This window comes from Oryctolagus cuniculus, chromosome 3 (genome assembly GCF_051225735.1).
Source record: "Oryctolagus cuniculus isolate XC-2025 breed Fujian yellow rabbit chromosome 3, ASM5122573v1, whole genome shotgun sequence".
Classification (NCBI taxonomy): Eukaryota; Metazoa; Chordata; class Mammalia; order Lagomorpha; family Leporidae; genus Oryctolagus; species Oryctolagus cuniculus.
The window spans coordinates 180779280-180849677 of record NC_142869.1 but is presented as its reverse complement, the minus strand read 5'-3'; the positions used below and the strand labels follow the sequence as shown (position 1 = coordinate 180849677).

General features: G+C 49.8%; 2 protein-coding genes across 9 annotated transcripts; one reads left to right on the top strand and one right to left on the bottom strand.

Moving 5' to 3' along the window:
* The first annotated feature begins 37539 nt into the window (after nt 1-37539).
* EPHB6 (EPH receptor B6) lies at nt 37540-52425 on the top strand. 6 transcript variants are annotated; one of them, XM_070071583.2, is made up of 19 exons: nt 37540-37796; nt 42811-42916; nt 45174-45237; nt 45466-45650; nt 45941-46005; nt 46225-46990; nt 47571-47726; nt 48053-48403; nt 48539-48663; nt 48815-48977; nt 49323-49437; nt 49609-49661; nt 49812-49934; nt 50052-50299; nt 50514-50687; nt 51123-51272; nt 51518-51711; nt 51834-51989; nt 52107-52425. In XM_070071583.2, the coding sequence occupies exons 4-19, from the start codon at nt 45551-45553 to the stop codon at nt 52213-52215; spliced, it is 3048 nt and encodes a 1015-aa protein (XP_069927684.1). In that variant the 5' UTR covers nt 37540-37796; nt 42811-42916; nt 45174-45237; nt 45466-45550; the 3' UTR covers nt 52216-52425. The 6 variants fall into 6 exon arrangements, with proteins under 6 accessions (XP_069927684.1, XP_069927688.1, XP_069927687.1 ...); XM_070071587.2 differs by having other exon boundaries at nt 37554-37796; nt 49815-49934; XM_070071586.2 differs by having other exon boundaries at nt 37574-37796; nt 45145-45237.
* Nucleotides 52426-52740: 315 nt separating this feature from the next.
* On the bottom strand, nt 52741-70013 carry TRPV6 (transient receptor potential cation channel subfamily V member 6). Of its 3 annotated transcripts, NM_001082776.1 has the most exon segments (15): nt 52741-53232; nt 53538-53644; nt 54679-54947; nt 55291-55357; nt 56111-56276; nt 56500-56576; nt 56674-56760; nt 57032-57244; nt 57325-57471; nt 57911-58086; nt 58222-58320; nt 58598-58735; nt 59093-59215; nt 59310-59407; nt 69747-69876. In NM_001082776.1, coding segments are annotated over 15 exon segments (2178 nt in total). In that variant the 5' UTR covers nt 69875-69876; the 3' UTR covers nt 52741-52949.
* Nucleotides 70014-70398: the final 385 nt, after the last annotated feature.

Genomic DNA, 70398 nt, shown 5'->3' with positions numbered 1-70398 from the left:
GAGAGAGAGAGAGAGAGAGAGAGAGAGAGAGAAAGATGCCTGCATTGGTTAACAAGGATGAAGACCAAAATCTAACAAGCTAAGGGCCAGCATATTGCACAGTGGTTAAGACAGCTCTTGAAATGCCTGCATCCTACGTTGGATTGCCCGAATTCCTAGTTCCAGCTCCAGTTCCAATTCCAGATTTCTGATAATTCACACTCTATGAGGCAATAGGTGATGGCCCAAATACTTGGATTTCTGCCATTTACCTAGGTAAAGTTCTTGCCTCCTGAGTTTGGCCAATCTACTCCCAGCTGTTGCAGGTATCTGGGGAGTAAACCAGTGAATGGAAGATCTCTTTCAAATATATAAATAAATGAATAGATAAGTAAATAAAAATTTTAAAGAAATCTATCAAGGTACTCTACAGAACACTAATCATCCTGTTTTCTTTTCTAATATTTTGTGAGGATGTACAGGAACTGAACCATTTACACATTATTGATAGAAGTTTATGTGATGCTACCCATTTACAAAACAGCTTCACAATTAAAAAAAAAAATCCAATGTATACCCATATACGACCCCACCATTCCACTCCTAGGCCCAAAGAACAAAAGAAATGAAGGCAGCCGGCGCCGCGGCTCACTAGGCTAATCCTCCGCCTTGCAGCTCCGGCACACCGGGTTCTAGTCCCGGTTGGGGCGCCGGAGTCTGTCCTCGTTGCCCCTCTTCCAGGCCAGCTCTCTGCTGTGGCCCGGGAGTGCAGTGGAGGATGGCCCAGGTGCTTGGGCCCTGCACCCCATGGGAGACCAGGATAAGTACCTGGCTCCTGCCATCGGATCAGCGCGGCGCACTGGCCACAGCGGCCATTGGAGGGTGAACCAACAGCAAAGGAAGACCTTTCTCTCTGTCTCTCTCTCTCTCTCCACTCTGCCTGTCAAAAAAAAAAAAAAAGAAAGAAAGAAAAGAAAAGAAAGAAAAAAATGAAGGCACCAGTACAAAGACACATTCATAACAACTTTGTATATGAATATATTTATTTATATATTTATACAACTTTACTTTTGCTATGTTAGCCCTGAAACAACCCACTTGTCTATCAATGGATGAGTACATAGGAAAGTATAGTGTATCCATACAATGGAATAAGATTCAATAGTAGGGCTGGCGCCACAGCTCAATAGGCTAATCCTCTGCCTGTGGCACCGGCACACTGGGTTCTAGTCCCGGTTGGGGTGCTGGATTCTGTCCCAGTTGTTCCTCTTCCAGTCCAGCTCTCTGCTGTGGCCCAGGAGTGCAGTGGAGGATGGCCCAAGTGCTTGGGCCCTGCACCCGCATGGGAGACCAGGAGAAGCACCTAGCTCCTGGCTTCAGATGGGCGCAGTGAGCCGGCCACAGCGGCCATTGCAGGGTGAAGCAACTGTCTCTCTCTCCGTCTCTCTCTCACTGTCCACTCTGCCTCTCAAAAATAAATAAATAAATAAATAAAAAAGATTCAATAGTAAAAAAGAATGAACTTTTATATTTGTCATAACTTGATGGATGAGAGAGGCCAAATGAAGCACATATCTATGATTACATGACATAAAATTATAGCAAATGCAAGGAAATCTACTACGTAACAGAAAGACCTATCAGTGTTTGCCAGGAGTCGGTGTGGAGGGAGAGCTGGGCTTACAAAGGAAAACAAGAAACTTTTGGAAGTGACATGACACTATTTTAACTTTGGTGATGGTTTCCCAGGGCTTTACGTATGTCAAAACTCATCACACTGTGCATTTTAAGTACATGTACTGTTTGTCAAGCACACCATAATACAGCTGTAAGAGAGTAATATTTAATTCAATGTCTGAACAGAAGACCTGGGAGTGCTTCAGCAGGACAGTACCATAACTAATATAACACTTTAATCAATTAATCACACTAATCACAATCAATCTGTGACAGATGGGGTTTTTGCTGAAGATTTCCCAGAGAGATAAGTGGTTTTTTTTTTTTTTACCTTTAAGAAGTTTATTCTTTAATTTTTCACTGTTTAACTTTTTTTTAACTTTTATTTAATGAATAGAAATTTCCAAAGTACAGCTTATGGATTACAATGGCTTCCCCCCCCCCATAACTTCCCTCCCACCCGCAACCCTCCCCTTTCCCTCTCCCTCTCCTCTTCCATTCACATCAAGATTCATTTTCAATTCTCTTTATATACAGAAGATCAGTTTAGTATATATTAAGAAAAGGTTTCAACAGTTTGCACCCACATAGAAACACAGGGTGAAAAATACTGTTTGAGTACTAGTTGTAGCATTAAATCACAATGTACAGCACATTAAGGACAGAGATTAAGTAAAAGTGTTTTTAATGTACATGTCAAGACAAAACTTCATAAAATTCCTCTTTAACATTCCTGTTCTTTTGCCAAATTTCCATTCTATGCCCAGCTACCTTTTTCCTCTTCTTTCTTTCCAGAACCACTCCAATCCTCAGTATAGTCCCAGAGAGTTCAGCTCGTGGAAAGTATATGCATCAAAACAAAGCAAACTAGCAGATCAGCCCAGGTTAAAAACAGCTACATAACCACCACTTATTGTATAAATTCAGTCCTTACTATTGTCTGCTATCTATTATCCTTATCTATTCCACTCTGTCAAAAGTAACTCACCAAATCATACACAGGCAAAATAAGTCTCTGTAACTGGAAGAATGCCATTAAGCATACACACACACACACACACACACACAACAGTGAAATCACAGGAATTGGTTTGGGACAGAGACATATTAAGTGTCATTTAATGTTTTATTTTTGAAACTACAATGGTACAGTTCAATGGGAAATAGTACTAGTAAAAAATTATCTTTTCAAAAAAGTTAGAGCTCTTTGCTGCCATGGGAAACATTACATCTGTGTGTATTTACCGCTTACCTATTTATTTGAAAGACACAGAGACAAAGAGAGATCTCCTATTTGCTGGTTCATTCCCCCAAAGCCCACAGCAGCCAAGGCTAAGCCAGACGGGAGCCAGGAATAAGAAATACAATCTGGGTGCCGGATGTGGCTGGCAGGAACCCGAGGTGGAGCTGGGAGCAAAGCTGGAACTTGACCCAGGCACTTGGATACGGATGTGGGCATCCCAATTTGTGTCTTCACCACTGCCAACGAACGCCTGCCCCAATAGACTAGGTTTATGAAGAGACATAACAATCTGGAAGTCATTTATGTAGAGGTAATATCTGAAATGTTTGCATGGGTGAGCTCTCCAAAGAAACAAGTGAAGGAAAAAAAATGAAATTACTGAACTTCCAGACCATAAGGCAAAAGAAAAAAAACTCTTGAGATATTAGGAAGGTAGTTCAGAGGCAAGAAGAGAATAGCATGGTAGCTTGGAGGTGAAGAGAGGACTGATTTTTGGCTGACACCGCCGGCGCTGCGGCTCACTAGGCTAATCCTCCACCTTGCGGCGCTGGCACCCCGGGTTCTAGTCCCGGTCGGGGCGCCGGATTCTGTCCCGGTTGCCCCTCTTCCAGGCCAGCTCTCTGCTGTGGCCAGGGAGTGCAGTGGAGGATGGCCCAAGTGCTTGGGCCCTGCACCCCATGGGAGACCAGGAGAAGCATCTGACTCCTGCCATCAGATCACTGTGGTGCGCTGGCCGCAGCACGCCGGCCACGGCGGCCATTGGAGGGTGAACCAACGGCAAAGGAAGACCTTTCTCTCTGTCTCTCTCTCTCTTACTGTCCACTCTGCCTGTCAAAAAATAAAATAAAAAAAAAGAGAGGACTGATTTTTAAAAAGTGGCAATGGAATTTAAAAGGATATAAAAAATTCAATAAAAAACCTGGGAAAATCAATGGTACCCAGGGCTAGAGGAGGTGAGAGCAGCAGATAACTGACAAGCTTGGGGATTATGAGAACGTAGGTGGTTAAAGGGAATATAGCGTTGAATAAGATCTTTTTTCCAAGATCACTAAAATGCAACTGTCTTGAAAAACCAAGCAGATGAAATTGGTGAAGATGGGATAACTGAAGACGCTAAAGAGAGATGCTAACTGGCTGGCACCATGGCTCACTTGGCTAATCCTCCGCTTGTGGCTCCGGGACCCCGGGTTCTAGTCTCGGTTGGGGCACCAGATTTTGTCCCGGTTGCTTCTCTTCCAGTCCTGCTCTCTGCTGTGGCCCAGGAGGGCAGCGGAGGATGGTCCAAGTGTTTGGGCCCCTGTACCTGCATGGGAGACTGGGAGGAAGTTGTCGCTCCCCCTCTTCATGGAGGAACGACACAGGACCCTGCGCTGTTCTTTCGTCTGCTCGGCCCTCCCCGGGTTTGCTGCTGGTTCTTCCCGGGTTGGCTACTGTCCCTTCCACCTCCGTGGAAGGGCGGTTCCCCCTGGCCACTTTCCCCACTTCCGCAGGGGAGCGGCACACCGCCGGCCGGCTCTCTCGGGGGCTGCACAGGTGTTCCCCTTAGATGTTCCTGGTGCATGTTGTCTCTCTCCTCCTTTATAGTCCTCCTCTGCCAATCCCAACTCGGCTGCCCACACGCCGAGTACGCTGCTCTCCTCCAATCAGGAGCAGGTCCTACAGTTTATTGGTTGAACTGGAGGCAGCTGTGTAGAAGCTGTTTTCTTCTCTCCCAGCGCCATATTGTGGGAGAGCAGGTGCATAGAATAAGTCTTAATTCCAGTAACAGTCTAGTCCGAGCTGCTCCCCACAGGAAGTACCCGGCTCCTGGCTTCAGATCGGCGCAGCGTCAACTGTGGTGGCCATTAGGGTAGTGAACCAACGGAGGAAAGACCTTTCTGTCTCTCTGTCGCTGTCTATAACTCTCTGTCTCTCTCTCTCTCTCACTCACTGTCTAACTCTGCCTGGCAAAAAGAAAAAAAAAAGAGATGCCAACTGAGAAAAAAAGAAGCATGCAGAAATTAATTATTGGGCCCCAGAAGAGAGAATCCTTTCCTCCGAAATAGGACAAAATGGGGGGGGGGGTTAGAAACTTTAGGAAGGACAGACTCCTGATGAGAAAGCCTAATAAGCACATGGAAAGATGCTTTATTTAACCAGTGGTCAGTGAAATGTAAATTCTTTAAAAAGGCACCATTTTACCCAATAGATTGGCAACACTGCCAATCCTTGGTAACGTGAGTAACCATGTCGAGAAAAGCCCACCCTCCAATGCAGCAGAAAGGTGAACAGCAGCAGCCTCTGTGGAGGGCAGCCTGACAGTGTTTTCGTAAAAGGCACAGAGCATTTTATTCCACAGAGGCAGTTCCTTAGAAACACATGTACATGTGCGCAGCGAGTGTTGCCAGTCGTTGAGTTATAGCACTGTTTACAAATGGCAAGATCTGTGGGCACTTCAAAGACATCATGGAAAAACGAAATCGAAAGATGTTTATTGTGGTGCTACACAATTTTGGAAACCATGTGTAGTTTTTTTTTTTTTTTCATAATACACATTTTCTGTGAAGTTTTTTTCAATACCTCCTTGTAGAAGACATGTATATATATTCATCAGCAAAAAAGGGGGGACAAATAAATATCTATAATATACTGTTATGCAGCAATAAAAACGAATATAGTAGAGTAATCTGTGGCAATATGGAAAAATTCCCGATAGGTCATTCACTTGAAAAAGCTAATTACTGAATAATAGATATAAAGCACTATGATTTCTATCCAAACATCCAAAAAACACATACACAAAACAGTTTACCTACATTTCCATGTAGGTAATTTTTAGTAGGGAATGCAAATGTACATAGAAATAAGAGGCTGGAAAAATGCACACCAGAGAGATAACAGTGGTTATTTCTGGGACGTGAGTAAGACAGCAAGTGTCGAGAGCCTTTGTTTGATTTGCAGTGTTTATATTTTTGAATGGTATAAGATCTAAGACCTTGAGGAGCCACTAAATAGCTAGACTGTCCTCATAAATGAAGTCCAGAGGGGGAAAACAGAGGAAAGAACATGAATCAGTTACCGAATCATCTTTGGATGTGAAAATGGGTCAGCAGATGATGTGAATCCATAGATTTCAAGAGGGCTGAAGCCATGGATTTCAAAAGGCAAAGACTTCAAAGAATGACAAGCAGAACAAGGGAAGTACAGATCGCCGAAAGTGTGGCCAGTCCCAGCGCCGCCCTCCACAGTCTCTCCTGCGGTGTTGGCTTTGGAGACCTGTCAGTGGAAAGGAAAAGTAGGAGGTACACAGTACCCAAAAGGAGAGCAGCATTTCAGGTAGGGTGAGGAGGTGAACTTAGAAGAAATTGAGGGGCAAAGAGAACTGTCCAAACAGCAGAGCAGAAAACAACAGCAAAATGTGAAAGACAGCAGGGGTGAGACCAGGTGCTACTACCAGGGCTGCTAACCGCAAACAGCCAAGTCAAAACAGCCATGGGGAAGGGCCAGTATATGGATTCCAGGTGTGGTTAATGGGGATAATGGAAGCATTTGGGCAGGCAGCAAAAAGGGGAGCCATTTCGAGGAAAGTCAGTATGAGAACCAGGGTGTCTGGTGGCTGTCGCTCCCAGACCAAGGGAGTCAAAGCAGGAAAATCAAGTTCAAGACAGACACACATACATACACACTTTCTCTCATACACACACCCTAAGATTCCAAATGTAAGGCTGGCAATGAGTCATACCAATAGCAACAATTACTTGACCTGTCGGGTGTGTTTATTCTCTATTACTAAGAGGATTGAGGATGTGGGAAACTTTCATTGTATATCTCCATTTAGTATCCTGCTGTGCCCTGCTAAGTTATGTGCTAGATCCTAATTGGATTGTCGCTTACTAAAGTTAAGACAGAAGCAAATTGGAAAAATTTCAGGCAAGTGAATAGCTCTCCATGGAAATGTCTTATGGAAAAGCAATAAACTTCATATGCACATTGAAAACAGTGACAGAGATATCTCAAAATAAATTCTAAATTTTAATGTACAGAAAAGATAGAAGGAATAGATGATTTCTTTTTCTAACAGACAGCACTTGCCGTGTTGGCTTCCATCTACTGCCACCCTAAAGCAAAGCTCCACGATCCTGAGTGTTGACTGGGGTTGGTCCATTAACAAATGAGGGCACGGAGGCTTGGAGAGACTGAATCGCTTGCCACAGGCAGCATCTGGTGCAGCGTAAAGCCCATTGACTACAGAGTCCATTTGTTTAATCCGCACACTGGGGAAGAACAGCAGGGTTTCCCATCGCTGGGCGCAGAAGCAAGGCAACGGCTTCCTCATCGCCATTTGTGCTTCTCCTTGCTCGCACACGGTCTCCACGTTCACAGCGTTCTCCCCACCGCGCTCCTGTGCCGCAGGTGCTTTGTCTCACCTCACTCCACAGAGCAGAAAGCCGAGGCGCAGATGGGGTAGATAATCCCATCCCATGTCACAAGACTAGTAGTAGCTGAGCAAGAGGCCAACCCGGGGAACCGACAACCTGATTCCGAAGCACTCGGCGATGGGGCCGAGCCACTTCCAGGTACATGTTTGGTTTTGCTTCCCTCTTGGTTGAAGAAACAAGAAAAACCTTGGATCACAGACAAGAGATGAAATGTATTTTTTTAATTTTCCTCATCACAAGAGTGTTGAGCAGAAAACATAACAACATAATTGGATTTTCTTTTAGCATATATATTTGCAGTCATAAGAATTTCAACTATTTGAAAGGCAATGAGAAGTTCATAGAATTTAAAAATTTCAGGTTTCTCCAATGAGTCTATGAGCTTAAGGCCCCTGTGCTAAGACCCACAATATTCAAAGGAACATTTGTGAAGAAATCAGAGAATGAGAGGAGAGAAAAACCATGCAAAGTCTGCTGAATCGAAGTGCAAGTAACCAATAATAAACAATTACTGAGTTTTTGCCACATGCCAGAACCTTTTACAGAGAGGATCCTCCTCCACGCAGGACAACCAGAACCTGCTCCAGAATATGGAGTCAGTAGCTGGTGGGCGAAGATCGAACTCTACGTCCACTAAGGCCTCGGTAGATGCAATTCACTCTAAATGGCTATTAAGTAAGCAAGATTCGGGGCCCACGCTGTGGGTAAGGCTGCCACCTGCAGTGCCGGCATCCCATATGGGTGCTGGTTCAGGTCCTGGCTGCTCCACTTCCCATCCAGCTCTCTGCTGTGGCCTGGGAAAGCAGTGGAAGATGGTCCAAGTCCTTGGGCCCCTGCACCCACGTGGGAGACCCGGAAGGAGCTCCTGGCTTTGGATCGGCACACCTCCGGCCATTGTGGCCATCTAGGGAGTGAACCAGCAGGTGGAAGACCTCTCTCTTTCTCTCTCTCTCTCTGCCCCTCCTTCTCTCTGTGTAACTCTGACTTTCAAATAAATAAATAAATCTTTACAAAAAAAAAGTAAGCAAGATTCTACTCTTTGAACTCTGTAATTCTAAAATTTTAGGAATAAAACAAGATTCCTAAGAGCATAGTAAGAGAAACAAATTACTTGATTATAATGAGCAAACACCACACACACACACACACATACACACACAGGTAGATAGAGGAAATCTATGATGTGCTTGTGTGGAATTTAGCAACTGGGAAAAAGCAAGGAGATTAAACAAAAGTGTTAGTAACACTGTTTAAAGAATGCCAGCTGAATTAATGAAATATAAGATGCAACGGGAGTGGGGGGGGCATTTAGCCTAGAGGTTAAGCTGCTGCTTGGGATACTCACATCCTACATAAGAGTTGCCCATTTGAATCCTGGCTGTACTCCCAATTCTAGCTTCTTGCTGATGCCCCACTGGGAGGCTGCATGTGTGACTGAAGTCTCCCACATGGAAGACCTGGTCTGAGTTTCTCACGCCTGGCTTCAGCCTGGTCCCATCTCAGCTGTTCACACTGAGGAGTGACCCAGTGAACAGGAGATTCTAATCTCTCTCTCTCTCTTTCTCTCTCTCTCTCTCCCTCCCTCTTCTTCCCTCTCTCCCCGTCCCTCCCCCTGTCTTTATTTCTTTGTCTCTCTTGCCTTTCAAATACATAAACATAGTATTTAAAAGACAAAACAGTGATTCAGTAAAAGACCTACTCAGAACCCAAATAGGGCCCAAAGAGACACACCTTATCAAAAAACCTGCTTCTCCTCTTTATTTTTTTAAAGTTATAGGTCTCCCAAATATGCCATAACTTCAGTTGATCACAGTAGTGGAAAACAATGAGTGTAATATAAAAGAATGCCTAGGAAGGGTCATTTTTAAAAATATCTACTTATCGGCCGGTGCCGCGGCTCACTAGGCTAATCCTCTGCCTAGCGGCGCCCGCACACCGGGTTCTTGTCCTGGTCAGGGCGCCGGATTCTGTCCCGGTTGCACCTCTTCCAGGCCAGCTCTCTGCTGCGGCCAGGGAGTGCAGTGGAGGATGGCCCAGGTGCTTGGGCCCTGCGGTGGCCATTGGAGGGTGAACCAACGGCAAAGGAAGACCTTTCTCTCTATCTCTCTCTCTCACTGTCCACTCTGCCTGTCAAAAAAATATCTATTTATCTCTGAAGTTTATTTAAAAGCAATATCTCCCTAAGCAAAAAAAAAATAAAACCCCACAAATATTACGTTTAACATGACCCAGTACATTGCGGAAGCATGATCAGCGTAACGCAGCAGTTCCTGCACAGCCTGGGCATGGCTTTGAGGAGGAAGGCTCCAAACCTTCCTATGGATTTGGGAAGACAGTCAGGGCTAAGATGAGGCAAGTCCCTCTACTGGATGAGTAAGGCTCACGATAAGATGTCGTTGGTAAGGTCCACCGCTTCTGGTTCTCTCTAAACAATCCTTCAGGCCCGTGGTGCAATAGCTGAGGCAAGCTCCATTAGGGGAAGGTTGTGTCACTGTGCAGAACACACACACACCCCGAGAGAGAGAAAGCTGGCTCCTGCATGCTTCATCAAAGCTGGAGGTGTGGCCATTACCTCTAGGCTTAATGAAGCTATAATTAGGAAGAAAAAACACTATGGGAAGGAAGTCCCTGTTGTGGTTTTTCCCTAATAACAGAGGCTTGTCTGAAAGAATTACAACCCCAAAGTCAGGTGAACCCTCTACTTTCCTTCCAGCAATGTCCCAAGTCTGGGGAAAGGAAAGGATGGGAGGTAAGGATGAATTTGGGACAGCACAGCTGCTCTGGACTCTTCCAAAAAGTTACTATAGTGGAAAACCAAGGAAGAGGTCATTGAAGACACGTGTCACATGCATGTGTCACTATGTTTGAGAATGTTGGAGTCAGCTGTAGAGGCATGAAAGCTCATAAAGGTAAATAAACTTTGGGGCCACGTAGCTCGTGAGACACTGGCAGAACTCACACGATGCTGCTACATATAGATAAATAAGTCAGTAACCTCTGAGACACAAACAACCAGAGCATGCTGACCACAGGTAGAAAGGGATAGAAAAACCAAACAAGAAGGAAAAGCAGGAAACAGCAGGTGCACGTGAGACTGAGCACATCAGCAGAGGGCAGAGAGCCAAGCACTGGGATCAGGTTCCAAGTGAAGGCGGGTGTGCGTGTGTGTGCAGACTCAGGAAGGATGAATGACTGAGAATCTCATTAAGTAAATAGCACTGGTCAGCAGGACATACAAGAGGGAGGACACAGGCAGGCGCCACGGCTCAACAGGCTAATCCTCCGCCTAGTGGCGCCAGCACACCGGATTCTAGTCCCGGTCGGGGCGCCAGATTCTGTCCCGGTTGCTCCTCTTCCAGGCCAGCTCTCTGCTGTGGCCCGGGAGTGCAGTGGAGGATGGTCCAAGTGCTTGGGCCCTGCACCCGCATGGGAGACCAGGAGAAGCACCTGGCTCCCGCCTTCGGATCAGCGCAGTGCGCCGGCCGCGGCGGCCATTGGAGGGTGAACCAATGGCAAAGGAAGACCTTTCTCTCTGTCTCTCTCTCTCTCTCTTACTGTCCACTCTGCCTGTCAAAAAAAAAAAAAAAAAAAAAAAAAAAAAAAAAAAAAAAAACCAGAGGGAGGACACCTGGCTCTTAGCAAAGTTATTACAAACCTTTAAAGAGTGTTCCTAGACTGAATCAATAAAACAAAATCATCATTTTGGAACACTTTAATTATATTTATGCAACAAATAAAATCATCTCTTTAGTTGATTATGTTGGGAACCATTGGTTTCGGTAAGTCTTTCCAGTCTACTGAGAGTCCATGGGTTCATGACTTCCCACAATGGAAATTCCTCATAGTTCATTAAGGTCAGCCAATTCACTTAGTAAGTTCTAAAATTGTTGGGTGAATTTCCTCACTTGACACCCATAGCCTGGTAGTGGTAAGGCAGTATTTAAACTCAACTGTTCCTGGATTGAGAAAACAAGATCTGAGTCTAGGATAATGAGTAGCTGGAACAGACGCAGACGACAGTGAAGAAATATATTCCCTTGGGAAGGAAGACAGGACACAAAGAGGCGTATGGGCAGGGTGGGTGGTGGCAGAACATCCAAGGAGCATAGAGGGGGCAGCTGGCCAATGGGAGAAGGCAAGTTCAATGAAGCCCAGTTTTACCAAACGAGAGTAAGGATCATGTAGATGAGAGAAAGGCAAGGACAGGGCCGTCTCCAGAGAAATCTGCTTTGCTGCACATCCAGAGATTTCTCTCTCACAAGTGCAGAGAAGTCACCATGGTCCAAGCGCAGTCCTCAATTTCTAGACTCATAACCTGTGCCATCACAGAAAAGGTGGATCAGTCTCTCGTGATCCATTCAACTTCAAAGGAAGTTTGCTATGTAAACAACAACAAGGTTGTGGAATGCCAAATTTAGAATTTAGAACAAAAACTAAAATGTTCATGAGCTCTGGGGATATCCTCTTGAGCCAGCACGTAATTGTCCTGGAGAGAAGGCAGATAAGAAGGAAGGGGCCGACGCTGTGGTGCAGCGGGTGAAGCTGCTGCCTGCAGTGCAGGCATCCCAAATGGGCGCTGGTTCAAGTCCCGGCTGTTCCTCTTCTGATCCAGCTCCCTGACAATGTACCTGAGAAAACAGGGGAACATGGCCCACGTCCTTGGGCCCCTGCACCCAGATGGGTGATCCAGAAGAAGCTAGGAGCCTTTGGATTGGCCCAGCTCCAGCCATTGTGGCCATTTGGGGAGTGAACCAGCAGATGGAAGATTCTCTCTCTCTCTCTCTCTCTCTGCCTCTGCCTCTGCCTCTCTGTAACTCTGCCTTTCAAATAAATAAATAAATCTTTAAAAAAAAAAAAAGAAGTAGTAGCAGCAAAGGGTAATCAAAATGTCACTTGGAAAGTACAGGTGGCAATAGTTTCTGTTATGCTAAATGAACCTGATGCATCTACTAACACAAGAGAATTCTCCTGCATTAAGGTCCACGTCCTCAATCACCCATTTTTCTGCTGCAGATCTTCTTTTTATTATCTACTCAGACTATAGTGACCTCCTCTTAGCAATCTCCTCAATGCACAGGCATACAGATGTATCCTCTCTGCCCCCGCAGTCATATTAAAAACCAGGAGCGCTGCTCCACTAGGAAAGGAGACCGAGACAGAGTATGATGGTAGGACCTTAACAGAGGAATATTTGCTGTGCTTATCTCTTCTCTTAACTAAGCCGCAATATTCCCATAGTTATATCACTATTTATAAAAAAATTCATTAATTACTTTTTTACCTCTAAGGAATAATCCCGGATCCTTACACCTTTATTCTTTGATCCTTTTAAAACCCATAGGAGCTCCCAACTCCTCACTTTATAATATGATATTGCATTCTAAACCTCCCCCTTGCTTTCCTTCCTTCTGAGCAATAAATTTGTCATCTATAATTTTACTTCCCCATTGTTAAGATTGGTGATATTTATATACTCTTCTGAAGCATAATAAAGTTTTTTTGTGCCTTGTCTATAAGTAGACTCAAAAAGTTGGAAAATTTAGATGGTATTTATATGCAATATTATGACTTCATAAATAATTATTTACTATAAAGGCACACAGTTATAATTGCTGCTACTCTCTTATATAACTTTTATCGATTTTTCCTGGAGTTTAAATTCTGTTTTCTTTAAAGAAATTGACCTCATTGATTTATTTATTTTTTCCTGCTCTCTACCAAGTAAAACATCCTATTGTGGTAGAAACTGCTAGTTGTTCCCCAAAATTTGTTCTCTACTTCATCTCCAGTAAGCCAAAATTAACTGTAGTTGTGCACATAAACATACGAAGTAAAAACAAACAATCATCTTCCAATTTGCTTGTGCCAGGCATAGTCATGTGACTTAGCTCTGGTCACAGGAGGTAGGGTCCAGAGTTGAGCACAACATTCATTAAGATTCTGACGCCATAAACAAGAGTGTCAAATTGTTAAGTCAACAACAGGAGTCACTGTGTACTTACTCCTTATGTGGGATCTCTGTCCTTAATGTGTTATCCAATGTGAATTAATGCTATAACTAGTACTCAAACAGTATTTTACACTTTATGTTCTGTGTGGGTGCAAACTGATGAAGTCTTTACTTAATATATACTAAATCAATCTTCTGTATATAAAGATAATTGCAAATTAATCTTGATATGAATGGAATGGGAGAGGGAGCGGGAAATGGGAGGGTTGCGGGTGGGAGGGAAGTTATGGGGGGAAAAAGCCATTGTAATCATAAACTGTACTTTGGAAAATTATATTTACTAAATAAAAGTTAAAAAAAAGAATCCTACAAGAGAGGGCTGGTGCTGTGGAGCCAGCATCCCATGTGGGTGTCCACTGGAGTCCCAGCTGCTCCACTTCCAATCCAGCGCCCTGCTAATGTGCTTGTGAAAGCAGCAGACGATGGCCTAGGTGCTTGGGTTCTTGCAACCAAGTGGGAGACTTGGATGAAACTGTTGGCTTCAGCCTGGCCTCGTCCTAACCATAGGCAGCTGTTTGAGGAGCGAACCAGTGGGTGGAAGATATCTCCCTCTGCCTCTCCTCTGTAATCCTGAATTTCAAATCAATAAACCTTAAAAAAAACTCTAAAAGAGCCTGTCGCAGAGCAGGGCCCCTGCATCCCCATGGTGTGTATTGAGAGGGGAGCTGGGCCACAGGGCTGCTGTGAGAAAATGGGGCAGGACATGGGCCACACCATGGATTCTCATGTCCACCTTGAGTCCCAGCCTTGCTGAGCCGGCCACCCCAAAGAGCTCCCCGCTGGGGAATCCCAGCATTGACCACTCCTCTTGTGGCTCACAGAGCCACCAGGAGCCTGGCCACCACCATTGGCATGCTCATTGCCACTGCTTCCTTGGAGCCCTTGTTCTGGGCTGTCCCTGCTACCTGTGTCTGCAGCGCATCAACCAGTCCAAGGATGAGGAGAGCACAGTGAGGGATGACCAGACCGGGGAGCCCTTCCTGTTGGGGTGATATCTGGCGAAGGAACCATGTGTGCAGAGAAAGTCCAAGCTGATGACCCCCAACAGCCGGAAAGTGCTCGGCTGATCTGGGATGAGCAGCTCCTGGTCCAGTCTGCGGCCAGCAGGGAGGCGACTGGAGAGGCAAAGCCTCACTGATGTGCTTGTCTCAGCGGCATGGCTTCGGCAGGCTTCCTGGGCACTTGCGCTGACTCCGGGGCCTAACTGTTCCCATCTTCCCCTCAGTGCCCTGGTGTGGTCCCAGTGCAGGCAGTGGGGCAGGCCTGACCTTGCTGAGGCTCTCGGCTTCGTGGGGTTTTTCTTGAATGTTTAGCAGAGCTACTATGGCAATGTGTGAACTAATAAACCTGTGAAATGGAAAGGGACCCCCAGAAGCACTTGAAGGGGGAAAAAAAAAGGTCCTAAAAGTGTCTATGTACCTATTCTTTCCTTTCTGTCTAGTTTCCTCTTGGCAGCCGGATGCTTGCTCTCAGCATTGGACTCTCAGCACGCTAGGAGACTAAAGCACTCAGCTGTTTTAGGTCAGGCTTTTATGTGACAGATAAAAAAAAAACAAACTTCTACCTTGGCAAAGCCTCCCCAAACCCTATTAGCAGCTCAACACTGCCTCACTCTGGGCCTCTTTTATGTAAATGCAAACCACAAAGAAATCAGAAACAAAAACCACTTTTGTTGTTGCTGGAGCCCTGATTATTCAACATCTCTCAGCAGCAGGAAAAAAAAACCCGCACACAGGCTAACTGACGCAGAACCACAGAGGTTGTCCTTGCTTTGGACACTGGCCCAGCTCCTTGACTGCATCAGGCAGTGCCTGGAAGGCTGCACAGGTGCAGGAGAAAAAGCAGGGCACGGGGACTGCCAGAAAGGCCCAGGCAACACACTTGTAATCAGATTTTAGAGCTGGACACGACTTAGTTTCCCAGGACGTGAGAGAAGGAAGAGAAGAAGACAAGAGGACTCTGAATGTAAAATCCTCCAGGTAGCTAATAGTTCTTCCCCAAGAGCCTAAGTCACAGGAAAGGCCAAGACTGAGGCACAGGTCTACAAACAGTCCACCCAGTCAATCCCAGACCTCTTTCATCCTACAGTTTCAGAAGCTAATTTACAATAATTTTCTATTCATCTCTCCAGATGAATAGCGTTTATTACTTGAGTTCTCTTCACTTTGTTCTTTTCAAAACTGTGCCCCTTGCTTCCTTTTAGCTTGTTAGCAAAGCCCGCAGCATCCTCACGTGAACCAGAAACGTGTTCTCTGTGCGCCGGGTCACCTTCACAGACAGACCCAGTGGGAGTGAGGGCGAGGAGAGAATCACTTACGCCACGCAGACCGCCGACAGTGTCCCAGACGATGACAGCAGTCTCGGGGATAAATTGATCACTCACAGCTACCCATAGGACTCTGTAATCAAAAGGAAAGCTGATGCTTGGTCAAGGGGAAGTGCATACCCTCAAGGTCCCTCCTTTGTTGGTCTCTTTGATCCTCCTTAGTAATGGGTCAGTCCTACCACCCGCCCACCCGCAGCCCAAATGCTGTGCACGGGATTTGCGAGCCGTCCCTGTGTTCTTGCTAGAACCCTGGGACTTAGGTTACTCTCACACTCAGGAGCCCTGGATAAGAAGGCTGGAGGATGGTAACACTTAACACTTACATACGACTTATAGAACACTTTGGTGCCTTGTCTCTTTTAATCCTCACAAAAAACCTGAGAGACAGCCATCTGATTCTCTTTTTAAAAAATAATTTATCTGCCGGCGCCATGGCTCACTAGGCTATTCTTCTGCCTGTGGCACCGGCACCCAGGGTTCTAGTCCCGGTTGGGGCACCGGATTCTGTCCCGGTTGCTCCTCTTCCAGGCCAGCTCTCTGCTGTGGCCCGGGAGTGCAGTGGAGGATGGCCCAAGTGCTTGGGCCCTGCACCCGCATGGGAGACCAGGAGAAGCACCTGGCTCCTGGCTTCTGATTGGCATGGCACCAGTCATGGTGGCCACTTGGGGGATGAACCAACAGAAGGAAGACCTTTTGCTCTGTCTCTCTCTCTCTCACTGTCTAACTCTGCCTGTCAAAAAAAATAATTTATCATTTTAAAAACAAAACTTACTGCATGTCTAGTTTCTATTAAGCAAGTATATGGTACATGTTTAATCCTTACAACAGCTCAATCCCTAGACTATATTTTACCATTGAGGAAACTATAATACCTAGTTAATTAGTGCTACTGATGTAAATAAGTCATTTTTCAATGATAATACCTACTGCTGATGACCTATGAGACAGTACAGTATTTCTGGAGGACAATCTGTTATACATATTTAGGGTGATAAAAAAGCAAATACCCTTTGAGTCAACAAACCAACTTCAAGAAATTTGAGCTCAGAAAATCATCAGACATCAAGTGTAACAATGCCCTCTGCAGCACTGCTTATAATTGTGAAAAATAATACCAAAACCTAGTAGTAAGCTATGACATATCATAAAATGCAATGTTTTTTCTAGTTCAAAACATTTTAGAAGATTACATAATGATATAGGAAACAATCACACTGGCATGGAAAATAACATGAGGAAATTTCAAAATGTTCATGGAAATATAGTTAAAAGATTATTTTAGTGTAAAATAATTTGAAATCATGCATAATTTTTCATATGTTCTTGAAGATCCTTTGTATATTGTTTAGTGAAAATACATTGCAAAGCTTTATTTTTAAGATTTATTTTATTTATTTAAAAGACAGAGTTAGAAAGAGACAGAGAGGTAGAGGTTTCCCATCTGCTGGACTTGGGCCACCCTCTGCAGTTTCCCCTCTGCCTTAGCAGGGAGCTGGATTGGAAATGGAGCAGCTGGTGCCCATACGGGATGCCAGCACTGCAGGCCTGCACTTTAGTCCGCTACACCACAGTGCCAGCTCCTATTGCCAAGCTTTTAGTTCCAGGTGATTAGTGGCTGGCGTTTTGGGGCAGTGGGTTCAACTGCCACTTGTGACAACCAAATTCCATAATCAGAGTGCCAGTGATAGTAAGCTACTCTGCTTACAACCCAGCTCCCTGCTAATGCACCCTGGGAGGCAGGGGACAATTTCTCAAGTGCTTGTGGCCCTGCCAGCCACCAAGGAGACCCAGAGAGAGCTCCAGGTTCCAGACGTCAGCCAGGCCCCACTCTGGCTGCTGCAGGCAGGTGGGGAGTGAACCAACAGATGGAAAATCTCTGTCTCCTGTCTCTCTGTTGTGCTGCATTTCAAGTAGATGGAAAACAAAAATAAATAAACATTTTTAAAAATGTGATAGATGGGGGTCAGCATTGTGATGCCCGCATCTCATGCATGAAGGCCAGTTGGAGTCCCAGCTGTTCCTCTGATCCCACCTTCCTGGTAGTGAATCCAGGAAGTAGCAGATGATGGCTCAAGAATGTGAGTTCCTGTCATCCATGTGAGAAACCCGTATGGAGCTCCTGGCTCCTGGGTTCAGCCTGGCTCAGCTCTGGCTATTGCAGCCATCCGGGGAGTGAACCTGCTGATGGAAGACCTCTCTCTCCTCCCTCTCCTCTCTCTCTCTCTCCCCCTCTCTCTCTCCCCCCCTTTAAAATAAATATATAAATAAATAAAACTTTTTTTAAAAAGACGATAGATTGAAAAATAAATTTACCTTTATTCACTCCCCCAGAAAGTTAGGTACTGTTGAAATAGAAGCTATAGTTTATTAAACACACACACACAACAGTGTAAAAAGGGGAAACATTAATGCCATTACCAAATGCTGGAAGCATTTTACGAGTTTCTGAAAGACCAGAGATGGCTTTGGCCAAAGTGAAGCATAAATCAGATTGGAGCGAGTCACAGGTCCATACAGGCACAGAGAAATGCAGCAGCTGCAGCAGAGCTGTTTTACAGCTTTCCCTAAGTCTATGGGGGATGTAGTCAGAGCATGAGAAAGGACCTAACGTGTGACAATGGATTGAAGAAGTGTATGTTCTTGACGCAGTCTGACCACCACCTAAGTATGCTTAAACAGAGCACCTATTATATGAGACTAACTAGACTGTCAGTGTCAGGGCAAGGACTCCTAGAGGCTGCCGGTCTGCTTATCTTAGAGAAAAGCCTGCCGGTCTGCACACCACACCCAAAACCAGACAGCTTGCAGCCCAAGTCCTCACACAGGGAAGAGGGCACTACCAGCCAGCCAGCTACAGCAACAACCAAGTGTATTTTCACTCAGGCACAGCTTGGAAAGCTGAGTACCAGCAGACATTTGATTTTGAAAAACTTATGTCAAAGACAATTCTACAGATTAGCAAACCATTTTATTATCCTCTTGGGAAAAGAGGAAAAACCCAGTCCCCAGTCCCTTTGCATCTAGATGGAGCCAAATGACTATTTCTGAACAGTGGATGACAGCAGAACAATATGCCACTTTCAGACTCAGCCAGAAACACTGGGTCTCCTCCATGTGGTCTTCCCCTCCCTCACCCTCTGTGGCAACCACGGGAAGCCATGGACGATGGTGTCCTGATCTCTGAGCCACCTCTCATGGGACAGGTGACAGGTGGGACTGTTTATTATAATAATAGTCCCTACTATTACAGCAGCATGAAAGACCCAGGTAATCAAACAGAACATTGACTCCAAAGGAAACCAATAATTCAGGGAAAAGATAGGACTTTAGTTAAATCCTAGGCCTTTTTCACTCTTTTAAAAAAGGTGTGTGAATGCATTGTATTTATTCAATTGGAAAAGAATAAAGTAGAACAACAACAGAAGAAACACATAAGGAATTCCTGGAAGTTGAAAAGCATTGCTTCGGTGAAAATTTCAGGAGGAAAGCTGCAAAACAGAAACCACCAACAGGGCAGATATTTAAAGGTTATTTAGTTATTTGAAAACTGGAGTTACAGACAGAGAGAGGGTGAGACAGAGAGAGAGGAAAGGTCTTCCATCTTCTGTTTATTCCCCAAATAGCTGCAATGGCTGGAGCTGCATCGGCCGTTCTGGAGCCAGGAGCCAGGAGCTTCTTCTGAGTCTCCCATGTGGGTGCAGGGGCCCAAGCACTTGGGCCATCTTCTGCTGCTTTGGCAGAGCTGGATTGGAAAAGGAACAGCTGGGAGTTGAACCGGTGCCCATATGGGATGCTGGTGCCGCAAGCAGAGGCCTAGCCCTCCACACCACAGCACTGGCTCCACAGGGCAGATATTTGACTCAGCAGTTAAACCCCCACTTCCCACAGCAGAGGACCTCGTTCAAGTGTTGGCTACCCTGCTCCCAGTCCAGTTTTTGCTAATGTGCATCCTGGAAGGCAACAGCTGACTCAAGTACATGGTCTCTGCCACTCACAGGGGAGACCCAGATGAAGTTCTCAGTCTCTCTACCTCAAAATACAATGAAAAATAAATAAGCAACAATTAAAAAAAAACACTAACAGAAAACACAAAAGAGTGAAAAATATCGAAGGGAAAGTTAAGCAACACTTGGTAAATATTTTTACATGTGTTCAGAAAATTTCAGAATTACAAAGATCAAAAGGAAATTCTGAAAATACACAAAATTTAGGTAAATAAGTTACTTAGGACTGTGAGTTAGATTAGCAGCCACAACATTAGATACCAGAAGTAAATGGAGTCAGGCTTTCGTGTTTTTACCAAGAAAAATGCTTCCCACCTCCAACACTAGTCACCTTTCTGTTACTACAATGAAATACCCAACAAGGCTACTTATGAAGGAAGAAAGGGTCTACTTTGGCTCATAGTTTTGACGCTTAAAATCTAAGGTTGGGTGGTCCCATTGGTTGGGCCTCTGATGAGGGCAGCAATGGCGGAGTTTGGGGTGAGGACAGAGGAAGGACCGCGTGACAAGCTGAGGCAGAACGAGGCTGGAGCCCTCCCAGTCTTACAACCAATCCTTGCATGAGAATTACCTTCCAAGGGCACACTCCCAATAACCAATGTTCAACCACTAGGCACTACCTGTTATCACCTAACTGGATCTCATTTCCCTTCTTTGTGCCATTATTTTTCTTTGTTTTAATCTTCATTCTTTTTTTAAAAAAAGATTTTATTAATTTATTTGAAAGGCAGAGTTAGAGAGAGAGAGAGAGAGCACTCTTCTATCCATGCTGGTTCACTCCCTAAATGGCTACAATGGCAGGAGCTGGGCCCTTCCGAAGCTAGGAGTCAGGAAATTTCTTCCGAGTCTCTCTTGCCAGTGCAGGGACCCAAGCACCTGGGCCATCTTCTACCGCTTTCCCAGACACATTAGCAAGGAGCTGGATCTGAAGTAGAGCAGCCAGGTCTTGAACTGGAGCCCATAAGTGGCTTTACCCACTATGCCACAGCACTGGCCCCACACCATTATTTTAAGATTAAGGTTTAACCACCTATATGAGTTTGAGAGTCTAGCCTATTCAAACCATAGCATATACCTAACCAAAATATGAATAAAACAAGAAAACAGAAGAAAGCCATCTCCAGACATGTAATATTTACTATAAAAGTATTAAAACATGAACTCCAGAAAAATAAAATGTAACCCCCAAAAAGATGCATATAGGAAATATAAGATGCAGGGCAACAAACCCCCAAAAATTGAATTAAAAGCAATCCCAGGATAACCAGAATAGTTGTGCTTATATAGTAAGACCAAGGATTAAACAGTTCAACTTAGAACAAGAAAAGGAGCACTCCAACAGAGTATCAGGAAGAAAACACAGTTTTGTGAGAAATAGCACACCGTGGGAGACGAATGACCCCAGTGAGAAGGTGAATGGGTGCCCCATCTAGAGGCTTGCTCCGTGAGCCTGCACTCAAAGCTGTTCCATAAGGCTCAATGGAAGTTCTGAACGGGCTCACCAATGTGGGCTTCCCTCTCTAAGGCGGACCAGGGGCTACACTCTCCATAGAGCACCATCCCCCAGGAGTTCGGGAGACCTCCCAACAGCCTAATCACTTTGGATCCTTTCCATCATGACAGAGCCTCTGTCATGAAAGTCGCTTCCAGAGGAACAGGGGTAGACTCTCCAGGAGGATTTCCCTTCCTTGTCCATAATGGTTCTCTTGGCGCCATCTTTCTCAGACTTACTGAATGCCTTATTCGTCTCTAACAAAAAACATATTTTATGGCGCTATGGGTGCAGAAACAGACTTGCACCCATGGACGTTCTGTTCTCTTATATTGCCCACCACCGCGAGAAGTGCTTGCCTGATGGAAAGATGCATGCCCGCCAAGGAGCCGGTTTCAGGACCAGCTAGGAGGCAGCCCTCTGGGATTTGGGCCAGTGTTCTTCAGAATATGTGTCTTAACCTAGGGGACAATGTACTGCTTTATATATCACCGTCAGAATACTCGGGTCCAGGAAATAAGGAGTGACCTCTCTCACTATAAACCTTATAGACCATTAAAGGAACTTCATTTCTTGTTCCACACCTTATCCTCATTTCTATCCAAGGGAGAAATGTGGGAAGCTAAGACTTCCCTCTGGTATTTGGAGCTTCTCATGCCACTAAAATAAGAGGCAGCAAAGGTGGCTACTGGCTTGAATGAGTGATCTCTATGGCCATTCGTGGGGAATTTGGTAGCTGTTACATAAGGTGACAGCCAGAGCCTCCCCTGGGGGTGCCTCTTAGCAGCCCCTTGTCTAATACTTCTATACAGGAAAAATAGCAGCTGCCAATGAAGCCAAGACCTCAAGGACCAAGGACCCACTTCCCCTAGAAGTAAATTCATCACACCAAAAACTAACTCTGTGCTGCCCAGGTGCCACTAGGGGAAGGGAGGCAGAAGGTGGCTATGATTATTGATTTAGATCTCACGGCCAGGGAGGCAGCCGTGTCCAGTGTTACTTGGTGCCCTTTTCCTCCCTGGCTTGCAGCGTGCACATTCTGGGAGGAATCCAGGAATTGTGGCTCACACTTTAGGTTTCAGGTTTTTTGGAAACAAAATTAATTTTCATTTTATTTTATTGAGAGAGAGAGAGAGCGCGCGCTCCCATCTGCCAGTTTGCTTCCCAAATGCAAGCAAGAGTTGTGGCTGGGCCAGGGCAAAGCTGGGGGCCAGCAACTCATTCCGTGTCCTCCACATGGTGTCAAGGAGCCACGTACTTGAGCCATCATCCGCTGCCTCCCTGGTTGAACGGGAGCAGGAAGCGGAGCTAGGACATGAACCCAGGAACTCCCTTATGGGATGCAGCCATTCCAAATAGCATCTTAACTGCTGGACCAAATTCCCACCTCTGTCGATTTCTTCAAGCAACTCAGATACCTGCTTGCCCTGATCCTTAGCCTCCTGCATCCATCCACATACAGTCTGCTTTGTTTTTGTTTTTGTTTTGTTTTTGTTTTTTGACAGGCAGAGTAGACAGTGAGAGAGAGAGAAAGAGAGAGAAAGGTCCTCCCTTTCCATTGGTTCACCCCCCAATGGCCACAGTGGCTGGCACACCACGCTGATCTGTAGCCAGGAGCCAGGTGCTTCTCCTGGTCCCCCATGCGGGTGCAGGGCTCAAGCACTTGGGCCATCCTCCACTGCACTCCCGGGCCACAGCAGAGAGCTGGCCTGGAAGAGCAGCAACCGGGACAGAATCCGGTGCCCCGACCGGGACTAGAACCCGGTGTGCCAGCACCGCAGGCAGAGGATTAGCCTAGTGAGCCGCAGTGCCGGCCAATCTGTTTTCTTCGTACAGTAATCTGCACATTGAATTAAGAATGAGTGTGCTCATTCTTAAAGTAACATCAGCTGCTGAACTGTGCAATAGCACAGCTGTGGTAGAAGTTTGTATCTGGTTCAGATAATGTCCGCAGTGCTTCTTGGTTGATAAGCGTTGCCTTTACAAGGAGTAATTCAGTAACTAGGATACTGTTGTTCCCCATCTGCCATTTTTAAAATGTTCCTTCCGAGACCTTTCTATTCATGTGCATAGTTGGTAAAAAAGAAAACAAAACCAGAAAAAGCATGCCTCGCTGTCACAGATTGTCTCTGACTGGGGGGAACCCGAGGCTCTCAGAACTGGTTTTATCTCTGTGTCTGTGTCCATCTGTCTCTCACCCCCTCATCTTCCCGTTTCCTGTGTCTTCTCGTGGTCTTGCTCCACATGAGCACCTCCACGTGGCCCTCCAGGCAAGGCCATATGGTGATTCTGACATCTTAGGAAAAGAAGAACAGAAAGTATGTACAATAATGAAGATGGTGACCATTATACCAAGAAAGAGAACTCGGGAGCTTGAGCCCTTCCCTTACAGATAAGTGTCTGTCTGTGCTGAGGGAGAATGAGCCAGACCCCCATCACTCGATATTAATGAGATCTAAGAATCACGTTTACTCACACTTTTGCTTCATTAATAGATCGCAAAGAAAGCTGTCCTTTACTAGCTCAGATAAGGCAAAAATAATTGCTAATGGGTTTTCATGCGAGAGTCCTGGGAGGCACACAGAGGGCCCTGCCCCAGGGAGTGTCATCAATGGCCCTGATACAACTTTCCTTTGTTGGTGGAACAGGAGCCTGCAGAGACCCTGCTCTAAGGCCAGCAACTCCTCTGTTGTCACCACCCACCCTGCACCACCAGTCACTGATGAAACCTGGCGACCTGAAGTGCTGTGGCTGCTGGCTGGGTCTCTTTTGATCAGTACATGTCACTGAAAGGAAATGCCATGTGACCCACTGTGACTGCTCTTCTCTTTGCGCTCTCTCTCTCTCTCTCGCTTTTGGTTTCCTGAAATTTCCAACTAACTGCTATTTAAAAAAATAAACACAAACTCTTACCCACTTACTCTTTTATTATGTAAAGCAATTCAGCTCTGCCTAAGCTTCTATACCCAAATTTACATAGGCACACAAAATTCAGCTAAAAAACAAACCAACTGAAAAAAGGCAGCAGTCAACCTGACTTAACTAACTGAGCCTAAAGGATGGTATCTTGTAAGACTTACGTACGCGGCCAGCTCACTAGACTAATCCTCCACCTGCGGCGCTGGCACACCAGGTTCTAGTCCCGGTCAGGGCACCGAATTCTGTCCGGGTTGCTCCTCTTCCAGTCCAGCTCACTGCTATGGCCCAGGAGTACAGTGGAGGATGGCCCAAGTCCTTGGCCCTGCACCTGCATGGGGGACTAGGAAAAGCACCTGGCTCCTGGCTTCCGATCAGCACAGTGTGCCAGCTGCAGCGCGCTGGCCGCAGCGGCCATTGAGGGGTGAGCCAACGGAAAAGGAAGACCTTTCTCTCTGTCTCTCTCTCACTGTCCACTCTGCCTGTCTTCCTTGTCCCAAATGCCTCACCAACACATGTCCTCCAAACAAAATAACTCTCCCAATGAGAAATTTCAAGCCAGCTGCTAAGAAGAAAAAAGCCAACAACATCCCCTAGCATATCATACTAACTTCTTCTGCCTGAATGTTTCATAAACTGACTTGTCTCTCTGCCAACCAGTTTCCTAGTAGTTATTTTTTTTGGAAATTATTCAGCGGCATTTAGCAGATGGAAAACCCCTAGATCACAGAAAAAGGCACACATAACCATACACAAACTTAGATCTGAGACCCAACAAAAACAGTCTTCAAGGTCCTGATCATTTATTTACAAAGACAGGAAATTGTTTGTTTTCATTCGGAAAAATAGGCCAAGGATGTAACTGGAGGAGACATTTTTCTTTTTTTTTACTAATACAGCAGCTGAAGCAGGAAGAGACATTAACACATAATAAAGCAACTTCAATATAGCAAAGGTAAAGAAATTCCCTATTTTCAAGGACCTGTTCCCCCTGGGGCCGGGGGAGAAACAAGTGTGTGACTGGAAGGAGCATCACTTTATGGAAGTGCTTCTAGAGAGGCAGGGGTCTGGTCTGGAGGTCATAATGCTACCTGGGACACCAGCACCCCATATCTGAGTGCCTGGTTTCAAGTCAGCTTGGGCTTCCGGCTCCAGTTCCTGGCTAATGCACACCACAGGAAGCAGCAGACGACAGGGCAGGTGGCTGGGCCCCTGACACTCATGGGGGAGACCTGGATCGATCCCAGCTCCTGCTTTGTCTGCCTCAGCCCCTGCCCTGCTGTGGGCCTCTGCAAATAAACACATAGCTAGGAGCTGTCTTTCTCTCTGCTTCTTGAATGAATAAAAACTTTAAAAAATTAAAAGAATTTTAAAGGATAAATTTTGCCAATATTCTTCTGGGTGTTCAGAATTTAATGCATTCACCAAAAAAGTTATTCCAAAAATATTCCAGTGTGAAATGAGAAGAAAAAAAGAGAAATAGAAGCAAACCTCAATCCTTCTTTGTTCACCCCTGAAACTATTAGCAGTTACATAAAATGTTATTTTAAATTATAAGATATAAAAGACCATAATACATCCCACTCTGCTACTTATTTGAAGCTCATTACAAGATTTTTAGATTCTCTCAGGAAACTCTGTTAACTCACCATCAGTATTAGTCTTCAGAACAAATTATTAACAGAATCAGATTGTGTTGTACTGCGCTCCTCCCTAATCAGCTACCTCACTCAATTCCTACCAAATTCAAATTAAAGAAAATGATAGTTCTTGGAAACCATTAGGGATAATTACCCTTTCTACAATCTATAATTTGATCGTGGATAATTATGTGATGTAACAATAGAATAATTAGACTCATTTCTCTCTCTGTGTTTGTGTGTGGCTCAGTCAGGCCACACTGGCTAAATTATATTTATAAATGACCTATTAAAATTGGTCAACTCTATAAATGTCATGGCTAGAAAAGACTTAGATAATTGCAAGGGATGTGATACTCAAGATGTTATTTTAATGTCCTTTCTTAATACTAGAAAATTAATTCACTAAATTTTGTTTCTACTGCAATATTTCAATGCTCTAGGAGATAAGTAAGCTCATCTGATACGGAAATCATTAAGGAATCACTGGTTGGGTGGAGAAAGGTATTCCTAAAAACCACACAAGTAAATTTATGTTTACAAACTAAGATGACCATGATGAAAGAAAAGACATAGTCTTCTGTGTAATAGGAATACACAGAGACTAACAAGATTTCAGAAAGTGTCCCTAAAACAGCAACCCACAAGCTGATGGTTCCTTTAATTTGGTAAAATAGACCTTCCTTAATATTTATCATTTAGTGGCATCAAATACATTCACAACATAATGTAACCATTACCACTATCTGTACCCAAAACTTTTACATCATCCACATGAAAATCCCGTGCCCTTGAAGCAACAACTCCTCTTCTCCCTGTGGTCCCTGGTAATCTCTTGTCCTTCCTGTGCCTGGGAATTTGCCTGTTCTCAGTACCTGGTCACTGTGGTCTGAATATTTGGGTCTCCCTAAATTTCTTACTGAAATCTTAACCCCCAAGGTGCTGGTATTAGGAGGTGGGTGCTTGACAGGACAGAGGCCTCGTGAATGGGATTAGTGCCATTCTAACACAAGTCTGAGAAAGTCCCCTCATCCCTTCCACCATGTGAGGATACAGAAAACAGACAACTGTCTACGAGTCTGGAAGCAAACCCTCAACCCTCAGACGCCGTATCTCTGGTACCTTGATCTTGCACTTTTCAGCCTCCAGACTGGTTAGAAACAAATTCCTGTTGTTCATGAGCTACTTAGTTGGTGATATTTTCCTAGAGCAGCCCAAATGGACTGAGAGTCATGAGTGCATCTGTCATGTCTCTGGCTTATTTCATTACGCAGAATGTTTCCAATGTTCCCACACTGTGGCATACATCAAAATTTCACTCCTTTTTGTATTAGTCTGTTTTTCGTTACCTTAACTGAAATATCCTAGAGGAACTTCTTTGGGAAAGCAAATGTCTACTAAAGTTTGAGGTTACAGGATGGGTTATCTGATGGCAGCTGGTCATGGTGGGTACAGCAACACAACAGTCACATGATCAACAAGGAAAGGAGAAAAACCAGGCCAAATGTGCAGCTTATGTAACCAGAGCTGTTACAAGAATTGCCCTCTGAGGGCATGCCCCCATGACCCAAAGACCTCCGACCAATGCACCTGCTAGCCACAAGATCAAGTCTTCACCCTTAGTCAATCAGCCACTAACATTAAGGCATCAGGGTATAAACAGCTACGTGAGTTTCAGGCGACAAATTCCACTCAAGAGGATACTTTCTATGGTTGAGTAATATTCCATTGCATGGATAAACAACATTTTGTTGGTCCAGTCATCTGTTGGTAGATATCTGGGTTGTTCCCACTATTTAAAAATTAATTAATTTATTTGAAAGAGCTACAGAGTGGGGGTGGGAGAGAGAGATCTTCCATCTGCCAGTGTACTCCCCAAATGACAATAATGGTCAGGGTTAGGCTAGGCTAAAGCCAGGAGTCACAAGTTTTTTCGAGGTCTCCTACATGGATGGCAGGGGCCCAAGCACTTGGGTCATCTTGCACTGTTTTCCCCAGGCCATTAGGAGGGACCCGGATCAGAAGTGGAGGAGCCAGGAATCGAACCGGTGCCCATACGGGGTGCGAGCATAGCAGGCAGCAGCTTTACCTGCTATGCCATGAAGCCAACCCCTGTTCCCACATAGAAGTGAGATTACTGGTTAATATGGCAAATCTATGTTTAATTGAGGAATCACCATGGTGTGTTCCACAGTGGGCTCTACAATTCTACATTCCATCCAGCAGTGCACAAGGGTTCTAATTTCTCCTCTTCTCCACCAAAATTGTTACTTTTCGGTTTTGATTATTTGTGTTTGGTTTTGTTTTTGATAACAGCCATCCTGGTTGCTATGAAGTACTACTTCATTGTGGCTTTAATTTGCAGTTCCCTGAGGTCAACAATGCTGAGTATCTTTTTACAATAATTGGGATTTGTACATCTGCTTGGGAGACATGTCTAGTCAAGCCTTTTGCCCACTTCTGAACTGTGCTGTTTGGTTATTATTTTTAAAAGCTCTTTATATATTCTGTATATTATTCCCTTATTAGAGAAATGATATGCAAATATTTCTCTCCATTTCATCCTGTCAATTTACTCTATTGATGGTGTCTTTTGATGAATATAAGTTCTTAATTTTGATGAATTCAAATTTATCTTTTTTTTTCTTTTATTCCCTATGATTTTGGTGTCATATCCATGAAATCATTGCTAAATCCAATGTCATGAATATTGTAACTAATGTTTTCCTTTAACAGTTTTGTGGTAGGGCCAGCGCTGTGGAGTAACGAGTAAAGCTGCCACCTGCAGTGCCGGCATCCCACATGGGCACCGGTTCTAGTCCCGGCTGCTCCTCTTCCCATCCAGCTCTCAGCTATGGCCTGGGAAAGCAGTAGAAGATGGCCCAGGTCCTTGGGCCCCTGCACCCACATGGGAGACCCGGAGGAAGCTCCTGGCTCCTGGCTTCAGATGGGCTCAGCTCTGGCTGTTTTGGCCATTTGGGGAGTGAACCAGAAAATGGAAGACCCCTCTCTGTCTCTGTCTCTCTGTCTCTCTCTCTCTGCCTCTGCCTTTCAAATAAATAAATAAATAAATAAATATTTTAAAAAATAGTTTTGTGGTGTGGTTTGGGCTCTTAAGTTTAGAACTATAATCAATTTTGAGCTAATTTTTTGTATAAGGGTTATGTCAGGGGCTCACATCAGTTTTTTCTTGTGGGTATTGAGTTTGCCCAGTACAATTTGTTAAAGACTGTGACTTCCCATTACATGCTCATCATATACTTTGTATATGTTTCATAGATTTTGCATTTACTTCATATACAAAATCAGCTATGAAGTTTCATTTCTGAGCTGTGAGATGGTACTTTAAGGGCGAATAAGAGTTGGTAGATAACAAGAGAGAGGGAAAAATTCTCTAAGCAGGAAGATTAGCTTACACAACACAGCACTGACTTCCTTTTATGAATGTCAAGGAATATAGCTTTAATGATATCTCATTTTACCATTTTTCTTACACATAGCCCATTGACCTAATCTAGCATTAAAAGTCTCTTCTGGGGGATATTCTGAGTTATACACTTTACTCTGGGGTCTCCAGCAGAATAATTCAGGGTGGGACTAAATCCATTCTCTATCTTAAAACCACCAAAAGGGGCTGGCACCATGATACAGTAGGTTAATCCTCCGCCTGCGGCACTGGCATCCCATATGGGTGCCAGTTCTGTTTCGGCTGCTCCTCTTCCAGTCCAGCTCTCAGCTGTGGCCTGGGAAAGCAGTGGAAGATGGCCTAAGTCCTTGGGCCCCTACACCTGCATGGGAGACTGGGAAGAAGCTTCTGGCTCCTGACTTCAGATTGGCGTAACTCCGGCTGTTGTGGCTGTTTTGGGAGCAAACAGACTGAAGACCTTTCTGTCTGTCTCTCCCTCTCACTGTCTGTAACTCTACCTGTCAAATAAATAAATAAAATCTTTTAAAAAAAAACCACCATGAACCATAAATACGCCGTGTTTTTCCTTTGTGTTCCCACAGATAGTAGTGATTGAGAAAAGCACAACTCCCAAGGCTGCATAAGAATTCTCACGAATAGCACGAATAGCACGGAACAAAGTTTCGAGGAGGAAGAACCTAATCATCTAACAATTTGTTGAGCCCCTCTTGCTACAATAAAATCAGTATTTAGGCTACTCTGAAGAGCACCATTGACAAAGCTCCTTCCAGGCCACTGAAGGCTTTTGGGTGGGTAAGAAGAAGGGGTTGTTGGTGGTGTTAGCATTTAATGAGAGTCATTGTGGGAAATTCCTGTGATTTACACTGATTCTATGTAAGAATTTATATTATCTGCCAAATGTCTCTTCCCTGTTAATCTAGTTTAAACACAGTGAATTAACATATCCAGTTAAGATATTTGCCTTATTTTCCAATATGGAAATAAACAACTCCATGTCTTCATTTAGAGTGATTAAAGTCTTTAAGTCTATATTTTGGTTGAATTTTCATGTTAGTATACCATGATTTTGTAAATCATTTCCACTTTCACATCGCACCTTCTTAGGTTTACAATAAATAAAACTAGGCTCATTTCTAAGTTTTATACCTTTTTATGATTGCTGCTTTAGCTACACAAAACCCCAGATGTGGTTTTAAAAGTATTGCTTTAGCCTAGTCAGGGCCATAGACAAGTCAACAGCATCTTCCAGTCTCTCCTTAGGTTATAAAGGGGCAGGAAAGAGATGGAGAGGAGAGGTAGGGAGGTGGGAAACAGGAGAAATCTGGCAATTTTCTCCTTCCAGTTGTGCATGTGCACATTTAAACCCCATGGTTTAAATAGTTCTAAATTCTGTATTCAATTGTAACAAGTGTAATTTGTACTGTCACTGATGGTTCATTGTTATGAAAAATTAAAGGGTCAAGTACTCCCAAAAGTTCACACCTCCTTTTTATAAATACTTTCAGACATTCAATAGAGTAGTTCATTTATGAATGTTACAAAATGATTTTTTTCTTCCTTGCTACATTTACAAATTTCACAACACATACTTATTCCACTGACTTACCACAGGAACTGTTCTAGAATGTTATGCTTATTAGGATATTGCCCTTGGTATGACATCTGTTTCTCTAGCCAGCCTTTCGAGGTGTTAGTGCTTCCTTGTTATCTCTTATCTATTTTGCCTTTAGATGAAAGGACTATGTCCATGGTTTTATCTTTTATCTATGACTTGGAAGGTTAACATTTGATTTTTAAGATAATCTTGCATGATTATCCTAGGGCATTAAAATTCTTTTACCTAATTATGTCAATAATAACTACTGACTTCCTTAGAGGGATGTCAGGGAATTTAGCACTGATGACATCTCCATCTTTGCTATTTCTCTTTCATATTTTGCATATTATTATCCTGGATTTTAAAATCTCCTTAAAAAAAGACTTTCTTTTTATATTTACATTTGGCATTTTATATTTGTTGCTATAATTGTTCTCAATTACTTAGTTTCCCCTTATTACTGGTCTGTGGTTTGCAGGCTTGCATTTTGTTTTGTGATTTATTTATCTCACAATTTTAGACATCTTTAGCGATTATAACCACATTTTCTTAATCATAACTTCCCTTATAAAGGTTGCAATTGCTTATTCATTGCTTGATTTTTCAGAGTACATTTATACTGTGCCTTGTTAAAAACAGAGTGCAGAGTGGCAAATTTTCTAAGAACTGAAGATCTGAAAACAATATTATCTTGCCTTTTGAAAACAATAACCCATAGCTAGAGATATATAAGGGATCTTCAAAAAGTCTGTGGAAAATGTGTGTTATGAAAAAACTATGCAAAGATTTCAAACGGTCCTTGCATCAAAATAAAATCATCTTTTAATTCCATTTTGTTGACTGTGTGTCATTTAGGGATGTATGCAGCTGCAGGTAATAAAAATCAGAATCACAGGTGTTTATTGGTTCCCGGGTGTCAAGAAGCCTAGAGGTCCATGGCTGTTAGTTTTGGCTCCTATGTTGATATGCGGCTGTAGCCCCAGCCATCACGTCTGTGGCAGGCAGGATAACAGTCCCCAAAGATGTCTACATCTTAATCCCTGGGACCTGTTAACATGCAAGTTCATATGGAAAAGAGAATGAAGTTTGCCAATTAGCTAACTTTGAGCTGGGGAAGGTTATCTTGGACTGTCCTGGTGGGTCTACCATCAGCATAAGCGTGCTTAGAAATGGAAAAGGGAGACAGAAGACGGAGGGACAGCAGCAAGATTCAGCCTGAGGTCGCTGGCTGAAAAGATGGGAGCAGAAAGCCGGGAGCCACTGGGTGTGGTGTCTTCTAGAAGCTGCACTGGGAAAGGCAAGGCGGATTCTCCCTCGAGACTCAAAGGGACACAGCCCTGCCAACGCCTTGATCTCAGTCCAGCAAAACCTGCTTTAGACTTCCAACCAACACCTTTACGCAGACAAATCTGTGTTTTTTGATTGTTGTGGCATTGACAGGAAACCAATGCAACGCCCAAGTGGTTATTTCAAAGCAAGCCACACTAATCACCTACAAGGCATCTTCAAAACTTCACAGAAAACACACATTGTGAAAACACTACACATGGATTTCAATTTTTTTGCACCAAAAAAACCTGATATTTTAATTGCATTGTCCATGAACTTTTCAAACCTGTAGAAGTACTTTCATATTTTCACATATGCATCTTTTTCTCAAAGATCCAAAAGCTTTTCCAGGAGTGCCCACAGTTGAATTTTATTGTCTTCTCAGAAACCAGAATTGAGTCTTGTATCAACGCTTAACTGTATGGAAGGCTAGGAGGCACGTTATTTAGTGTTTCAGCCTCAACACTGACGCAGCTAAGAAGGAATTGGGGGGCCAGCACTGGGGCACAGCGGGTTAAAGCCCCAGCCCACACGCTGGCATCCCATATGGGTGACAGTTCGAGTCCAGGTTGTTCCACTTCTGATCCAGCTCTCTGCTATGGCCTGGGAATGCATAGCATTGGAAGACGGCCCAGGTCCTTGGGCCCCTGCACCCACATGGGAGACCTGTAAGAGGCTCCTGGCTCCTGGCTTCGGATCAGCTCAGCTCCGGCCATTGCGGTCACCTGGGGAGTGAACCATCGGATGGAAGACCTCTCCCTCTCTCTGGCTCTACTTCTTTCTGTAACTCTGTATTTCAGATAAATAAAATAAATCTTAAAATAAAGGAGAAAGAATTGGAAGTCTTGGAGAAGCTACTCAACAGTGCTGTTTTCCTTTTCCTCAGGAAACTCTGAGTTGCTTATTCATCAATACTCCAGAAAAGAAATGTGAATCTATTTTAACTCTTGTTAAGTGTAAACACTAAGTATATGAATACATTTATAAGGTACTGACTGGAAAGCATTTGCTAGAATATATCTTGGCATTGATTTCTGCTTATCCTTTTAACTAGGAGATGGCAAAATCTCTAAATGTTTAATCTCATGACTTTCCAAATAAATCTTAAAGTATTTAATAAATATTTTTAAGTACTTAATATGTGCCAGGTGCTAAAATAAATTAATTTCATCTTTGTCTTTTGTGTAGTTGATCTTTACATTCTGGAATTATTATTTTAAAGCTAGAATTCTCTTTTGTATTTTCCAGACCTTTTGCCTTCTCTGTTATTTTTAAAAATGTCATTTATGGTTCACACCTTGAATGTCTTCCAGGTTCATATTATATATCACCGATTTGTCGTAAGTTATTTTTTTTCTGCATGACTGAGGTTTTATTTCAACTATTGTGATGGTCTTTTTTTTATATACCATTTATATCCCAATCTTTAAAAATAGCTCCACATCTGCTTTTAACTTGTTAAGAATATAAAGTGAAAACTTTAAACTCTTATTTCTTTACTCATTTTCCACTTTGCCTCCATTTTTTTTTGTTTGTTTTTTTGTTTTTCGAAGGGCAGAGACAGAGAGAGAAATCTTTCATGCATTGTTTCACTCTCCAGATGCCCACAACAGTTGGGGCTGGGCCAGGCCAAAACAAGGAGCCTGGAACCCAATCTGTGTTCCCCATGAGGGTGAGAGACATCAAGTACTGGGGCCATCTCCTGCTGCCTCCCAGGGTGTGCATTTGGAAGCAAATCGGGGACTTGAGCCCAGGCACTTCAATATGAAGCTCAGAAATCTTACCACTACTGAAGGGCCACCTCCAGTTTATAAAAGATTACAAGTTCTGTTATTCACTCTTGATAACGACTTGTTCCACTCTGCTGTTGGCACTTAAAGGTCTGATGGGATGTGTTCTCAGAATCCTGTATGAAGGTAGACAGAGATTTATAATCTAAAACAAGGGATTATCCAGGAGTCTGAGAACTGGAAAACGTTCCAGGCAAATATAAGACTAGAAGACAGGTCTCTCGGGAAGGCAGGGCACCCTTCCTGTTTGGGCACATGGATGTGTTCAGAGAGCCCTGTCTGGGACCACAGCTGGAGCCAACTGCAGTGACACACACACACACACACACTCCTCCCTACAGATCAGCCATCTCCCATCTGGACCTGAACGGAGACGACACGGGCCAGGAAGGGAGCAGAGTGCCGTGGGGCAGGGACCACTCCTGTTCTGCATGTGCAGACCGCGTGAACCCTTATTCAAGGCTAGAATGTTATCAACTCTCATTGTACCAGTGACAGCACATTTCTTCCTTTTCTTTTGAGATAGTGCCTTAGTTATTTTAGACAACGGAGGCACCTGCCATTTCCAACCACTGCACTAACTTCGGGGAAATCTCTGAGAACACTGGAAACAGGATTGAGATGACGGCTAGAGCAGGAAAGGACAGCAAGAATGTCCTCTAAAAAGGCTCCATCATTGTGATGGCAGGAAAAGACATAATTGGGATCATTTCGTCTCATTGTGGCAGAGGCTGCTTGGTGCCTGTCTAATGTCCTTTCTCTCCTTCTCTCTTACTAACAGGACTTTGGTTTGATTTGGTGCAGAAAGCTTTTCCCAATGTCTTGCACATAGAGGCGGTCATGTGACACAGTCCTGGTCCACTCTATATAAGGTGAGGTCCCTGAGTGGAGTTCCCAGAAACTCTCTTTGAACAGTACTAACTTAGCTGGCTCTCTCTCTTCAGCGGCGGTCCCTTTTTCTTGCTTGAAATTGACAGACGGCATAACTGGAGTCCTGGCAGATACCCTGAGAACCTGAGAATAAGGCTTCACACTACACATGGAGTCTCGCTGACCTGCAGCCATCATAGCATTCCCATGTGACCTAACTGGTTCAAGCCATCGCTGCACAATTTTTCTGTGGAGTGCATCTTAAGTCGGCCCTTAACTGAGATCATATTCTAGATGAGAGAAGAGCTACTCTGTTTCTATCCAACAATACCTTGGAATACCTTGTTATTGTTATTTTGTTATGTTATAATAAATATTATAAAGTAATACCAAATGCAGGACTATGATAGGGAATCTTTAGAAACCACCATCTAGGGTATCAATCACCACTGGTATACAAATACATTGTAATCTGGGTTTGTCTTTTAGGGAAACTAGTTCCATAAAATAACCCCAGAACACTCTAGAAGTTCTGAAGAGAAAAAAGAAAAAGAAAAAAGACTCAGTTGTAGAAATCCAATACTTTCAATGGCAAACTATTTGGTAAAACCAAACTCCAGTTTTAGGAAATTGGATCACACGCAGAGACCACAGGGCCTCAAGACAGTTCAGAGACGTGCTTGGGAGCCATAAGTAACGTCTTAGAATGAGAAATATGGAAGTTCAGAAACGCCTTTATTGCGCTACTAGAATTCTTATCGCTGAAATTACTTGCAAAGCTCTTTGTTTATAATAACGTCAGCTTGCATTAGCTATTCTAAGGGGAAATAAGGAAGAAGAAAAGTGAGCTTCCTTGAGGAGTAACAGACACTGAAAAAAGAAAACCCCAAGAGGGAGGCAAAAACGCAGTGACAACAAGGAAAGAGGTAGAACAAATCAGGAAGCTGCCTCATCCCACCTGGAGCTTCCTACTCTGGAGCTCCTGAAGGCTCCAGATTTACATTACAGATAACTGTGCCAGGGATGACGAATCCTATGAGCCACAGACTTGGCCAGGGCATGCCTTTCAGCACACAAGTTTGAATACGTTTTTTATTCATTCTTTCTAAAACACTTCTATGCACCTAATGTGTGCCAGGAACTGAGTAAATTATTGCAAAATTTATGTCCAACTTTATAAAGGAATTTATTGCTTCGCTTTTTAAACAGATGCAGATTGCAGCATGATTCAACAACGCAGTCCATTGCTATCCACCTACTATTAAAACGGTCTGAAAACACACAGACGTCTATAATACAAGGCCAACTGCCATCACAAATTTGAACCTCCTTGCATCATGAGTATCATGGTGCTTTCTTTAAAAACTAGATGCCTCTCAAACTTTATCAACAAGAGAAAAATAACTAATTGCACGAGCCTTGAACGGCAAAAGCTTAATTACACACTACAGGCACCTACAGTGGCACAAGTCATACAACAGAGAGGAATACTAGTGTCTGTACCACGATGTCAACACACGGTATGTGTGGGATTGCTGGGCTTTGTAAAGAAACCTGTGTTGGTTTTGGTTTAGTGGATGCTTTTATGTTCCTATAACTTAATTACGTGCTCTATTACTATTTTAGGTTCCCAATGTACCCACAGATTTCTGGCAATGGGCATGTTAGTATATTTAGGATCTTGAGTTATGTAATACTAGACACAGTATAAATTCCGATTTTTTTTCACAAAAGCCTCTTTGGCGATAACTGATAGGCAGCGAAGCGAGCCCTCTACCACTGAGTTCCAGGGAAAGGGGAAGACACAAGACAGAGTTAGGTCCAGCAGGGCAAGTGGAGTTACTGATGTCCAAATGCAGAAGTAGGAAGCATCATCGGGCTTATGACCCGACTCCGGATAGTGTGAGTGAACAAACCGCGCTGAGTCGCCTTTATCTTTCCCGCTATCGCTCATCCCGTCAATTCATTAAAGCCTGTTGTGTCTCCCAGGTGCCCGCTACTGGGCTCGCAGACCTCTCCCAATTTTCTCCGGTTTCTGCCCATTTCCAGCTGGTGCCTCCCGAACCCCGCCTTCAATAGGCGAGAGCAGTGGGACGGAGCCAGAAGGGGCGAGCAGCGGGCGCCCGCGCTCCCCGAAAGAGCCAGCAGGTGGTAGCAGCACCTCGGGGGAAGACCCCAGCCCGGCCCCGCAGCACCGAAAACAAAAGACCCCCGACCCCTCAGAGGTGCGGGGCGGGCGGGAACCGGCCTCCTCGGGGCGCCCCTGCACCCCCAGAGAGTACCTCCACCGCCTCTCCCCGCGGCCGGGCCGGTCCTCTCCGCAGCGCGGGCGCAGGAGGTGCAGCGGCTTGGCCAGGCCGGGTCGGAGCCGGGCCCCCACCGCGGGACTGCACCCCTGCCCCTCGGGGAGCGCGGAGGGAGGCAGGGGCCCGGCGAGGGGAGCCGCTCCCCTACGCGCACGCCCCTCAGCGAGGGCTCCGCTTCCCTCCCCCGCCGCCCCCTTCTCGTCCCTTCCCCACCTCTGTCCACACCGGCGCCCCAGCCCCAGAGCCGGGCAGGCGCCAGGGAACGCGCGTGGGCGCCCGCCGCAGGCGTTAAAGCCCCCTGGCAGCCGCCGGCCCGGCCGCGGGCCGCCCCTCCTCGGCGCACAGGCGGGGCCCCGGGCGCGCCCCGCGCCTCCGCCGCGCTCTCCCCCGCGCCTCCGCCGCGCGCTCGCCGCCTAGGCCGGGAGGACGGGCTCGGCGCCCCGGAAGAGGGGAGCGAGAGGACGGCCGGAGGGACCGGGAGGGGCGGGCCGGGCGCGCAGGGGGCGGGCCGGGCTGCGCTCGCCCCGGAGGAGCGGGCGCGGGACCCGCGAGCCGGCTCGGCGGCGGCGAGCGCGACGCGGGCCCTGCGCGAGCCTCCTCCGGCGCCCCGCCTCCGGAGCAGCCCCTGAATCTCAGAGACTCGCGGCGACGCGCGGACCCCGGCCGCGGGGCAGTGGGGTTCCCGGACCCGAGAGGACGCGGGCGGCGCCCCGCGAGCTCCGCCGTGGGGCTTCGGGGGCTCAGACCTGCGGAGCTTTCGGCCGGCGGGAAGGTGAGCCCTGGGGTCGCCGGCTGCGTTGGGGGGGTCAGCGGACGGGTGTGCTTGGGAACCGATGGATTAAGATTTGCCAAAGTAGAGGGACCCCCCCACCCAGGGCCTCTGCAGGTCCTGGGGAACCTCCTCGGGGAGTACGGAGTATTTCTCCCCAAGGCAAGAGCTGGGTTCGTGAGGGGTGATGAACTGGCCAACCTGACCCCACCACACCACCACAGCCATCAGCGACGCTGTAAGGATCGCTCCCACTGTGTTCCCACAGGCCCTGTTCTGCCTATAGCTTGGGGGTCCTGCTCTGGGGCTGGGGGTTCCTCTCAGAGGCCGGGCTCCCAGCATTCTAAACAGTGTCCGTCTCTCTGACTCCAGTGGCATCTCTCCAATCCCCTTGGAGCTGGGAGGAGCCAAGAGGCTGATCCCACACCTGCCCTAGCTACCCCCAACCCCCCATCACCACATTTAAGCCTCGGAGGTGGGGACGAAGGCTTGGTTCCAGGGCCCCCAGCCCCGTAATACTCAAGTTGCAGCCAAAGTCTCCTGCTTGGCCTGCCTCACCTCCACCTCTGCATTTGGGTGCCTGGCCCTGCCTGTCCCCCACCCCCACCTGCTGATCTCGGCCGTCTGGCACCCTCTCTCCTCCCATCCCTGGGGGAGCTGGCATGGGCCCAGCATAGCCGATGTTGTAACGTCCCTGGCAGTGCCCGTGGAGAGGAGCCGCCCAGCCTGTTCCCCATCAGTTAACCCTGGCCCTCCACCCACCAGGCGAGCTTGACTTGGGCCGTGATGAGCCTGAGCTGAGAGACCAGTGGGAAGGAGATGTGGAGCTGTGTGCAGTCCAGGCAGGCTGCCCAAGTGATGGGGTGCTGAGAGGGGGTGCTCAGCGGGGCAGCTGGTGTGGTCAGCTCAGTGGCCCTTCAGTGTGGAAGGAGGTCCTGCAGACGGTCCTCGTGGCCTTGGGAGTCTCTTGGGGCATCTGGGCTGCGAGATCATGGGCTGGCCATGACCACTGAGTTACTGGGGGGCAACAGCCTGGGAGGCCTGAGCCTGGGAGAGGCTGGACCCCCCCTCCCCGGGACAGCAACTCTTCTGACTCCTTGCCAATTCCTGAACGTGAGCGCTAGGCGCTGTGTCCCCACCCCACTCAAGGGAGAAGTGGGCAGCAGAGCCTGGAGGGGTTGTGCAGCCTCAGGTCTCCCTTTCTCTGCCAGCCCGCCCAGGGGTTTGTGCAGGAACGCCTTCTGGGGTGGAGCAGGGGCTGCAGGCGAGGGAGAGGGGCTGTGGGAGCCCTCGCGGAGGGACGTGCTCGGGCACACACTCGCTGCTCCCGCCCGCCTCGCCTCATGCGCTCTGCCTGGTGTGTTCATCTTCAGACAGCCTCTCTCACAGGGTCTGCTTCTGGCAGTCGGGGCTTTCTCCCACCATCCTGCACTTACTCATCAATTACTGCTGGCCCCAACACCTCCCTGGTGCTCTTCTCCTGAGCCACGGATGTCCCTGCTCTGAGCGCAGAGTGGCTCATTCTACGTGGCTGGCTGGCTGGCTAGACCCAGACACTGCCTGCATCTTAAAAGCCTCCCCCGGCTCCACAGCCTAGGAGTGGGAGGCACATTTGTCTGAGTGGGCGGCCTCGAGGGACACAGGACTGGCCTGGGCTAGGTAATCCATAACCTGGCTCCTCCAGCTGGGGCGGAAGACAGCCACCTCCTCCCTGGATGATGCCACTACGACTGATGGGCTGCTTCTCAAGGCAGGAGGCCAGAGCACGCAGAGGGAGCTGTGGATCTGTGCCGCGGACATGAAAGGGTACAGGCTGAGCAGTAAGCCGAGCAGGATTACACTGGCATTTCCTGGGTGGTCAGCAGCTGCAGAGCGGGGCAGAGGACAGGGCCCGGTGCTGATGCCTCCCACTCTGACCCTGTGGCTAACAGGTGTGAGAAGCAGCCCAGCAGCCTGCCAGACCCCCACCCCATGGCCCTTCGCCCTTGGGATGCTGCCCCCCCCCCACACCCTGGACTGACTCTGCAGCCTGCTGGGCACCCTTTGCAACGCGTTGCAAGCGTTCCCCTGCTTTCCGCGGTCGGTTGTCCCAGCCCTTTGCACGGCGTCGTGGAAGAGAAGTACGGCGTTGCGCCTGGGACAGCTGGAACTTCTTGGGAAAGCTTAAAGAACATGTAGGGATAAAAGTTACTCTGCTTTTCTTGGCCACATTATTTCCCTCATTCCCTCTCAGTTCCTCCTGCCTCGCCAGCCCTACTTTCTTGTTGATGAAAATGTCTAGATATTTTAAAACCCAGAGGGGAAAAAAGGAACAGGAGATAAAATGTAAGCACTTGCTCTATTTGCCTAGATTTTTAAAATGTCTTCTGCTTTGTTAAGATTTTTAATTATGAGATTGTTTTAATTACAAAATAAGGTGTGCTTATTATAACAAGAAAGACAATACAGATATGTGTGAGACAGTTAACCACTGCCCACTCACCCTCCTCTATTTCTACCTCCAACAGTAATCAGTTTTAACGGCCTAATGTATCTTCTGCCATACCTTCCTCCAAGCTCAGTAGCTTAGATTATTACATTTGTAAAAATTCACTTTGTGATTTCAGGTGCATCAGCTATTATGTAAGTTGATTTTTTTATGAAAGTATCATTTTTAGCATTTCATTTGAGCAGAATTAATTTTCTCAAATTCTTGAAGATTTACTCATTTGTTTTTGAATCTTTTACCTTCATAGATAAACACTTCATAAGATGTACTTTATGTAAGCTAAGAATCTACAAATTAATTTTTGCCAATTTCTGAATACCAAATACAACCTTGAGGCCCAAGAGAAATTCTCTTTGTTTTGTAAACCAAAAAAAAGTGACTGTATCGTGCCCATTGTATCATAAAGCCATAAAGTAATGTGTTCAGAGGATCTGAGGGAAGAAATAAGTCATAGGATGCAATTTTTGTCACCTGAAACTTTGATCAGTCTCATATTCTAAGCAATCACTTTATATCCACGTTTCTGTTGCTGCTAGTGTTTTGTATTTTTAAGACTTTACACACATCTGAAATTGTAGTGTTTTCTTGATGGGGATCCACTTTCTGCATTTGCTTGTGTTAGAATTGTCTAAACCCTCGTTAGTTCCCTTTCGTGAGCTAGAGAAGATAAGCACTCAGGGTCTGAGGAACAAGAAGGCCCGCCCTCCAGGGCCTCTTCACCTCTTCTGGCAGCGGGAGTGGACCGGCTGCACACCCAGAAGGCTCTCCTGGACCCACTGCAGAAACTGTCGGTGTACGCGACCATCGAAGGCACCTTTGAAAATCAAGTTCTAAGTCTTGCTTGGTTAGTATTCCCGGCATGTCAAGCAGCCGTGTTCTTGTCACTTATGTTTCTGCCTTTGAAACTGCTTCAAAAGAATTTGCAGTGGTAGGAATTAGCTGACAGCAATTTATTCCATATCTTCATAAAGTTTCCTCCTATTTTCATCTTTCAGTAGAGGTACACTCAGATTCTTTTATACATAAAAAAAAAGACCTGAATTTATCTGGTTTGTTTGATAAGCAAGATCTGACCTACCTTCCCTATCTGACTCAGCAACAATTTTTCTTTTCTTTTTTTTTTTTCCCTGAAGAAACCTGTTTATCACCTTCAGTCTTCTGGATCTGAATCTAAAAGAAGTCCTCATGCAATATCAAAAGTACACTTCTGGGTACTTTAAGGTCCTCAACCATTTCTTTTTAATGATTATCTTTGTTCTCAGTAAGCTTCCCCAAAATTACTCAAGTGGCAATCCACATGCAGTGTGCCCATTGGATCCTTCTCTCTCTGATTCTCCTTGATGGTGGGAACTGAGTGGCTGTAACATTTCATAATTGCTTTTGCTCTTTCTGGGTGTTCTGGAGATAGGCCAGCTTCGTGTTGTCATTAGGATGCATGCAAGGCTGTGCACGCACCCTGTGTTACAGCCTGAAGTGAATGCTTTGCTAGAATTGTGGGTCATCCAGGCAAATTCCTGGCCATTTTTCATCTTCTAGAATGTTCCTTATGCTACAGCTGATACTATCAGCAGTGTGTCTTATCTATCTTGTTTTTCCATCTTTCAAAGATAATTCATTGAGATGTTTCCAAAATACTTATTATTCCTTCTCCTTGATTATTTGTCTAGTTGTAAATTTAAGAAGGCACAGTTCCCACTGTTTCTTCTTTGTGTAGATTATAGAATCCATCCATGTTCTGACTGAAGGATATCTTCTGGGAAAATGGTAAAATAGCCCTCATTGTTCAAAAACTTGCCTCTGGCATTTTCCGTTCTTGAAAACCCTGTTCCTAAAGACTGTTACTCTGGACAGAATCTGGTTGGCTTTGCTGTATCAAGCCTGACTCCACATTAAGCTGGGCGAGAGATGCGGCTTCAGCGTGAATTGCTTTGGGAGATTTACTGCGCAGCCCTTGGTGACGGCTCCTGTGTTACAGAGGTTAAGAGCTGTGTGTGCTCCTTACTGCGTGGCCTCCCCGTTCTGTGAAGCACTTACTTAACCTGCGAATGATCCTGACAGCATCTGGGGCAGTATCTGCAAAGAGCTCTGCTTCCTGGGAACAGACTGTCCTGTGGGAAGGCTTCTGGGTGGTAGAGGGATGAAAGGTAAGGGACAGTGGCCAGTTGGCAGGTGCCCACTCCATGTCAGCCCATACATTTGCAGAAATGGGTTCTCTCCCTGGTAGCTTCTTAACCTCCTGGGGGTGACATGAAAGACTATTTTATGATACAGCCCGTGTTGCAAAAAAAAAAGATTGAGAGGGACAAAATCAGGGTTTATTGATCACAGGTAATATAGTTGCCTAGTTTGATTGCATTTTCATTGTGATATGTAGTTTTCAGTTCCATTTTGTGTCACAGGAGCAGGCATATCTAGGAGGAAACAGATCTCAGCTTCCATTAGAGTTAACTTGGTGGGGGCAGGGGGGACGGCTCAGTCCTGTTTCTGTGCCATCCATGCAACGATGCCTCTTGTTTCTCCTCTCAACAGAAATACATGGATTCCACTGCTCTTGTGCACACAACCCACTGGCGTTCGAGACTCAGTCACGGGGAGAGCTAGAGACCCACCATCCCCAGGCCAAGCGGCAGAGCAGGTACTGAGCCTGCAAATCTTCCCAGTGACCCAGGAGGCACCCACACCTCTGTTCACTCGCTCATGAGCAAGGGCCATGCCTTTTAAAGGCCCAGGAAGGTTTTCCATAAGCGGTAGCTTGTTAGGTAATTCTCTGAAATCATTTTGAGGGCATGAACATCTTGATTCATTTTATTAACAGTTATTATCTACAGTTTTAAAGGAACTTTTAGTTAATGATTTAATAGAAAAGAAAATACATATGCAAGATTTAAAAAAAATACAAAAATCAAGAAAATACAGAGAATGTAAGTTTCCCTTGCAAGGCCCCCAGTCCTCTCCTTTGGCTGTCTCAGGTTCTGTGTGTTCTTTCTTGAGTATGCACCTGCTTTTCCTCCAGTCCACGATGAGAGCTTGCTCTGCACCGTGCTCCACTGCGCCACTCTCACGCAGAAATGGTTTCCATGTCACTACATCAGCAGTAGCCCCGCTTGCTTTTTAAGCATGAACCATCATTGTTTGACCATCTTCCTGTTGGAGAGTAATTAGATTAGTCCTCTTCCTTGTACACAGTTCACATGAATAACATAGTTATTGTGCAAACCAATACAAGTGTGTGGTACCTGGAGCACTTCTTAGAAGTGAAGCTGCGTTTGAACTCGGCACACAGTGTACAAGGTGAACTCATAAGCATGGTGCGCGTAAGAAAACCCACTTCCCGAAAGTCCTCCAACAGCTGCATCATCCATCTCATAGGTACGGTGTTACCTCAGTCCTTTGTGCCAGCTGCGGCTGAGTACCATAGCCCGAGTGACCGGTAGATGAGGCTGAGTACCATAGCCCGAGTGACCTATAGATGAGGCTGAGTACCATAGCCCGAGTGACCTGTAAATGAGGCTGAGTACCAGAGCCTGCGTGAGGTAGATGAGGCTGAGTACCATAGCCTGAGTGACCGGTAGATGAGGCTGAGTACCATAGCCTGAGTGACCGGTAGATGAGGCTGAGTACCATAGCCCGAGTGACCTATAGATGAGGCTGAGTACCATAGCCCGAGTGACCTATAGATGAGGCTGAGTACCATAGCCCGAGTGACCTGTAAATGAGGCTGAGTACCAGAGCCTGCGTGAGGTAGATGAGGCTGAGTACCATAGCCTGAGTGACCGGTAGATGAGGCTGAGTACCATAGCCTGAGTGACCGGTAGATGAGGCTGAGTACCATAGCCCGAGTGACCTATAGATGAGGCTGAGTACCAGAGCCCGAGTGACCTATAGATGAGGCTGAGTACCATAGCCTGAGTGACCTATAATTGAGGCTGAGTACCATAGCCTGAGTGAGGTAGATGAGGCTGAGTACCATAGCCTGAGTGACCAGTAGATGAGGCTGAGTACCGTAGCCTGAGTGACCTATAGATAAGGCTGAGTACCATAGCCTGAGTGACCTATAGATGAGGCTAAGTACCATAGCCTGAGCAACTGGTAGATGAGGCTGAGTACCAGAGCCTGAGTGACCGGTAGATGAGGCTGAGTACCATAGCCTGAGCGACTGGTAGATGAGGCTGAGTACCATAGCCTGAGTGACCTATAGATGAGGCTGAGTACCATAGCCTGAGTGACCTGTAGATGAGGCTGAGTACTATAGCCCGAGTGACTGGTAGATGGTAGCATTCCGCTTCTCATGGTTATGGAGGCTGGAAGTTGGAGGCCAGGCTCTGGACACAGCCCTCTCCTCACTGTGCTGGGAGGGCATTGGCAGAGCCCTTGGGTCTCTTTCGTGAGGCACTGATGGCCTGCTGGAGGCCCCATGCTTGAGCATCTTCCCGTGGGGGTTGGGATTTCAGTCTGCAAAGGGGAGTAGGCAGCAACATTCGATCCATGGCACGTGGCCTCTCCCTGTTTCAATACACTTTCCTTCATGGTGGGAAAACAAGGAGCGTCTTCCCATGGGCTTGGGCCACGCGTTAATTTTTTGTCTAAGCTACAGGAGGAAACAAGCCCCTCGGGACAGAGAACCTTCACTCACAAAGCATCTGCCAGGGCTGCCTGCTCTGACCCCCTCCCTACGCTGCCTCATTTATCAGACGGAATCTCCAGGAACTGGATTCCTTTTCCGTCTGTCCTCCGCTCCCTCCGCTCGTGCCCCACGGTCCTCTCTCTCTGTCCCTCCTGCTTCCCTGCTCCAGAAATGCCCAGAGTGTTGCAGGGCTTCAGGCAGATTTTGTGATCATCCGCTTCTGACCCACCTGCCTTTAGTGAGAAGAATCTCCTAACTTCCTAACCAGGTGGCTGTTGGAGGAAGGCAGGAGACAGAGGAAACGCTGGGAGAGCTCTTTCTAGAAGAAAAGGGTAAGAAAGGAATGCACCTGCGTCACCTGCAGGAGGTGGGAATGACTGGCTTGGCAGGTGACTCTCCAGGATGCGGGAATTTGCAGTCTTGAGGGAGACTGTCTGTTCCCTGCTGCTCCTGCCTGGTGGTTGGAGCTGGGGTAGCTTGGGAGTTGTATGGGTCTGGGCTGTTTCTGAAAATGCAGCCCTCCTCCCACCTGCCTCTCGCGGGCCTGTGTGTCTCCCTAGGAAACAAGCTCGGCTGCTAAAGCCACAGCCCGGCCTGGGCGCAGGGTGGTGGCCAGGGCCATGGTGGGAGCCCTGAAGATGCCCCATGGCTACTGAGGGGGCTTCCTGGTCAAGCAGTGGAGTGGTGGGCATGGTGTGCAGCCTGTGGGTCCTGGTCCTGGCGCCCTCCGTTCTGGCTCTGGAAGGTGAGAGGGGGGCAGGAGACAGGAGAACCCCCCCAGCCCCAGTGGCCAGTGGAGACCCAGGAAAGTTTCAGAACAAAGGAAACACATCTAAAGAGGGAAAGAAGTAGGGAGGGGCCCCAGCACCGGGTCAGATTTTTCCGAGCCAGGATTCTGACAGACAGCTGTGCCCCTGCTGGCAAACTAAATGGACCAGAAAGGGGCGTTCATTTCTTCCCAGCGGGGGGATGCGTGGGGGTTAACAGTGCTGGCTGGAGGCTCGGCCACCATGTGTGCCTCTTATCTCTGGGCAGAGGTGCTACTGGACACGACAGGAGAGACGTCTGAGATTGGCTGGCTCACCTACCCTCCAGGTGGGGTGAGTGTCCTGCTTCAGGTCCCAGCCCACTGTCCCTGCCCCTGCCCCTGGTGGTTCCCTGAGAGTGGGAATCGGGAGGAACCTCCCTGGGAAAGACAGCTGGAACGAGACCCCCTCCCACCAGTGGAGCAGGATTTCAGGGTCTCCTCTCCCTGCTTTTTTGTCCTCACTGTTAAGTCTCCCACCCTCCCGCTGACACTGTCCCTGGCCCCTCTGCAGTGGGACGAGGTGAGCGTTCTGGATGACCAGCGCCGGCTGACCCGCACCTTTGAGGCGTGCCACGTGGCGGGGGCCCCGCCGGGCACCGGGCAGGACAACTGGCTGCAGACACACTTTGTGGAGCGCCGAGGGGCGCAGAGGGCACACATCCGGCTGCACTTCTCAGTACGGGCGTGCTCCAGCCTGGGAGTGAGCGGGGGCACCTGCCGGGAGACCTTCACCCTGTACTACCGCCAGGCCGAGGAGCCTGACAGCCCTGAGGGCACCACAGCCTGGCACCTCAAGCGCTGGACCAAGGTGGACACCATCGCGGCCGACGAGAGCTTCCCCGCCTCTGCGTCCTCCTCTTCTGCGTGGGCCGTGGGAGCCCACAGGGCGGGGCCGCGCACTGGGCTGCAGCTGAATGTCAAAGAGCGCAGCTTCGGCCCTCTCACCCAGCGCGGCTTCTACGTGGCCTTCCAGGACACCGGGGCCTGCTTGGCCCTCGTAGCCGTCAAGCTCTTCTCCTACACCTGCCCGGCTGTGCTTCGGGCCTTTGCCTCCTTTCCCGAGACGCAGGCCAGTGGGGCCGGGGGGGCTTCCTTGGTGGCAGCTGCGGGCACCTGTGTAGCTCATGCAGAGCCAGAGGAGGATGGAGTGGGGGGCCAAGCCGGGGGCAGCCCCCCAAGGCTGCACTGCAACGGGGAGGGCAAGTGGATGGTAGCCGTCGGCGGCTGCCGCTGCCAGCCTGGACACCAGCCTGCTCGTGGAGACAAGGCCTGCCAAGGTGAGAGCCCACTTCAGCCCCCACTCCTGGGCAGCCCAGACTTCATTTTGTCCCCCAACAGTCAGGAATAAGCCAGCCCCCAAAGTAGACAAGCTTGCTCTTGCTCACTGACCTGAAATGTCTGCAGCCTTCCGTAGCAAATGTTAAGAATTCTAGGGTGTCGGGCCCAAGAAGTGCTGGAGACCAAAAGCTGTTAGACTCGTAGGTTACCCTCGGGTGGGGCCCCCTGCCCCCATCTACCACTGAGTTGGGGAAGGCTCCTTGCAAGGCCAGCTGGCCAGGATTCCGATAGGAGGCGGCTATGGGTAAGGCTAAGGAGAACGGAGCTGCTGCGGGCGACCTCTGCACAGGAATGGTTTACAAGCAGGCCGGGAACACCTGCACTGGGGGCCTGGCTTGCCTAAAGCCCCCGGTGCCGCACACTTCTGTCAGTGGAAATGTGGTCTGGCCCAGTGAGTGGCAGAATTAGTCTGCTGGAGGGAGGAGCAAGTAAGGGTGACGTTAAGAAAACGGGCTCTGGGGAGCTCGTGGTAGATGGCTGATGTGAGTGTGACGCCTCTTCTCTCCTCTGCCTGCTTAGCCTGCCCTGGAGGCTTCTACAAGGCCTTGGCTGGGAATGGCCCCTGCTCACCCTGCCCTGCCCGCAGCCACGCCCCTGTCCCTGCAGCCCCTATTTGCCCCTGCCTCGAGGGCTTCTACCGGGCCAGCTCTGACCCACCAGAGGCCCCTTGCACTGGTGAGTTCCTCCCCACTACCCTCCCACCCCCACCAACCCAGCCCAGCATGGGAGACAGCCTGGGAGAGGGCTGGGAGCGGATTGTCTGGAAGGACACCACTGTGGGGCCCTTTGCATTTCCAGTGACTTCTTTCTCTCCCGTTTCCTTGGTTTCCTCCCTCCCTCCTCCCACTGACTCTGCTATCTGCTGCTTTACCCACCCCCCAAACACACACACTCCCTGCCCTCTGGGCCGTCCACCTTCCCCACCCCGTTCTGTCCTCAATCACTTCCGCTCTACAACTCCCCCCTTCCTGTCCCTGTCCCACCCTGCACCCCGCTGCCAGGCCCTCCGTCAGCTCCCAGGGAGCTCTGGTTCGAGGTGCAAGGCTCCGCGACCATGCTGCACTGGCGCCTGCCTCAGGAGCTGGGAGGCCGAGGGGACCTGCTCTTCAATGTTGTGTGCAAGGAGTGTGGAGGCCACCAGGAGCCCGGCAGCGGTGCCACCTGTCGCCGCTGTCGGGACGAAGTGCACTTCGACCCCCGCCAGAGGGGCCTGACTGAGAGCCGAGTGTTAGTGGGGGGCCTCCGAGCCCATGTGCCCTACATCCTGGAGGTGCAGGCTGTCAATGGAGTGTCTGAGCTCAGCCCCAACCCTCCGCAGGCGGCGGCCATCAACGTCAGCACCAGCCACGAAGGTGAGCCTTTTGCCTCCTCCACCTTTGGACCCCCTAACCTGCCCTGTGCTCCAGCCCACCTGCTGAGGGCCCTGGAATCCCAGTGCACCCACCCCTCAGGGGTGCACCCTGTTCACCCCCTCTCCCACCTCCCAGTGCCCTCTGCAGTCCCTGTGGTGCACCAGGTGAGTCGGGCCGCCAACAGCATCACCGTGTCCTGGCCACAGCCTGACCAGACCAATGGAAACATCCTTGACTATCAGCTGCGCTACTATGACCAGGTGGGCAGGAAACCCATGCCAAGAAGAGACGCTCGGGGACCTGCAGCCCCGGCACCGTGTCCTCGGGGGAGGGCCGTGGGGGCCGTGGCCGTGGCAGTAGGTGGGAGGGGCCGCACAGGCTGGGCAGGGAGTGAGCAGCCCTTACCCCCAGGCCGAGGACGAGTCCCACTCCTTCACCCTGACCAGTGAGACCAACACTGCCACTGTGACACGGCTGAGTCCCGGGCACATCTACGGCTTCCAGGTGCGGGCGCGGACCGCTGCTGGCCACGGCCCCTACGGGGGCAAGGTCTACTTCCAGACACTGCCTCAAGGTGCGGAGGGGCCTGGCCGAGGTCCCGGGGGTAGTGAGGAGAGGCGGGGTCCCTGTCCGGGCCTGGAACCCTGCCCCAGTGTCCTCCAGCCCGGAGGCTCTGTGGGAAAGGCTGTGAGGACATTGCTGCGGCTGGGCAGTGCAGCTCGGGGCCTAGGGGTGCTGTGTGTGGTGTGTGCAGGGATGTAGGGCCGCACGCCTGTCGTGTGTGCACGTATGTCTGCAGGCGTCGGCAGAGTCTATGTGCACGGGCGTGCTGTGAAGGGATGTGGTGTAGACAGGCAGCTGGGCATGGTGGGTGCCTGGGGGGAGTGGCAGTCTGTGACCCTGGCGGCTGGTCCCTCAGGTGAGCTGTCCTCCCAGCTTCCAGAGAGACTCTCCCTGGTGATCGGCTCCATCCTGGGGGCCCTGGCCTTCCTTCTGCTGGCAGCCATCACCGTGCTCGCTGTCGTCTTCCAACGGTGAGGCCCCCTGACCCCAGCCAGTCCTGCGAGTGGCGGCAGCTGTCTGTTGGTGCCCATTTCCCACCGCCCCAGCTAATGCCCGCCCCCGTAGGGCAGCCTGTTCAGGCAGGGCGGGTGGTGGTGAGGGGATGGAGATGGGCGAGTTATCCCAGGTCTCTGTTCCCTCAGGAAGCGGCGAGGCACAGGCTATACGGAGCACCTGCAGCAGTACAACAGTCCAGGTCAGGGTGGGCTGAGGGAGAGCCTGGGGTGGGGAGCCCAGACGGGGTGCGTGCCAGGGAAGCCCGGCTTCCCCCAAGGTGGAGCCCCCCAACCCCGGGAACCATCTGGTGCAAGTGAGAGGGCTTCATAATACACACCTCCCACCCCAGCAGGGCTCGGGGTGAAGTGCTACATTGACCCCTCCACCTACGAGGACCCCTACCAGGTCATCCGGGAACTTGCCCGGGAGGTAGACCCTGCGTATATCAAGATCGAGGAGGTCATTGGGGCAGGTACCACAAGGGCGAGGAGGGCACAGGGGGACGGGGATGCCTCGCCAGCCTGCCCAGGCCAGGACCCCTTGCAGACAGCAGGGCGGACGCTTGCCTCTGACCCGTCTGTTCTCCCAGGCTCCTTCGGAGAAGTGCGCCGAGGCCGACTGCAGCCCCGGGGACGACGGGAGCAGCCTGTGGCCATCCAGGCCCTGTGGGCTGGGGGTGCCGAGAGCCTGCAGATGGCCTTCCTGGGCCGGGCTGCCGTGCTCGGCCAGTTCCAGCACCCCAACATCCTGCGGCTGGAGGGCGTGGTCACCAAGAGCCGCCCCCTCATGGTGTTGACAGAGCTCATGGAGCTCGGCCCCCTGGACAGCTTCCTCAGGGTCAGTCCAGCTTCGCTGAAGCAGGAGTGTCCTGGGGTCCGGGGAAGCTTGGGAGACAGACCCCTACTCCTCTGTTCTCTGTTGCCCCTCCTCCTGTGCCCTCCCTCTCTCCTTGATTTTCCAGTTCCCAAATCTGACCCTTGCCCCCTGCTCATGCCCATGCCTGCTGTGCAGTGGGCCCACCCCTGGCTGACTTCACCCTCTGCCCCCTCAGCAGCGGGAGGGCCAGTTCAGCAGCCTGCAGCTGGTGGCCATGCAGCGGGGAGTGGCGGCCGCCATGCAGTATCTGTCCAGCTTTGCCTTCGTACACCGCGCGCTCTCGGCCCGCAGCGTGCTGGTGAACAGCCACCTGGTGTGCAAGGTGGCCCGGCTTGGCCACAGTCCTCAGGTGAGCGTGAAGCCCTGGGGGATGCACGGGAGTCTGGGGGGGCGGGAGGGCTCGTGGGAGCCTGCAGTGTGGGAGGGGACGGAGGCTCTCCTGGGCGAGGGGAGACAGAGGCTTGGGCTGGGGTTGGATGGAGGGAATCTCCAGACCGGGGGAAGGAAAGGGGGCACTAGAGGGCAGGAGACCGTCACAGACCTGGACCCACCTCGTGCGCAAGCCCCAGGGTCAGCACAGCTGGTTCCAAGTCCTACTGCTGTGCACTCCAGCCCCACGGCCTTGCACGGGGTCAGTGTCCCCCGTGCCTCAGCGTCTGCCTCGGCAAACGGAAGATCATCCCTCCCACCCCGCTGGGTTGTCGCGAGGGTCCAGTGAGGTGCACACAGCAGCTGCTCAGTCATGTGACTCTGGTGCTCCTGCTGCTCTCAACCCAACCCCCAGGGCCCAGGTTGTTTGCTGCGCTGGGCAGCCCCAGAAGTCCTAGCGCATGGGAAGCACACGACCTCCAGTGACGTCTGGAGCTTTGGGATAGTGATGTGGGAAGTGATGAGCTATGGAGAACGGCCCTACTGGGACATGAGTGACCAGGAGGTGAGCACGTGACCAGATGTCGCCGACTCCCTGCCCCTGCCCCTCCCAGGCTCCTTCCTTCTCCGTTCTTAACCCATTCACATTCTGAGACCCCGGGGCTCTCACATTGTGTATTTTTGAGTTCTTACCCTGCTCCAACCACATACACCATCTGATACCTAAAAACTACCCCCTTACCTAAAAAACAAAGTACTCCCCTCCACATGCAATACCTCCAGTCATCGTATTCTTCCTCTGTTGTCCAGGTATTAAATGCCATAGAGCAGGAGTTCCGGCTGCCTCCACCTCCAGGCTGTCCACCCGGACTACATCTGCTTATGCTAGACACTTGGCAGAAGGACCGTGCCCGGCGGCCTCACTTTGACCAGCTGGTGGCTGCATTTGACAAGATGATCCGCAAGCCAGACACCCTGCTGGCTGAGGGGGGCCCCGGGGACAGGTCTGGAGCTTAGGGATGGAGCTCGGGGAACCCAGGGAGGGTTGATGCAAGCCGAAAGGAAAAGTGAGGAGAGGGGACTAAGAGGAAGAGGAGGCTTGATCGGCTTGCTCCTCCCCCCTTAGACCTGCCCAGGCCCTCCTGAACCCTGTGGCCCTGGACTTTCCTTGTCTGGACTCGCCCCAGGCCTGGCTGTCGGCCATTGGACTGGAGTGCTACCAGGACAATTTCTCCAAGTTTGGCCTCTGCACCTTCAGTGATGTGGCTCAGCTCAGCCTGGAGTAAGCAGGGAGAGGCGGGGCGGGGGGTGGAGGCTCTGGGAGCCCATGAGGGGTTGTGTCTGGGACCTTGGAGAAGCCGGCCCAGGTGTGACCCCCTGCCTCCCCCCCACCCCCCAGAGACCTGCCTGCCCTGGGTGTCACCCTGGCTGGTCACCAGAAGAAACTAATACAGCACATCCAGCTACTGCAGCAGCACCTGAGGCAGCCGGGCTCGGTGGAGGTCTGAGGCCGGGGCGGGATGCGGTGAACTGAGGACGCCGGTGACCCAGCCCTGGATGCGGCCGAGGAGGGCCCTGTGCGCGCGAGCCCGGCTCCAGCTGGGCCTGCGTGAGAGACACCCAACAGGCAGTCATCTCCAGTGCTGCTCTCGCTGCAGCCCCTCTCCCCCTGCCCCTCCAGTGTCTCTCACATTAAAGGCGAAAAGGGGGATTTGCAAGTTCGGTGTGTCAAGGCCTCAGTGGGCAGGAAGGGGCTAGGGAACCCACAGAGGAGGAGCAGAGGGTCGGAGAGAGCCGGCAGCCTGGCAGGGACGCGGAGGGGAGCCAGACGGGGAGCAGGAAGTAACTTTATTGGAAGGCGGAAGGTGGCAAGACTGCACGCAGCTACCCGACCCCAGCAGCGGGAGCGGGGCGTGCCTTCCAGCCGTCATCCACCTTCCCACAAGCCTGGGAAGGACTCCCTCCCTTCCCACTGGCGCCACGGGGGTGGGCACGGGTGCCTGAGAAGGCGAGCGTGTCCTTAAAGTGCTCGGCTGTGCAGTGGGACTTCGTCGGGGACTAGGAATGCCTGGTGCGCTGTGCACCGCAGCAGCCTCGGTGGAGACAGACGGGCGGCAGCCACCCGCAGCGCGCCGCCCTGGGAGGTCTTGCTCCTCCCCTTTCTCGCTGGACCTGGGAGACTGGCCTCGGGATGTGGCGCTTCTGCGAGTTGTGCTTGGATGTTCCCAGCGAGAGCGCGAGCTCAGATCTGGTATTCCCAGCCTTCCTCATCTTCCAGCGCCCGGTTGATCACCCCCCGCAGGTCTCTCCTTAGGGCCCCTTGGCGAAGTTTCTCCCAGTTCATGCTGCTGCGGGAGGCGCTTCGAGACAACGCGGGCATAGGGAAGGGCTGGCGGGGGCCCAACGGGTGGCGCAGCTCCAGTTTCTCCTCCGAGTCTTTGTCCAGGTCGTCGGAGCCCAGGCTGTTGAAGGCCTGCGCATAGCGCCGCATCCGATGCCGGTTGAGATCCTGCCTGTCTTCCACCCTGTAGGACACGGCAGGTGTTGAAGAGCAGGGCTCACACAGTGCTCGTGTCCTGCATCCCCACCCCGGCCACCGGTGTGAGCTGGTTCCCTTCCCTGCAGCTAGTGGCGCAAGGGGTTCCAGTCCACCGGCAGGCAGCCAGGCGTCAGCAAGCCGCAGGCTCTGGGCCACCTGCCCCGAGGACGCTCACGCTGCTCAGGCAAGGAGGCCAAGCCGCAGGGCCCCTGGGAGCAGAAGGTTGTCTGAGCAAAGCGAGGGGGCCAGCAGGACAGCTCAGGGGACGCCCACCCCCACGCTGTCACTCACCGCAGGAACCAGCGGTCCCCCAGGCCGTACTTGCGTCCGCAGATCCCAGAGCGAGGCCACAGGCAGCGTGGCAACTTCCGCTCCAGCATCACGGTGGTGGCCACAACCTGCAGGTGGGGAAGGACAGGGCAGTGAGCCATGAGGCCGGGTACAGACGGAGAAAGGAGCCGAGTAGCCTGAGAAGAGGGGGCGGGGGAAGAGAGGATGCCGGGAGCCCGTGGGCCTCCGAGGTGATGAACGACACCCCTGGCCTGGGGAGGTGCTGTGACCTTTGTTCAGCCTCCTTGTAGGAAAGACTCAATGGGACTTGAGCCCTCAAGTCTTCACCCAGTGACTTGGCATCCGTGGCCAAGCCAGGTGGGATGCGGGAAGCAGACTTGCTGCAAGGAGAGCTGGGACGAGAGCAAAGCAAACTGAACCCAGGGTATTATGACTTCACAGACCTACAAGTCGCTTACAAATATAAACATCCTACTGCGAGACCTAATCTCAGTACATTTTCTTGGGAAAAACACTTTCCGGAGCCAACCCCACGTTGCCAGCTTAGCTTTTCCGCTCTGTTTTCTACCCACCATACTTCAATGCCTTCCAGTCTGGGGAAATTCCATTTTTATTTTGCTGGAATTATTTTTGTTGAGATAAATTATTTCCTAAGTATATTTTTAAGTGAGGATTTGATTCATCTCATTGTCTTTTATCCCCACCCTGGCAGTGTGCCTGAAGATAGCTCCTGCTACCATAGGAAGTTTTTGTGACATTATTTTTAACACGTCCCATTTTTCTGGGTCGAATTTTGCAGATTTCACTATTGTCAAGGAGACTTGATACTCCAGTTTTTATTTGGGAACAAAATTCACTGAAGGAAGTTTTACCACACTTAGATTTATTTCTTGTTATTTATTCTCAAAAAGGCAGAGGTTCTAATTGTTGAGAAAGCTGTCCGGAATTCTCCCAGTGACTCCAATACTCTTCAGTGGTGTTTCTAATCCAGTTCTTCCATACATTTGCATTATGTCTGCATACAGTACAGTAACTGTCCAAACAAGTAGCGTCAAAATACCCTACCTCTTTCTGAGCTTAGGCAGTCTGGGGTGGGAAGGGAATGGCTTGCAGGAACCCCGCCAGCCACCAGGGGGCTCACCTGGGCCCTCCAGAGCTCATCTCGCTCGTGGGCCACCCGCCAGTGAGTGTCACCCATCATGGCGATGAGCAGGTTGAGCATGAGCAGTGTGGCGATGATGCCGAAGGCGGCGTAGGTGATGCAGTACATGAAGGGCAGGTCCACGGCGTAGTTGGCGGGGCCGTCGATGATGGTGAGGAACAGCTCAAAGGTGCTGAACAGTGCCATGGGGTAGCTGTAGAAATGGCCCAGCTCATCCGGGTCCTGCGTCTGGAAGATGATGTAGAAGGCTGCTCCACCCAAGGGAGTGAGAGTTACACAGCAAGCATGCGGTGACCAGCCCCCCGCCAGCTCCCTGCTACGCATGAGTCCTGTGCCCTTGTCTCTAGCTCACCATGCCAGCCCTCTCAACACTCCACACTCCAGATTCTATGTCCCCTGACTTTCTTCAGGTTCCGCCTCCTGCTCCCGAGAGCCATCTCTCCCTAACACTGCTGGTAGTCCCTCACCTTGGAGGGACATCCCATTGCCCCCCTCTTCCCCTCGCTTAGCCAGAGGCCTTCTTCTACACTCTCCAGTCACCCCAATCCCCCCTCCTGTGCCACACCCCCTGCCCGTAGACAGGTGATTTACCTGAAGCAAAGCCCAAGATGACCACGGCCATCAGCCAGCAGAATCTCATGAGGTCACCAAAAATCATCTAGAGTGGAGGAGGCAGAGAGAACACCACACATTCCCTGAGCAATTGTCCCATCCAGTGCCAACAGGTCTAACCCTGATAGGTCTAACAAGTCCACCCTCTAGGACAGGGCTTGGCTAACTATGGCCTGCAGGTCAAGTCTGCCTGCCTGTTTTGATATGGCCATAGTTTCTACTTTACCTTCAAAGATTGTTTAAAAATCAAAAAGAAGCAGAAAATGTGATTTTAAAAAAACACACATGCCTCACAATGCCTGAAATAGTTACAATGTAGAAACATTTTATAGAAATACATGGAGCCAGGATTGTGGCGTAACAGGTGAAGCCACTGCCTGTGATGCTGGCGTCCCATATGGGCACCAGTTCAAACCCCAGCTGTTCCACTTCTGATCCAGCTCCCTGCTAATGGCCTGGGAAAAGCAGTGGAGGATGGCCTGAGTACCTGGGCCCCTGCACCCGAGTGGGAGACCTGGATGAAGCTCCAGGCTCCTGGCTTTGACCAGGCCCAGCTCTGGCCATTGCGGCCATTTGGGGAGTGAATCAGCAGATGGAAGATCTCTCTCTCTCTCTCTCTCTCTCTCTCTCTCTCTTCCCCTGTCTTTGTTGTTGTGTGTGTATGTGTGTGTCTTCCTCTCTGTGCCTTGCCTTTCACGTAAATTAATACATCTTTAAAAAAAAAAAAAAAGAAAAGAAAAAGAAATACTTGGTCCTTGGTTAGGACTTAGTTCTAGGAAGCTAGAGAGGAGGCACTGACCTTCTGGATCATGATGGTGAAGGGGCCTAGCATCTGGAATCCTCGGGCAAAATACATGACATTGCACCAGCCCAGCACCAGGGCAAAGGACATGGGCACCACCTCCCCGTCTGTATTGGTGAGCCGCATGACCATGGTCATCAACACCATGAAGGCATAGGTGATGCTGGGGGGAGAGCAGGAAGCGGGGAGGTGAGAGGCGGGCTGGGGTCATCCTGGAGCCTGACAGCAGGAGCCTCACTGGGCTGGCACCCACACATGCAGACGCAGGGGCTCACACGCATCACTGGAGAGGGACCTCTGGAGGTAAGGTTCTCTAGGAAGCCAGAAATCCACCAGCTGGAGTCCTGGGAGGGAACGTGTGGAGGCGAGGGAGTAGGGAGACTTACATGAGGACATGGAATGGGCCCCCAAGGATGGTATGTCCGAAGAAGCGAGTGACCCCCAACCTGAAGATATCTGGAATCTGGAGAGAAGTCAGAGAGACACACGGGCACTTCCTAGCCCAGGGCACAGGCCACTCCCTGGAGCAGACAGCCTCGCCCTGGGTGCCAGGCACGCACCTCCACCAGCAAGATGATCATGGCCCCGATGACGGTCACCAGCTCTCCCACCAGGCGGATGTCATCCCGGGAGGTCACGTAGGCTTCCTGTGCATGGTGGGAGGGACGGTCAAAGCACTCAGATCCTAGGTCCTTGCCTGGCCTCCCCCAGTGCCTAGGACCACTGTCCCATCAGATTCTGTTCATCTGTCATACTCCCAAACTGCTCTTGGGAGGAGAAGGGGAGAGAGACAGAGAGCGTGCCTACACACACGTGTGCTTGAGACGCAGCTGAGGGAGGGAACGTGGAACGGAGCAGGGAGGCGACACCAGTCTGAGAGCACAGTGTCGTCCCCTGATCACGGCTCCGGGCTCTTACCTGGAGGAGCTTCTGCTGTAAGAGGGTGTTGTCCCGGGGGTCGGTGCGGTTGCTGGTCCTGAGCTTCAGGGGGCGGTAGATGCAGCACATGGTGAAGCAGATGATGTAGAGCAGGTAGATGGCACCCAGCACGCAGAAGTACGGCCGCCCATACCTCTTCCACTTGAGGCTCACCAGCTCCTTCACTGGCGTCTGGTCCAGGATGTGGCGAGCCTGCAGCCGAACGAGTACGACGGGCAGCTGCCGGCCACGGGCAGCGCTCCCAGCTCCCCACTGCTCGGAGGACCCCGTACCTCCCGCTTCTTGGTGGTGACGATAAGTTCCAGCAGGGACTGCTCATCCCCCGAGGAGTCGATCTCCGTGAGGTCATAGAGCGTGGACGTCAGCGGCCCGTATGTCCACTGGATGTACTTCCGCTTCTGCATCAGGTGCTGGAACATCTGGGGGGCACAGCGTGGAGGTGAGTCGGCAGCAGTGACAAGGCAGTAGTCACAGAGAGTGGACGGCATGGCACCACTGGAGAGGAGAGGGGCCCTCAGCTAATGGCCGCAGTCTCTGGAGGGCAGCAGAACCCCTTCCTCCCTAGGACTCCTACTAGTGCTTGGGAAAGGAAGTGAGAGACCACAGGGCTCCTGCTCTGGGGGCTGAAGGGGTCAGGAGGTCTGGGCATTTCATGCGATCCCCACCTGAAACTAGACTAACACTCAGAGCGGAGAAACTGGGCAAGAGAGGGGACAGGGGACAGAGAGAGCAGGCCCCACTGAACTGAGCAGGGGACCTGAGCATCAGGGATGTGTGTTCACACCCATTTCCTCCCAGGGCCAGCTGAATATGATGAACGTCCTTACGGAGCCAGCACAGGGCTGGGGGTGCCCTCACCACAGTGTTGCCCTCCACCCCTGCCAGCTTGAAGGGAGTGAGGCCCTGGTGGTTGGGCACAAGTTCCAGGGACTGCAGGTGGTCACTGTGCCCATCGTAGGACAGCAGCAGGTTGTACATCTGGCAGGCAAAGGTCTTGTTGGACTGCAGGATGAGGATGTGCAGCACCGTGTTTCCTGGGGGAGGACACAGGGTTCATGTGGACACTGGCCTGAGTCCCCGGTGGCCCCACCAGCTCCCTGGGGCCAGCCTCTTCCTGCCCCACTCCCACACCCTTGCAGCATCCCAGCCACTGCCTGTCCAACTCTTACCCAGGGAGTCCTGGGCCCGGATGTCGGCTCCGTGCTCAATGAGCAGCCTCACGATCTCCTCGCTGCCCACACAGGCAGCAAAGGACAAAGGGTGCTCTCCTGGGGACACAGAGGGACACATGGCAGGAGGGTGCAGGACAGAGAGCTGGTCTGCCCCAGGTGACTGCCTTCTGCACCCTACTTCTCAGCTCAGGCTTGGTTAGAGACCCTTGTCCAGCTGGTGCAGAGATCCATGGGAAGAACTGGCCTCTGGTTTTAAGCCCTTCCTACTACATGACAGATGGAGCTGAGAACAGGGCCCCCCTAAGTCTACCGGCCCTCTGCCCCTGCCCACCTCCCCACCTCCCCTTGCTCCCCGCCCAGCCCTGGCTCTCACCGTAGTAGATGAGGTTGTGGGGACTGCGGCGGAAGGCAGCACCTGTAGCTCTGGCAGAGACGCTGGCCCCACGAGCAAGCAGTGCGCGCACCAGGTTCAGGTTCTGGTTCATGACAGCGATGTGCAGTGCAGTCTGACCTGGCCCAGAGACAGCTTTCAGTCATGGTCTGTCTGCAGGATCCTTCAGGGGTCCCTCCCGCGTGTACCCATGCTCATCTGCAGGGCAGCTTGGGACAGAACGCAAGGACCCCATGGATACTCGGGGTCCCCAGGTTTCCAGCTGCTGCCTCTGCCTGTCCCCTGCCATTGCAGGGCCAGGTGTTCCAATGATGGGCAACCGTGACTGCCAGGGAAGCAGGAGGACTTCCAGAGATGGGAATCACGTGTACGGGGGTGCCGATCTGCTCTGCACTTCCCTCAAGCTGTGTCCCACAGGGATGGCTTGAAATTGCCAACAGGCCACCCCTTCTCTCCATCCCAAGCCCTGGCTCTCACCTTCATACAGTTCAGATGTCATGGGCTCAAAGACCAGATCTGGGGCTGCCTCCATCAGCACCATGGCGGCCTCCAGGTTGTCGTAGAGGGCTGCGATGTGCAGTGCTGTCTCCCCCAGGGCTCCTGGCATTTATAGAGAGAAGAGTCGTGGCTTCTGTGGGGCAGCAGGATCCCAGGCCCTGAGAGCCCCATGTGATCTGGGCACTGTGCTCCTTACCTCTCTGGTGCACCTCACAGGAATCATACTTGAGCAGCTTGTTCAGAGCCTGGACATTGTTCTCTTTGGCAGCTAGAAGGAGAGGAGACTCCCAGATCCTGACGGAGAACGGGATGGGGAAGGCAGCAATAGTGAGCAGGCTCATTAGCAGAAGGAGAGGTGGTGGCTTTGCACCACTGTGCATGCACACGTGTGCCTTAGCCTCCGGTGGGCCTGGCGGTCCCTGATCCAGGCAGGCGAGGCCTCTGCAGCTAGCTCTCTCTTCTACTGAGAGGTAACACACAGTGACTGCTCATTTCGCTTGTGTAGGAGACTGCCAGCGCCTGGTTTCCTGGCCCCCGGGTGCTGGGACCAGAACAGACAGTGTGTGAATGGGCTGTCTGTGCGTGTCCGGTGAGGATGGGTGGGGTTTCACTTTGGCATGCTTTCACCTCCAGACCAGTTTACCTCTGGAGTGGTCCTGCTCAATCCTCACCAGGTGCCCTGAGATTGCCCTGCAGGATAAGCCTTGTTTTGCATGAACTGGGTGTGCAAGGCATTCCTCCCTCATGTTTGTAAAGGAAGTCAATATGCAGAGGTGAGCAGGTTTTCTCCTGTTCCGTGATGTTCTGCCTATCCCACCTTCTCAGCAAACCCTTGGATCCTGGCACTTTCTTTCCAATGACAGCTTCAGGGCTCACTCAGAAAGCAACAACGGCCCATGAGAAAAAGCCTGGTGGCCTGGCTCTAGGCTCCTCTTCCACCTGGTTGCTCATTCATTCTCCCTCTCCCTCTCCCTCTCCCTCTCCCTCTCCCTCTCCCTCTCCCTCTCCCTCTCCCTCTCCTTCTCCCACTCCCTCTCCCCCTCTCTCCCTCTCCCTCTTCCTCTCCCCCTCTCCCCTCTCCCCCTCTCTCCCTTTCTTCCTCTCCCTCCTTCTCACATCTTAATCTCTACAATCTTCCTTCTTAACACATTATGCCACATCTTCTTATATGCCAGGTACCTATAAAGACTTCAACTGAGGGCCGGCGCCGCGGCTCACTAGGCTAATCCTCCGCCTAGCGGCGCCGGCACACCAGGTTCTAGTCCCGGTTGGGGCGCCGGATTCTGTCCTGGTTGCTCCTCTTCCAGGCCAGCTCTCTGCTGTGGCCAGGGAGTGCAGTGGAGGATGGCCCAAGTGCTTGGGCCCTGCACCCCATGGGAGACCAGGATAAGTACCTGGCTCCTGGCTCCTGCCATCAGATCAGCGCAATGCGCCGGCCGCAGCGGCCATTGGAGGGTGAACCAACAACAAAAGGAAGACCTTTCTCTCTGTCTCTCTCTCTCACTGTCCACTCTGCCTGTCAAAAAAAAAAAAAAAAAAAAAAGACTTCAACTGAGCAGTAATTTGAGCAGTAATTATACCACTTACGGAAATTTGAAATAGGCACTAAATTGAAAACTTATGACTCAATGGATCATTGGCATCACATGGACACTTGCAGGAAATGTAGGCACACTCATGTTTGGGAAGTGTTGCTCAAGCCAGCCACGCCAGTGTGGCTCCTGCATGTGGAACACCTGAGACAATAAATCAGAGGCAAGCTGGGGAGTGTCCATTTTCGAGCAGTGCACATTAAAGTTTGAGAAACAATGTTCTCCATCATGCTCAGAGCAGCTACGTCTAGGGCCATAAATGCCTTGTTATTTCAGCTATTAGCACCTTGGAGATATAAATTATGGCCCACAGTGACAGGTGCAGAGAAGCCGGGAAATCCAACGAGATGATTCGTCCGTTGACGTTCGTGCGGTTGTGAATGCTTCCGTTCTACCTTCTGACCTTCTCGGGTTTATTTTGTTTTGGATTCATAGATCCTTTTTGTTAATAGCTGGTCCCAAGTCAGATTATAGTCTCCCCTTACTTATCACCTGCTGCTCATCTCCTCTGACTCCCAAATCATCTTACAATGAACTAAAAATCTCTCTTAAAATCAGAACTTATCTTAAGGAAGACACTTGGTTCACTTTGGTTCAATTTTCTCTCTCAGTCTGGAGCCATTTGGTCTTGCTACGGGAATGGATGAAATAACCCTATTTACCCATAGATGGCCAATTGTGTGACACACAAGAAGTCACAGACAGGTTCTCACACTCTTCTGAGCTCCTGAAATGCTGGCGGCGGCGAGAAATACACTGCAAGACCTGGGGTGGGAGTGTGATCAGGGGAGGAGAAGTGAGCCACACATCCCTCCGAACATGGCCCCACCCTCCCCTGCAGGTCTCATGGCAGCCTTTGAGCGGAGTTCCCTCTGCAGTCAGTCCTTTGCTTTTCCAACATGTCTTTGTTCCCTAGCCCAGCGCTGGCGAAATGTTCTCCTAACTGTTTTCCCTGCACCCCATCCACCCCCAGCCCAGATAATTTCTCCAAGAGGCAAATGCAACTACAGCTCACGAAAGTCCCAGGGCCCTGCAATACCCAAGGAGAGGCACACAGAGGTTCTTTACGTCCCTTGTTCCTCCCACACACTGCTTCCACCAGCCTCTCGGTCTGGCCACATGCCTCAGCCCTGCAGTGCACACCCTACGCCTGTGCCACAGGGCTCCTTCCTCCTAGAACTCAACCCCCACCTCGCTGCTTGTTCATTGTCTGCATTGAACACCACACTGATGGACACCAGGGGACTCCTAATAGCTCATGGAAAGAAATGGAATTAAAAGTATGAGTTTATTTTGGTGCAATGACTTTTGAAATGCATGCAGTCTTTTCTCATCACATGTTTTCCAGAAACATTGGTTTTCACCAAAAATTTTGGGCACCAAAATAAACTCATTTTTAAATTCTGCTTTTGCGCAGATGTTCTGAAGCACGCTTGCACACCTCACATGGGACCGAGTCTCACTCCTGCTGGCCACGGGGCAAGCGAGTGAGCAGCAGGGCAGTGGGGTGGTTTGGCTTTCCTGCCTCTCGCATTATCTCCATCAGCCACCCTCCAAGACGACGCTGAGCAAACGCGTAATCCAAGTGAAAGCAGCATGCGCGGTATGCAGACACAGCTGCAAAACAAGTGTCCTGCGCTCGTCACCACCACCACCGCTTCTACAACCGCCCGAACCCTCCACACAGAGCTTCTGGGGCTGGCCCTAGGACGGGGGGCGGGGGGCAGGCAAAGCTTTCCCAACACACACACACGTACACAACACACACAACACACACCATATCATACACACACCACACACACCACAATCACACACAACACACATCATACACACACCACAATCACACACAACACACACCATATCATACACACACCACACACACCACAATCACACACAACACACATCATACACACACCACACAGTACACTCAAAACACACAGCATATCATACTCACACCACACACAAATACACATACCACACACACCACAATCACACACAACACACATCATACACACACCACACAGTACACTCAAAACACACAGCATATCATACTCACACCACACACACAGAACACACATACCACACACACCACAATCACACACAACACACACCATATCATACACACACCACACACACCACAATCACACACAACACACATCATACACACACCACAATCACACACAACACACACCATATCATACACACACCACACACACAGAACACACATACCACACACACCACAATCACACACAACACACATCATACACACACCACACAGTACACTCAAAACACACAGCATATCATACTCACACCACACACACAGAACATACATACCACACATACCACAATCACACACAACACACACCACACAGTACACTCACACAATACACAGCATATCATACTCACACCACACACAAATACACATACCACACACACCACAATCACACACAACACACACCATATCATACACACACCACACACACAGAACACACATACCACACACATCATACACACACCACACAGTACACTCAAAACACACACCATATCATACACACACCACACACACCACAATCACACACAACACACATCATACACACACCACACAGTACACTCACAACACACAGCATATCATACTCATACCACACACAAATACACGTACCACACACACCACAATCACACACAACACACATCATACACACACCACACAGTACACTCACAACACACAGCATATCATACTCATACCACACACAAATACACATACCACACACACCACAATCACACACAGCACACACCATATCATACACACACCACACACACAGAACACACATACCACACACACCACAATCACACACAACACACATCATACACACACCACACACAATACACTCACAACACATAGCATATCATACACCACACACAAATACACATACAACACACACCATATCATACACACACACCACACACAGAACACACATGCCACACACACCACAATCACACACAACACACACCATATCATAAACACACCACACACAATACACTCACACAACACACACCATATCATACTCACACCACACACATAGAACACACATACCACACATACTACACACGCCACAATCATACAACGCACACCATATACTCAAACACACCACACACATACAACACACATCACACATATATACCACACACACCACACTCACAAAAACCACACACATACCACACTCACACAGAACACACACATCACACTCACACTAAACACCACACACGCACCCTCATATGTATCACACTCAGACACAATATACATACTACACTTCTCCTAAACACCACACACAGACAACACACACCTCACACACACACACACTCCAGGAAATGTGAGTCTTTGCTTTGCCTTACTTTTGTTTCAGCGCTTGTGTGTATCTCTTGCTTTACAATAGGCCACCAAGGATTTCCCTTCTAGGCCTAACCCACTCTGAAGCCCACACACATGCCCCACACACCTCCATTCTCTGTGTGTCCCTTGCCTTGTCTCTGCTGATGCCCTGGGGCCTGCAGAGGGCACAGATTAGTGTCAGACCCAGGGTTTCTATGTTTGCCAAGTAAAATCACAAAATGCCTGGGTAAATGTGCATTTTAGAGACATAAACTTTTTCTTAGTGTTAGTATACCCCATGCAATAGTTGAGACATACTAATGAGTAACAACTTACTCATTATGGGAAATTCAGATTAAATCGGTGTTTGTACTTTATCTGGTGGTACAGTTGGATTGCACCATGGGCCAAGTACCAGCTTATGACTCAGTTCTAGAAGGTTCCCTCTGGTTGCAAACTCCAGAATCCAGAAAATGAGGGCTGGGTTATGGATGGGTTCCTAGGGTATCAGCTATGACTTGCAATACATGATGGAACCACAAGGGGGCAGAAGAGGGCGCTCTAGCTCATTAGCAGTAAAGCAGACTGCTCCCCCACCCCCCAACAGCAGACAATCCTTGGGCTCCACAAAGAAGGCTCAAAGAGTAGTTATCCAGAGAGTCTGGTGCTTGGGGCGGCCAGAGCAGCCCCTCACAGGAGTTTAGGTCCCAGTTCAGGGAGGGCAGGGCGGGTGCTGTTGGCATCTGGTGGGTGGAGGGCAGTGGCACCACTAACGTCATACCCAGCACAGCCCCCCATTACTAAGAATTTGCCTGCTGAAACGTCAGTCATGCCAAGTGGAGAAATCCGGACTTAGGGGTGCAATTATTCATAACTCACTTTAGAAAAAGGATTGTTCACATGAACGAGAATTAGAAATTCCCTATACATAAAAATGTTTTCTAACAGATCATTAAATACTCAACAAAGGAGAAACAAAGAGATGAAGACTTTTAAGTTCCTGCTGATTAACTAGCAAGAAGAAATTAGGGAGCGAATCTGAAATTATAACAATATGAAAGGTCTTTCTGGGATCTACAATTTTTATTTTCCTGGGCAATTATAAAATTGAACAGCCGAGTTCAGTATTTGGCAGGTGGAAATCCAGCTGTGGACTTCCAGCACAGATCCTAGCACATCACTGGTTGAGTTAATGGATTGGTGATCTCTCCCTCACGGTCCCTGATTTGCCTTCTCTGTTCCTGCACCCCACCCCTCCTCTGCTCCCCGGGTTCTCAGGGATGTGTTCGTCTGTGTGTGCCACGTGAGAGTCCGGTTACGTTTTGGTTGCTGGGGAGCAAGGCAGGATCAAAAGAGTCTTTAGGAAAGTTCAAATATGAATTTTAGGGCTAGCAAGTCTAACTGTGCATGCAACAGAGAAAGCAGCCTGGAGCTCTGGAGTGACTTGGTCAAGGAAGTGGGGGACCTAGCCTTGACGACTGTCGTGTTTGCCACTTCTCTCTCCCCACGCTGTGGTCCCCAGGCTTGGAAGCAGAGTTAGAGAAGACACAAGGGGCCCACAGGCATGCAAGGGTCCTGCTGGTTTCTCCCCAAGTCTCAGCCCAGTGTGCTCTGTGGGTGGGGTTGGGAGTGGTACACTTGGAACATGCATTCCTCAGTGGGTACATTTCTGTAGGAGAGTTCACAGCCTCTCCAAACTCCAGAATCACTGGCAGTTGCCTTTTTACTGGTTGATTTTTAAAGATTGATATTTTATTTGAAAAGCAGAGTGACAGACAGAGAAAGAGAGACACAGAGAAAGAGAATTTCCATCTGCAGGCTCACTCTTCAAATGGCTGCAACGGCCAGGGCTGGGTTGGACCAAAGCCAGGGGCCAGGAGCTTCATCTGGGTTCCCCACGTGTGTGACAGGGGCCCAATCACTTGGGCCATCTTCTGCTGCTTTCCCAAGCACACCAGCAGGGAACTGGATCAGAACTGGAACAGCCGGGACACGAACCGGCACCCATATGGGATACAGCGCTGCACACCGTGGCTCAAGCCTCTGCACCTCATTTGTCAATGCGCTTTTTATTTTCCAAAGCAGCTTCTCTCTTGTGATCCCTGTTGCTCCTCACAGCCCTGTCCAGTGGGCAGAGTAGTCCTCCCGTTTTTCAGAAAAGGAACCTAGGGTAGCACGGCCGAATGATTGCCAGAAGATTGCAGAGTTAAAGGCACAATGCTGGGCCAAGAACACTGCCCCAGGCTCTCGCATCTCAATTATGTGGTTCTTCTTGTTTTGTGGCTCCTCCTGATTTTTCTCGGGGGTGGGGGGCAGACTCCAGGGCTGTGCTGAGGGATCAGTCATGTGTGGGGAGGAGACAGACATCGGTACTTTGGGTCACCTCCCTCCACCTCCTTCCAGATCAGGTTCCTGGCCAGCGGATGAGGAAGCTAAAGCCCCAGGGAAAGTGACTGTTAGCCGCAGCCTCCCTAACTGCTGCAATTCCTTTTATGCACGTAAGGAGACCCGTGTGCGTAGAGGTGGTGATGCACGTGTGTGTGTGTGTGTGTGTGTGTGTGTGTGTGTGTGTGGTTTCCTGAGATGGGAGCACTTGATCCCGTGGAGAGTTGCAGGGCTTATTTTTAACACTCTTCAATTCATATGTATTCAGACAGTTATCTGTCTAACCACAGGAATATCTCCTGCATGTGCTGCCTCCTCTCCAAACTGTCCCTGGGGAGAGAGAGTGCCAGCTCGGGAGAGGCAGAGCTGGGGGAGTCAGGTTTTGGCTGGTGTGAAGCTGTCCCTCAAACGTCACACCAGTCAAAAGTCAGATGCCAGGGCTTCCTCCTCTATGCTCCCCTAACACTGGATAACCTTGTGACATTCTGCGAGCTTACCTTTAGCTCAGAAACGTCACCCTCTGGGGACGCCGCCTGAGGTGCCGACATTCCATGTGGGCACCGGTTTGTATCCCAGCTGCTCCACTTCTGATCCAGCTCCCTGCTGATGGCCTGGGAAAGCAGCAGAGGATGGCCCGACTGTTTGGGCCCCTGCACCCATGTGGGAGACACAGATGAAGCTCCTGGCTCCTGGCTTTTGGCCTGGGTCAGCCCTGGCCGTTGTGGCCATCTGGGGAGTTAACCAGCAGTTTCTCCCTCTCTGTGTCTGTAGCTCTACCTCTCAAATAAATAAATGAATCTTAAAAAACAATAAATTTTTTAAAAAGTCACCCCGACATCTGTGTGTGTGATATCAGGACCACACCCACCCCCCACTCCCCTGCCCCCAGGGATACCAAAATCCACCAGCAAAAGTTCTGCATACAAAGGGTCATTTGCATCTAACCCACACACATCCTCCTGCCAACTTTAGACCGTCTCTAGATCAGTATCACACCTACTACAATGTCAATGTTATGAGAACCGTTGCTACACTATATTTTTTAGGGAATCACAACAAGAGGAAAAAGGCACACGTGTTCAGTACAGACACGGCCATCACAGGCCTAACTGCACTGTCCATGGCCGGAAAAATCAAATGCTTGTTGTTCAGCGTTTCCATTGTGGTGGATTGCGTCAGAGGGGCAACTGCGCGTGCGTGTTGGTGGGTTTTGGCCCTCAGAATGGGAGCCCCTGGAGCACAGCAGATCTGTCATGCTCATTTCTGAAGACCTGGAGCAGTGTCCTGTGCTCAGTGAACGTCTGATGCACGGGATAGCAGGGAGAACTCGAGCCCGAGGGAGAGGTGATCTGTAGTACGGCTTGGAGCTCAACCACCTGCACTGAAGCGGTGGAGGCCGCACGACTGAGCCCCAAGAGAAGTCTGCCCCGGAGAGGAATGTGGGGTTCCCCGACATGCCGGAGAGGCCCAAAAGCCTTTCCTTCTCCAACCTCCGCTCCTGGAGTCCCACCCACCCCCACTGCAAAGCCCTCCTCTGCGTCCCCCATCGCACGGATTTACTTGCACTGGGCTCGGGGCCTGCCCGGCTCCTGTGGGGATAACACGAGCTTCCTCCCACAGGGAGCTGTTGTTGGGATTATCCAGGACAAGGCAGGTGACGGTAACCAGCTCTGCACCAGCTCCTCACAGTCCGCGTTGTCCCTATGTACAGGGTCACCCCACCCCTGTGTGGTTGTCTGAGTGCCTTCCCTTTGTCTGGCTGGGAAACTCCCCTCCCTGGCAATGTTAGCATCCTCTGGGAAAGACCCACCCAAAGAGGAGCCAACGTTCCAGGCACCAGGAAGAAGGGGCTTGAGGAATGTGGGAGCAGATAGGGAGAGCGGGGAATGGGGGCGCATCAGGCCTTCCCAGCCCAAGGCTGCAGAGGGCCCCCATGGATAGGCTTGGGAAGACACGGGGGCAGACAGGACCGGTGGACGCCTGCTCCAGGCTCAGTCTTCACTCTGCTCGTCCCCTCCAGCAACCCACAGGGAACCTCCTCCCGCCCTTCCAAACCCCCAGGCCTGTCTGTGCTCTGTGCCTGGTGCCCCCAGCCCCATGGTCCCAAGAGTGGGAAGAGGATGTGTGGGATCAGTGACGACCTCGACTCAAACAACAATGCCATTCTATTTCTCCAAGATGTCATCAGTCAGACATGCACCCCAGCACGCACTCTCCCAGGCCTGGGGGGAGATAAGTGGGTGACTGGTGTGAGAGACAGGAAGCCCCGACTCAGAGCAGCAGCACAGCCCGGAATCCTTAAGCAAAGAACAAACTCTGGGTCCCTGGCAGCCCCCGGCTCGGTGTACGGCAGGCCCCCGCCTTCTGAGCTCGAAGACAGGAAAACAGGAGGCTTGGCGCTGGGATCGGACATTCCATCTGCCTGCTTAAAGAAAGTCCCCCAGGGCAGGATGTCCTTCCAGCTGCCACAGCTGAGTGGGGAAGCCTACAGGAGACCACGGAGAGGAGACCACAGGCAGGGCTCCCGGCATTCTCCTCCCCTCCCGCTCCTAACTCGCACTCTAAGCAGCCGTCAGAGGGCACATCAGACGTGTTTAGGAACGTTTCCAGGGGCTGGAAGCAACTCGGGGCCTAGAGCTCAAAGCCTCAAGCTCCCCAACCTGCCAGACAGAGTGGGTGAGCACTGGTCCTAAGCACATGGGGCACTTGGCATCTAGTACCGTGCCACCTCTCACCGACAGAAAATAAAAGCAATCTCGTATTTTCTAGGTGCGAGTTTTGCTGCTCTTCGTGCTTCTCCCATGCTACAGCCCCGTCGCGTGTGATGCGGAGTGGCGACTATGTTCACGGTCTTATTTTGTGTTTGCAGTGTCATTCATTCAACCATTCATTCATTCCCACATGCCTACACACACATACTGTGCGTTTCTGCCTGAGACTGTTCTAGGGCAGGGAGCAGAGACAAGGTGTTGCCGTACCTGCCAGCACCTTTTGGGGGAGGAGTATGGAGGGGGGCTGGGATTCTGTAACCTGTACAGGACCCGGCTCTTGGGGCAGTACTCACAAAGAGGCTTGCAGGATTGAATGGGCTCGTAAAGAAGACGTCTAGCACCTGTACGCATCCCCGCCCCTCCTCTCTCACCTGGGATCCTGGGGCGCTAGACCCACTGCCCAACATACCAGAGACAAAAGAATGCTCCCAAGGGGCCAGTGCAGAGCTGGGAGCACCATCTGTCCAGTACAGCAGATGGGAAGCCGGCAGGGTGATGGTGGGCGGAGTGAGACTTACCTCTTCTGCTGCAGCAGGTTTTGCTCATCTCGGCTCTGAGCCCATGACTCCTGTCTCTGGAACCATCTGCAGAACTTTCTCCATAGACAGAGAACTAGCCCCTTCTCCTTGGGCAGCGACAACCCCATGGAGTGTAGGGCCGGCTCCTTGGGGGGTTGAGGCCAAGGCCAGACCCTGACTGAATTCAGCCTTGGGGCCACATCAGTCCCCCGAAGGGCTGACGTGCCCTCCCACTGTAGAGGCCCCGTGTCCTCCTACTTCCGTGCCAGGCCCTGCGAGACTGCCTGTGGCCTCTCCAGTCGTGCTGGAGAGGGCTCTGATTCTGTTACACTTGGCAGGGCCAGGGCCCCCGCTGGGCTAGTCCTGTCCCTCCGGAGCTCCAGCCGGGAGTGAGCAGGAGCTGTAGGGACACTCCCTCTCTCCTCCCAAATTACCTGAGATTTAAAGAGACAGGCCCTACAGACCGGCCTACTGGCGGTGGAGGGGTGGCTTACGTCAACTCCAACTCTTCCTCCACCCTGGTCTCTCTTCCTGCCCCAAGGCCAGTCACCGCAGGAGAGGCCTTCAAAGAGATTACAGCACTCTCCCCTGGACTTTGGGACAGCCTGTGACCTTTTCTGGAAAGGCCCAGATAGGTTGGACATAAGGCAGA

What these genes read in the sequence shown, in the direction of transcription:
- EPHB6 (XM_070071583.2), top strand. Translation starts at nt 45,551, where the DNA reads ATGGCTACTGAGGGGGCTTCCTGGTCAAGCAGTGGAGTGGTGGGCATG. An exon ending in AGCTGCGCTACTATGACCAG is followed by an intron (nt 48,664 to 48,814) that starts GTGGGCAGGAAA and finishes CCTTACCCCCAG; the next exon opens with GCCGAGGACGAGTCCCACTC. An exon ending in GGGACATGAGTGACCAGGAG is followed by an intron (nt 51,273 to 51,517) that starts GTGAGCACGTGA and finishes TCTGTTGTCCAG; the next exon opens with GTATTAAATGCCATAGAGCA.
- TRPV6 (XM_051835095.3), bottom strand. An exon ending in CCGGGCCCAGGACTCCCTGG is followed by an intron (nt 58,087 to 58,221) that starts GTAAGAGTTGGA and finishes GTCCTCCCCCAG; the next exon opens with GAAACACGGTGCTGCACATC. An exon ending in TACAGCAGAAGCTCCTCCAG is followed by an intron (nt 56,761 to 57,031) that starts GTAAGAGCCCGG and finishes CACCATGCACAG; the next exon opens with GAAGCCTACGTGACCTCCCG.